A 71,776-nucleotide genomic window follows, 5' to 3' on the forward strand; every position below is an offset into this window, starting at 1 on the left:
TCAACAATTTTATAACCTTACATATAAAACTAACTGAAGCACATGCAATTTTTCCTACCCCAAGATTTTTGGGGTCAACTTTCCGTTTGATGCGGACCACATCCCCTGCAAATTTGACAATGCCTTATCAGGCCTTAAAATAAGTGCTGCTAATTTAAACTGTTCTAATTTCCTGATCTCCCAATGTAACTGAATTCACCCTACTATAATATAGCCAGGGCCGTCGTTAGTGGGGTTAATAATAATAATAATAATAATAATAATAATAATTATATGCTAAAATATTATATTATAAAATGTATATTACACATTATAAAATGTAAAATCTTCTAAAATATAATACTACTACTACTAATAATAATAATAATAATAATTATTATTATTATGATTATTATTACCTGTGGAAGGCGGTGTGATCCATTTAAGAGGAATCCAAACGTCAATCCCAGGTCACGTGACCGGATAACGTTCCAACGTACCACCGGAAAATCCTCTCTGTGGTGACAAGCAAGCAGGAGATTTGCTTTCGCACCCGTTTTGCGACATATTCCTGTCCAGTCCGCGTGTAAACTGGGAGCCGTTGGCAGGAGGCGGGGTTTGTCGGAATAGCGGTGGGAAGGAGTAAGGCAGCAGTGGGGAGAGTGGAGAGCGGTGGAAGTGAGCGGAGAGGCCGAGGGCTGATCGCATCATCAGTGAAATCATTAGCGCAGCGGCTGGGGCTGGGGTATGGTGCAAATTCCTCTCTTGTGACTCGTCACTTTCTTGTAGAGTCACACTGAGTTATTTACAGCAGCGTTCATGCAGTTAAACCGCCATTATTAGCCGAGCGCTCGCTCATTCAGTGATACTGTGCGCTTCAGTTAGCTTTAACTGCTGTCCCACAGGCTGCTAACTCCACTGTCTGCTAAATGACTGTAAAATTAGCAAGTGTGCGATTAAAACGTGGGAGTAGTTTAACAATTATAGAGTTTCTCTTACAGAACGTGTAGTGTATATGTATATTTTTGCCGTTGTTGTTATAGGAAGCTATGCACAGGCTAGTGTTTTAGGAGCTAGCTGGCTAGTGGTTAGCGAGCTGCTTCACAACTCCTGAGCTCTGCCAAAGTGTCAGTGAGTTAAAGCTAGACAGGACACGGTGGAATAGAGCTGGCACTGAGTGAGTAAGGTGGAAACACATGCCAGAGATTGATCTGTTCAGATCTGCTGATGGACAGCAGGTGTTCTTGTTGTAGCTAGCTGCTTAGCTTTAGCTCTCCACTTGCAGCAGCAGCAGTGGGTAAGGATGCACTGATCTGATACTGATATGCTGAGTATCGCTGTCAGAGCAGGTATTGTCTCAAACGATAGATCGATATTAGATCAGATTTAACATGCTCTCTGATAGAATGTCATTTTCTAATGATTGGCACAACAGAGATCTTCCACAGAATACAAGATACAGTTTCATTCCGCATCAAGTTTGCATTAACAGGAGCTTATCAGTATTGGGGTATCAGATAAGATTCAGGGCTCTGATATCAGAATTATATCAAAAAAGAGAAGAAGTGAGATTGATTCAAACCTGATATCTTTGAATCTACACAAACTCAAAACACAAACGTACTCAACGCAGTTTAGGACTGAGATTGTCTCATATAAAAGTGAAGTGCTGATGTTGTGCTTTGCTTTTCAGTTCCTGTTCCTCCTCGCTTAGATTCTCGTTCATCACAGATTTTTTTTTCCTCTGAAACTTGGCCTAACAGCACTCATCTTTATCAGGTGGCTGTTTACATGTTTGATTGTTTTTGTATTCTTTTGTTTTTGCACATCTTTAAAATCTTAAAATTTACCATGCAATACTTCTGCTCTTCTGCTGTTTTCCATGTGTTTTGACTCTTCCATCTCTTCTGCCCATCTCTTCCACTTTATCTGCTTGTGTCCAGTTTGTTTGACGGAGTCGATTCAGCCTGTAGACCTGAATCTGCAGACTCCAACATTTTTTCCCGTTCTTTTATATGACACAAAATAGGCAAAGATATTCCAAGGACTTTCCTGTGTCAGTTTGACATTCAAAACTGAACTTAAATGTATATATCTCCCTTTCTGCATGGTCTATCAACACCAAACAAAAACCACACAGAAGTTTTAAACCAGCACTTTTGACAGAAATTGGCCATATTGCTTAAAATGACTTTTCCTTTTGAATTGCGATTAAATAACTGGAATTAATCAAGTGAGTGTGTTAAAGGTAGCAGTCTGATTGGTCATCTAGTGTACATTAGATTTAAGTCTTTATATTTGTCCTGTTATAATCATAAGAAAATGAATAAGAACTGCACATTTATGCTAAAGAGTAACTTTCTTCTCACATTTTGACTAGATGTGAAAGGCAGCATGAGCGTGAAGGCCTTCGAGCTGGTGTCTGCTGTGGAGCGGGAGCAGTTGGCTGGCGAGAAGACGCGCATCGGTGTCGAGTGCATCGAATGCTGTGGCCAGCACCTGTACGTGGGCACCAACGATGGCTTCATCCATCACTTCCTGCTGGAGGAGCGCACCACAGCTAAGGGCCAGCTGTCCTTCAGCTCGCAGAAGCTCCTACATAAACAGCTAGGCCTCAAAAAGCCGCCGTCCGAGCTAAAAGCTGCCTCGGCCCTGGAGCGCCTCATCGTCTTGTGTGACGGTGTCATCTTGCTGGTGGATATGGTCACTCTGGAACCGGTGGCTTCGGGAGGGACCAAACTGAAAGGCGTGACTGTGTTCTGCGTTAACGAGAACCCGGTGACAGCCGAGCCTTTCTGCGTGGAGATGGCGGTGGCGTCCGCACGGCGCCGTGCCGTACACATTTGCACTGTGCATGAGGATCGGGTCCAGATCCTGAAGGAAGTGGCCACTCCCGATCAGCCATGCGATCTCAGCGTGGATGGCTACTTCCTGTGCCTGGCTCTTCCCACGCGGTATGTGATCCTGAACTATGGCTCGGGGGCCTCGCAGGATCTATTCCCCTATGACAGCGAGGAGAGGAAGCCTATTGTCAAAAGGATTGGCAGGGAGGAGTTTCTCTTGGCTGCACCAGGTGGCCTTGGTGAGTTCAACCCCAAAATATCAAGAATAAACCTCTGACTGAGATTTTTCAGGAGCTATCAGGGGAATCAGCAAGCTATTGAGGGAGCTTAGCCTGTTCACAAGGAATTTCTGACCATAGGCTGTACTAGAATACTTAATCACTTAGTTCATAATTTAGTACAGCTAAGGGTAACAAGCACGAGATGACAAGCATGTTGATTTTGATTGTGGACATGAAAGTTGTGGACATTAAAGTTAAAGCTTTGGAACCCTGTTTGTTTGAGACACAGTTGAGAGAGCCGGACAGCCTGTCCTTATAAATAACGATGAAGCGAATTCCCACTGGCAGGTAGTCGAACAGCATTTTGCGTAATGTAGGAAACTGTTACGGGAAACTACACCACCATATCAATGAATGACGTGTAAACCAAAGTAAACTTGGAATTTCATTATAAATAATGTAACATCACATATTACTTAAATATATATATATATATAAATATTAATATGGGAGTCATTCAGAGTGGATTTTCTTTTAAGTGCTCATATATTAAGATTAGAGCTTTGTGACGGCTTTGCCTGGGTTTATTCCATGCTATACAGTCAAAATGTTTATATACTGTATGGCATTTATATAATGCAGTTTTTCGGGTGTGTACAGCTGCTTCAATCACACCCAAGTGAAAAGTTTCCTCTAACCTTTTGTCATGGTGACCAGTTGTGATGAGTCATACTTGTCTCTCTCTCTCTCTCTCTCTCTCTCTCTCTCTCTCTCGGTCTCTCACAGGGATGTTTGCTAATGCCGAGGGCATCTCCCAGCGTGCCCCAGTCAAGTGGTCGGAGAACGTGATTGGCGCAGCCGTGTGTTTCCCGTACGTGGTGGCTCTGGACGAGGGCTTTGTAACCGTTCACAGCATGCTGGATCAGCAGCTCAAACAGACACTCTCATTCAGAGAAGGACACATCCTGCAGGACTTTGAAGGTTAGGAATCCATTCTTCTTTGTCTACGCTCCCGTTTCTTCTGTTAGACTCTAGGCATGTGCGATATAACAAATCTACACAATTTGACACTGCCGTGATATACAATCGCGTTTACTCTGATTATATTACTTTACCAGACCTGTCAACCTTTAAATGTTTTCCCCTGCAGGGAACATCATGTATGCTAGTATGAGCCTGTATCACTCAAAAATACACCAAAAGAGCAGTCGTTTTCTCCTCAATAAAATGAAAGTCAAGCCAGTCATCCTCTGGAATGATGTGCGCAGTTGTTTTTAATTATCTAACACTGCCTGGAAGCTCCGTCCCCTTCCCCCAATCTCATATGCTCTCGGGGCTTTATTTAGGATTCATAGGGCAGCTTCACTTTCTGTCAAGGTAAATGAAGATGTTCATGTTAATGTGAAATAAAATCGATCAGTGTATGTTTGACATAGCTAACATTAGACAAGTATAAAGCTAACACCAGTTAATAAATAGTCAAAAACTTTCGGTTTTTGGCTGAAATAGAAAAAAAGTACAGAATTTTGACCTAAAAAGATTAAATAGGCCTACAATGAAGTCAAATCTAACACTTTACATATAATCTTAATGTTATTGAAAATTACAAAGTGATTAAATATGCAGTTTTTTTTTAAGCTTTTCTGTGCCGGTCAGTGCTCAGATGTGTTCATACAGTTTGCGAAGCAGAAGCTCGAGAAAATGTCGGCCATGTATTTTTTTCACTTTTTACCGCATAGTCTTATAGAATCGCCTAAAAATCTAACATCCAGCTTTCCAGTTTGTGATTTTCATGATTGCCTCTGCCAGCAAGCAGTTTCCGACTGCACAAATGGTAATATTATCACACCCTTTCTTACTTTCCTTAAACCTGAAATATAGATTTTCCTGTCTTTTCTTTAGGTTATTGGTTCTAAATGTTTAAATAATTTCTCACGAGCAGGAAAAATTTATGCTGCATAAGCCTACTATACTTTGTTACTTTATATTTGCATTTGCTGATTAGTTGCTTTTCTCGAAAGAACAGTAGAAAGTGCTTGTCTCAAGAGAACAGTAGAAACTGCCTTGAATTAAATGTTTCTGACATAAACATCTATTAAATTGTTCCTTTTAACAGTACAGATACATGGTTGAGTTCCTAAAAATAATGTCTTATAAGAAAATGAAGCACCACCATTGGCCATGGCTCAGACAGTTTCATTTCTTGTAACAATTTTTTTTTTAATGTTCTTTGTCAGCCCTAAGTGCTCTGATTATTATGAAAAGACTTGACTGGTGTTAGACAGATGAGGCGAGAGTGTTTTAAGCCCTTATGGATCTTTTGCTTCTGAGGGTGTCAGCGCTGCTTTAGAGGCGTGTATCGATCTCAATAAAGTGCTGAAGTGAGTTTCCTTGCAGAACAGAGATCGATTGTGCACTGTGTGAGACATGGACAATGCAGCAGATACAAACTGCATTGCTGCATTACTAACTTACACTTGAATATATGAATATATTAGTCCTGTCACTCATGTATTTATATCTCCGTGTAAATCAGTGTGTCTTTCAGAGTCGTACATACAGGCAGCAGCACTGTAGCTACTCTCTGAGTTTATTTAATGTCTCCAGTCAACAAATGGTGACCTACTTCGAGTTTGTTTTTTTTCTACCATTTCAGTCCCTGATTATTCTTAGCACTCTGCTGCGGTACTCATGGATTAATGTTCTCTGTCGTGTTGATGATATAGAGGTGATTTGGAAGATCGATATATATTGGCAAAAATATTTTTAGTGGCAGGGCACAGGTGACAGTTGCTAAGTTGAAAGATTATTTAAAGTTCAACATTTAAAGTTCAAATGTTTTTAAATTTTGTGTCATGCTGCACATGTAAATCTTTGTGCAGCCAGTCATGTGAGTTCTTTAAAATTCAATTCCTAAAATCTAGCAAAAGATGTCAAACTGCTCTTGGGTAAATGGCTAAATGGCTCAATCACAGCTCTAAGGACAATGCAGTGACCTTATACAATATAATTACATAATTATGAATACAAAAATTCATATTATGCTACAGCACTGCTGAGTTCTCAATTCTGATTAGTCAGAAGAAAGTGGATGGATGGATGAATGGAAGGAGTCTCTAGTGTGTGTGAATTCTCTCATGTTTTTGAGTGCTGAGGAAACAACTGTTCATAGCTGCTGTAACATAACTGATAACAGGAAATTGACTTGTTCTGCAGGTGTTCCACAACAGTCAACATAACTATAAATAGACTTTAAAAAAGTTCAATGTGTTGTTCTTCAATGAATAAAAAAATTATAATTGTTGACAAACTGCTCTGGTATAAGAAACTTTGTTGTTCAATTATTTCATTCCTTGCTTAAATAAACCTTCATGCTATATAAAAAAAAACTTCAGCTGTTTTTTTTAAAGCACAAAAAAGGAGAGCATTATAGCAACACAGCCACTTTGTTTTTTTTAACAGGTTGTTTAAGTTGTTAAATTTATCCTTTCTTTGTTATGAATTTGTCCCTGACCATTAAATGTGTGTTCGAGCACCTCTTACCTCTTACCAGTCATAATGATTATTTTTTTTACTTCAGTCCCTATGTCCTTTAATGTGAGCATTACCCTGTAATAAGATAATTAGTGAGTGTTTACCACAGTAGGGAGGTTTGCATGGATTAGTCCGACACAGCATGGATACAGCGATTTTCTAAGAAAGTCAATGCTTTATGGAAACAGATGACTCATGCTTGCATGTGTTATTATGAATAATGCCTTATTCAGAACAAGTTAAAACAGCCAGATCATATGCACTTCACTACAGTGTTTTCATATTATAGGATGTAAAACAAACCAGATTCTGCAGTCACAAGCTTGGCTCATCTTGATGCTCACCGTTGCTGATAGAAATGCTTTGGTGTTCTCTAATGCAGCAACATATGAAAATACTCTTATACGATATATGTTTGTGGGTTTAGCTTGCCACGTGCCACGTCCTCCATCTCTTTGGGTTGTAGCAACAGAGATGGAAAAGGGGGTGGGGGTCAGATCAGAGAGCGAAAATGTCAAAGGCACTGCAATACTACAACCCAAAATGATTTAAGCAACAATATGTCTCATCAGCAGGTGCTGCCTCACAGCTCTTGGGTCTGGAGGTTTCTGTCGGTGTGGATGTTTTTCCTGTGTTGGCATGGGTTTCCTTTGGGTTCTCTAACCTCCCAAATACATACCAGTAGGTGGACTGGTTATTCTAAATGGCTCTAGATGTGAATGAGCATAATAACCCACCAATGAAGTTGATTGGCTCCAGCAATGCTCCTGAGTTAGCTGCGTAAGGATTAAAACACCACCGGGCATGTTATCGTCGAAATGTAATCAACAGCTGGGTGGTGTGATGCAGCCTGGCCCACCCGTGTATTCATTAAAGAACATCATCATACTTTTTTTTATCCATTTATAGTTACATTTAATGTTGTGGAACATCCATTAAACAAAGTTAGTTACTGTTATCGCTTATGTTATAGCAACAATTACGCACTTTTAAAAAAAATCTGTTTTTTTTGGAGCACCCACCATACAAAACCCAGTGTGAGTTGTTACTATAGACGTTACAACATATTAGAACGAGCGCTTTAATATAAACCTGTGATTTGAATTACAGCCAGCACCACTGTCAGAGCTGCTGTTATAGAAAATGAATCAACACCTTCTGACCAATCAGAATTGAGAATGGCATTGTGATATAATTTAAAAGGATCAAACTATATTAGTGAGCTTATTAGAGCTCATTATATATTATGTCTGTCTCACAGTCTCTCTCTTTCTCTCTCCCTCTCTCTCTTTTTTAAATAGCTTCATCTTTGAGCTAAGATACTATGACTTATCAGGCTCCTTGTACAATCCTTTTAGCTTTATTTTGGCTCTCTGTGGTACAGCTGCTCAACAAGTCACTTTAAAGTCAGGAAGTGTGTCATGCATAAATATTTTGCTCTAAACATTCTCTCTAAGGAGTCTGAGGAAGATATTGCCTCATTTGAACCTGGAAAAATGTCAGCTAAAGAAAACATTTTTTTAATTGGCAAAAAGCTGTGCAGTGCAGGTACGTGTTTCTGCACTGAGAAATAACTGTTAATTGCTTGAGTACTGGACCAAAATATCTACTTATAAGCTAGAGATTGGGGACAGTGGTAATACTGATATCTGTGTGAAAGAAGAATGTCTAAATAGTTTACAGGATGAAACAGACCTGTACGTAATGGAATAGTGTTAGAGCACGTGGGGGTTGAGAGCACAAACCTCTGTGCAGCTCTTTATTATGAGCCTTTATCAAAAATTGCACTGATAATTTAATGCCAACTTTGTTGACTCGCTAATTTAATCGCCTCTAGGGCAAGAAGGCTTTTTGGGTTCTTAACGTCCCACTGCTTTGGAAACCGTTACGCGACAGATGGTGATTTTAGATTTTAGAGCTTTATCACTGTTTTTAGCCAAGAATTTAGACGAGGCCTCTCCTGTTTGTCTTGACAAGGAGTTGCTTGACCTCACCATGGTATCGCAAGGGGTGCTAGAAATTATGTGAACTGAAAAGTGAAATTCTTGTTGCCAAATCAATGTTGCTGGAAAAGCTTCCATGTGATTCTGACTGCTTTGTTGTTGGCAAAATTCTGAATGTAAAGATTTCTAAGCCTAAGATAAGATGTATGCATCTACCCTAGTCATTAGTGTACCTATAGCTGTGTGTAAGAGCTCGTTCTTTACATTTGCATGGAGTACTGATTCACTTTCAACACTTAATTCTCATACACTAGAAAGGGATGTATTGTATCAGTAACTATATATGTATCTATACTATAAAAGTTTGTGGACACCTGACTATCACACCCACATGCTTTTTGAACATCCCATTCCAGATATAGTCCCTCCTTTGCTGTTATAATAACCTCTACCCTTATGGGAAGGCTTTTCACTAAACTAAACAACTCATGTCTTCATGGACCTTGCTTTGTGCACATGGGTACTGTCAAGCTGTAAAATGTTTTGGGATATAAATTTGAAATTTATACATTTTTAAAAAAAAGATACAGATAGCATCACTGCATTATACCACTAGTCTGTATTAACTAGCTAACTACCTTTCCATATGTTATGTTAGCTTGTTAAAGTTGGAATATTTGTTTCTTTTCAGTAATCTGGGACATATTGTATTTTACTGAACATTCATAGCGGTTGATCATTAGGACTATTGCACATAACTGAGCTAAGCATGTGTGTATAACTAGCAAAAAAATTTGTCTCTCACCCATTTTCAGGGAAAGTGGTGTTGGCTTCCACAAAAGCAGTGTATGTGCTGGTGCCTCTGCCTCTGGAACGACAGATCCAGGACCTGTTGGCAGGACATCGAGTGGAGGAGGCACTGACCCTGACCGAAGGTGCACAGAGAAACATTCCTAAAGACAAGTTCCAGGTACACTGGTTGAACAAAAAGTGTTACGTGGTTAATATTTCAGAGTTTTCATGCTTGTCTAAGGTATTGGTTTGGTTTATGGCTAAGGACCTTGGCTGATGCTTGTTTTCACTTTGTTTATTTCCAGATATTACACAAAAGAATTCTCCAGCAGGCAGGATTCATCCAGTTTGGCCAGCTTCAGTTTTCTGAAGCTAAAGAGCATTTTAGGTGAATGCATCATTTTGTCCTGTAATTAACGCAGTTAGCTGCCACTCTGGGCCCAGATGTTCCAAATTCGACTAAATGCAGTTCATTAACTGCTCCCTTAATCGTCTTTCCCCCAGTGCACCTGACCCTAATGGCTGTGTGCTTAATGAGGGGGACATAAACTTCTCTGATAGCTGAATAAATGGGCCACGTGATGTTTCTATCATCACGAATTCACCATCATTTTTGGTCACAGATGCTGCAAGAACATTTTTTTTTTCTCACAGCGTTTTAATATCGCATTAATATTTAATGCTTTCCACTTAATACAGATGGAGATGGGGAGTGTTATGACTGAAATAATAATGTAAAAAGCTTCTGCACCAGCAGTGTTGATTATGTTTAATTCGGAGTTGCATTTGAATATTTCAGGACCTGGGTTAAAAAAAAATCTATAACACACCTGGTCTTAATATCACCTTTGTGTCACTACATTGTTAAGTCATGAACAAGAGGGCCAACAGCATGCACTTTGACTTTATACTCATTGCATTGTTTCAAGTGTTAATAAGAGTACAGGGGTATTCAGATTATAGCCAGCAGCCCACAAGATTTTTTTTTTGTTTAATAAAATAAAAAATGGCCCATGTTACATAAGGAGTAAAACATGACTGGGGTGTGTTGTTATAGGAAAATAATCACTGAGGGGCTATGATCTGTGTGATGGTGTGATCTGATTGATTATTTTCTCCATAACAGTACACCCTGGAGTGTTTTATTCCTCTTACACTACTGCAGTTTCCCCACAGTGACATTTTATTAATTAAAAAACAAACAATGCATTGTACTTTTTATCAGTTTATAGTTAAATTTAATGTTGAGGAATACTAGTTCTTGTTATGACAGCTGTAAGCAGTTGTTCACTCACCAGCCTCTTTTTCTCTATCTCGAAGTTAATAAGACAAAAAAAAGAAGCTTGTCATGTTACTGCAAAGCCGTAAACCACAAACTCTTCCAACCTAAAGACCTGAAAACAGAAAGACTTTTACAAAGCACCGACACTGGAGACTTCTTCCAATTATGCTAAATAAAACAATTATGCTAAATAAAACAACAATTATGCTAAATAAAACAACACAGAAAACATCATCATATCAACAATTATATAATTTTTCTTTGTTAGATGACAGCACATTTTTAAAAATCTGTTCATTATTAGTCTTAGATTATGTGGATCGTCTGCCATACAAGTCCGTGTGTATTAGATGGAGTGCATTAATATACACCTGTGATTTGCCTTGCAAAAAAGTTTAAAAAGTTGCAAGGTTGTGTCTGTTAACTCAGTTGCTGTAATGCAAAGATGTGTTGTTAAGAGTCATGAAAAGAAACAGCAGGTTTGCAGGTTGTGCACTGGTGCCGAACGAGAAACGAAGAGAAAAGAAGGTGAAATGACTGGCAGCAAACTTATTTCAGGAATGAAGTAATGGCTTACTACGATGTGGCTCAACTTATTGCCAGAAGATGACTTTATAGAAGTGCCTCACAAAAGTGGTTGCTAAAAAGTCTTTTGTGCTCACTGAGGCATCAAACATAAGGATGTATTGTCATGTGCATAAAGGCATATCTGCTGTACTAAAATGAGGTTGGAGCTTGAGGCCAGGAAGTTTTAGGAGCAAGAATGTGGGAATGTGCATTTCTCCTGTGTTTTTGTCAGGAAGGGGCAGCTAGATGTACGTGAGCTGATCTCACTGTGCCCGTTGCTGCTGCCTGCCTCATCGTCGTTCACACGGTGCCATCCGCCACTGCACGAGTTCGCCGATCTGAACCATCTGGCGCATGGTGATCAGGAGAAGGTGCAGCGCTGCAAGCTCTTCCTCATCAGCTACCTGCGCGAAGTGCGTGCCAGCGAGAGTGCCAATGGCTTCAGACAGGACGTGGACACCGCACTGCTGAAGCTCTATGCCGAGGCGGGTCACGAGGGCTTGCTGGAGCTGCTGGTCTCCGACAACTCGTGCCTGCTGGCCGACAGCGCACCCTGGCTGGAGAAACACCACAGGTCAGAAGTCTTTACATGACATTTACATTCCTGAAATGAGATCATGTGCCTCAATAATTATCATTCTTAAAAACAAAAACACAGTTATCATCGTACTCAGAAATGAACAGCTTACAGCTAAATCGAAACCTACATTCTCAGGATAGACTGAGAGACTTGTAGCTATGCAGATGAAATGTTCATATGGCAGCCACCATAAGCTTGAGCTGTAGCTATACTATCTGTAAACTGACCTCCTCATGTAGATGTAGTGTCTGTTATTTACAGTCAGCCCGAGAATTATTTGCACCCTTGGTAATGATCTCTCACTGAAAATCTAAACAGTAGTGTCTAGTGAAGTTCAGGCACTCAGGTTTTTAGGTTTATGGCTGGGTGAAAGAAAAGGCTTTCTTCTGGCATGCCTTCCTAATAATTTGTTGGCATGACGGTCGCATCTATTTGTAGATTCGGAGACTTGCTGACCCCTGAATCCTACCATAGTCCTGTCCATATCTCCAACTGTGAACCAGTGGACGCCGATCCACTGACACTGGAGAGTTGAAGAATGGAAATAAAGCAGGTGACATTTTCCAATCGTCAACTGTCCAGTTTTGGTGAGCCCACTGTAGCCAAATTCCTGTTCTTGGCTGACAGGAGTGGAACACGATGTGGTCTTCTGGTGTTGTAGCCCATGCAGCTGGTTCAACGTGTCGTGGGGTCTGAGATGCTTTTCTGCTCACCACGGCTGTAAAGAGTGGTTTTGGCCTTCCTGTTAGCTTGAACAAGGTGTTTCGGCATGCAGAACTTCCACTCACTAGATGTTTTTTGTTTTTCACACCATTCTGTGTAAACTCTGGAGACTGCTATTTGTGAAAATCTCAGGAGATCAACAGTTTCTGAAATACTCAAGTCACCCTCTCTGGCACCAACACCCATGTCACGGTCAAAGTAATTGACATCACATTTTTCCCCATTCTGACATTTGATGTGAACATTAACTGAAGCTCCTGACCTGTATTTGCATCTGCTTCCACATGATTGGCTGATTGGATAATTGCATGAATGTACAGGTGTATGGGTGTTGATCAGGGTTTTATATTTTCTTAGGATACATTTATTCAATTACAGTTTATTTATCTCATATTTTCAGTGTGAGATTAAGCTAAATAATTACAGTTTTTTCATAACTTTTTTTTTTAACCGCCAAGGGTGCCAGTAATTCTGGAGCAGACTGTATATATTAAGACCAGCCAATAAAAACACACACTTTAATATTTATCAGGGAAAAAAAAAAAGGTTGCCATGCTCAAGGACAATCATCCCTACCTGTGTGAAGTGCATAAATATAGAAAGAGTAAACAGCTGTGTTAGTCACTGATGCAAGCTCCAGCAATAATCAATTCATCGGCCATTATGGACGGATCATGATTCAGGCGTAATCCTGTGCATGTCTATTAATCTGGGTCTATTAAAGGGGTTCATTTGGATTCAGTTTCAGGCTATGTATATCCAGTGTACTGTAACACTGTGTCTATATCTGTACTGTCACTGAAGGGAGCCTGTGTCTGTGGAGGCTTGCTACGTACAATATAAATCCTATTATTCGTCTAAATGCCACGCAACACTTATAGGGAACATTTGTGGTACTTCTACCTACTGGGATTCAGTATCAGTTTGTGTTGAAACATTGCTATGCAGGAGTTGTCCCCTTCTGCCCTCGGACTGATTGCTGTAGAAGAATCTGCTGTTGCCATGACAACACTGAGATTAAACCGTCGATAAATGTCACTGGTTGACAGTAGCTTGGCCTTGCTAAGTAATAATTGCATGTGTGGGAGTTTCAGGCTAATGGTATTTCTTTTCAGGTACTTTGCACTCGGGCTCCTGTATCACTACAACGGCCAGGATGCTGCTGCTCTACAGGTATTTATATACATATACATCTACAGGAAGCCATATTCATAAAAAGAAAGGGTGCTGACTTGGAATGTAAATGTGTATTCAAGTACTCACTTAACGTAGACACAATATTCAAATACTGAAATCACTATTCACTTATTCCTTACACCATCCACATGAAGTCAGTGAGAATATAGTAACAAGAAAAGCCAGTTTGGCAGTATTTCGATGAGAAAGTAGTTGTGACTGTTGTGGTTTCGAAGTTAGAGCTGTGAATCAGAACTAAAAGTAAGTCTGAGAGCAGGTGGATTTTATTCTCAGGCAGGTGGGAGTGGGTCAGATATGAAGCTCACAGGATAAAAGTGAGATAAATTTTCCGAATATTAAATTTAGGCAGAAGGGACATCACTAGTACTGACTTAGAGTGAGTTTTGTTTAGTATTTATATTCTATTCTATTCTATTCTATTCTATCATATCATATCATATCATATCATATCATATCATATATCATATCATATCATATCATATCATATCATATCATATTATATTATATTATATTTGTTGTTAATATAACAGCCTAATCCTATATGTTTGACCTAGCTTATATCAATATAACTAATAGCTGTCTGGTATCTGGCTTTTACACTCCAGCAGTGTCTTTACAAGCCTTGCTTTAAGGTAGTAACACAAGTCTTAGTTCACCCCAAATGATTTAAATTAAAATAAAAAAACTGATAAAATTTTTTGTAGTTGATACTACTGAAGAATACATTATTTTTATATGTGAAATAAATCCTGCATTTCAGTTGGTGATTTCATGAACACAAACTTCACCCTGTGTTTCATAGTTGTGGGTTCGAGTTGTCAATGGGGACCTTCAAGACTCCACACGTGCTGATCTGTTTGAGTATATTGTGGACTTCCTGAGCTCCTGCAAGAACCTGGACCTTGTGTGGAAGTATGCAGACTGGGCCTTACAGAAGGACCAGAAGGTGAGCACATACTGATTGTTGTAAAATTGTACCAATCAGTATGGTTGTCATTAGGGATGCATCGATACCAATATGGTCTGATCCTGTGCTCACTTACATATTCATACATGTAAAAAATGCACCAATACCAACATCCGATACCAGCTGATACTATGTGAAAGTCCTCCTGTGCCGTGTCGCACTACTCACAGATGACACAAAATGACAATGATGTGAACGTATTTTATGATTAAGGACTGCAAACTGTGCACTGTGAAAATAACAAGAGGAGGAACTACAGCATCTTCCTACAATACAAATAATTCTATATAATATTTTAAAGATGAAAAAGAGTTCATCACTAGTGGCACATGGCAGCAACCAATGCTGCAGCAAACGCTGGCTAGGAGTGAAACAATGTCTAAAGACTAACACTAGGTGAGTGAAAATAAGAGCTCTTACCCAGTATATTGTTCTTGATGATCAGCGACTATCAGTCCTTGACAAGGAGGGATTCCAACTCAGTGAAGCTAAAGAACGAGTCTAGTAGGCTAAGTGCATGACCGGACACATGTGCACTATTCATGGCCACTATTTAAACATAACCAGAGCTAAATAAAATATTCTGTGATGTTCCTGATTAATTAATACTAAGTAGGTTATCAGTATTAGTATCAGCTAGTATCAAAAACGTGTATTCGGCCTGAATAAAATGGTATTGATGCATCCCTAGTTATCAATAGAGTTATCTTTTGTGTCCATGCTGTATCATATGATAGACTTAAATATATAAAGGTTTTGTTTTATCATTACTGAACTAGTATAACTAGTACAGCTATGAATAAAGGCAGGCGTAGTTTTCAATGTATTCATATTTATTATTCTTATATTTCACTTATTACATGTTACAGTAAATAGATTAAATCAGTAATGAGAAATAAATATAATGTACAAATAAATATATATGCAGCAGTGTGTCACGGCCTTTCAGTGGAACTGGCATTTTCTCCTTTTTTACTTCTACTGGTGACCAGATTTTAAATAACTAGATATAGTAGAAAATGTCAGAATTTAAGATGAACCTGGAATTTTTTTAATTTCCAGAAAAAAATGCTAATATAAGACCTCAACCCTTATAAACTAACAAGTCTTCAGTAAACTGCTGTACTGTATATGATGTGTTGTTTTTTCTTTTTGTAATAGCTTGGAGTGAGGATCTTCACTAAGAGACCTGTTTCTAAAGAGCAGACCAGGCAGCTGAACCCAGACGAAGTGATCACCTACCTACAGAAGCACAACCAGGCTCTAGTTCTGTACCTGGAACACGTGGTTCTAGAGAGGAGGTTACAGGTTGGAGCTCCTTTTTCCTCAGTGTAGCCTATTCAACTGTCACTTGTTGATAAATAACAGGAGGATATATATGCACACTGTAAAGTATTGTATCTTGTACTTCTACCTTTGGTTTTGCAAGCTGTGAGATGAAATGAAGCCCATTCTGTTCTAATGTTAGACATTCTATAAGGGTGTTTCACTTTTCTTGTTGATGACCGATGAAGGAAAATTGAACATGAATGACTTTGGCCAATGAGGTATTTTGTCTTAGGAAAAGTTAAACATGAATTACTTCGCTTAGTTTTTGCTTTGCTTCATCTTGTGTGTATACTTGCATGCAGAAAGAGAAGTACCACACACACCTAGCTGTGCTGTATGCCGACCGAGTGCTCGCTCTCATCTCTCGAACCTCAGCCACAGAGGAGCAGCTCTCTTCAGCCCGACAGAAACTGCAGAGATTGCTGAGAAAGTCCAACCTGTACAGAGTCCAGCTGCTACTGGGTGAGGATGTGTGTATTTGAGATATACTGTAAAAAAAAAATAGATATAATATATATATATATATATATATACAGGTTTAAATATGTTATTGTTTCTATGGTAACAACTTATATGGGGACTTATATGGTGGATGCTCCACAATTTAAAAAAAAAAAAAAAAGGTAATTATTGATATGGTTGACTGTGGAGACTTTTATTTAGCACTTTTGGAAGGAGTCTCCAGTGTCAGCAGTTCATAACAGTCAGAAGTAAAACTGTAACCTTAAGTATCCTGACGCATTAAAGTTTTTAGGACAGGCTTTGCGGTTTCTCAGTAACATGACAAGCTACATTGTTTTTTGTCTTATTAACAAAAAAGAGAGAGGCTGGTGAGGGTCTTTAGTGATAACAGGAACTAACTTGTGCCACAACATTAAATGTAACTATAAAACTTTGGGACGTGCTGTTATAGGAGAATAATCCACTTCAGAGTGGCAGCAGTAACTCTTCTTCACACTGGGGCTGCCTCACACCATCCCATCATTGTTTATTTTCTTAGAACAGCATGCCCAGTCATGTTTTATTCAAAAATCACAAAAATATTTGTGTATTTTGTGCTGATGCAACAAGATTGTCAAAACCAGATAACTTTTTAATTTTAATAGAGCAGGCAACATCAGGTGAAAATTGGATCAAACTTGTATTATAACATTGTGTTAGTAAATAATCTTGAGATAATCTTATATCATACCTGTAGCATACTTGTCATTGCCATGGAAACGAACTTGCAGAAGTTTTTCATTTACTGTAGCATTTTTCCTAATTTACGTATTAGTCCACCTCTAATAGATAGATGCTTACTTATTTGGTTTATTTAGTCAGTTGTATATCTAGTTATTTATTACACTTGACAAGTCCTTGCTAAATATCAACGCCAAGGTGACCATTCATGCCAAGAGCTGTATTTTAGATGTATCTATGACTGGAGCGTAATAGATTTTTCCCAGATACATGAATGCTTACACTGCTGTTTGTGTGTTTCTGCAGGTAAACTGCAGGACTCGGAGCTGCTGTTAATGGAGAGAGCGACACTACATGGTAAACTGGAGGAGCATGATAAAGCACTACATATCTTGGTGCACCAGCTGAAGAACTCTGCAGCTGCACAGGAATATTGCAAATGGGCATCTGAGGCTCATGATCACAAAAAACGTGGGGAAATTTTCCATCAGCTGCTACGTGTTTATTTAGACCCGGATGTGCCCGGAGGGCCGCGGACTGTGGAGGCTGTAGACTTGCTGAACCGCCACTCTGAGGTATTTGATGCCCCAAAGGTTTTGGAACTTCTTCCTGAGGCGTGGTCTCTACCATTGCTCCGCCCCTTCCTGTGTGGGGCTGTGAGGGCCAGCATGCACGCTCGCCACACATCCCAGATCGCACTGGGGCTTGCGCGAGCTGAGAACCTGCAGCTGCACCACGACAGGGTGAGTTTGTAGGAGTTCAAGAGTGTGTTTGAGCTGTTTTGTAGTTCTTCATTTTAAACAAGTGTACCCAGATGAACTTAAATGAACATTGCAACACAATATGAATATTTTACATTAGCTTTTTTTTTTTTAAATCCCAGTTTCGCTTTAGTTAAGATATAGGTTAGATTTGGGATAATCCTTTGTCTGTTCATTGAATATTGAGACACTAAGCTTATGGTTATAATAAATTTCATATGGTGACCCAGGCCATACACTGGGCTTCATTTATCAAACTAGATACAAATTAATTTATTCATAAGAGCATTTACACAAGAAATGTGGTATTTCTGAAAATCCTGTTAGTTCAGAATAAACGTTCGTTTCCTACTCATGTGCCTGAGTTTGTAAATTTACGTAAAGGAGATTCACTAATTTAAACCTCGACTGATCGGCTTCAAATTGGTTTCGGCTTCAAATATAATTCAGTTACTGCATTTTTATATCCAGATTACACTCTCAAGTTTAATAGCTTGTTTATTTCAATTACACACATGAATTTAGAAAATTTGTGAAACTCGGTATTACTGACTTAAAAGAAAGCAATCTAAAACAAATCCACAATTTAAGACAAATAAGACTAGCCATGTAATTATGACAACAGAAATGGCACAGAAGAGTAAATGTGCCTGTGGTAGGCGACATGCTGCAGTGGCTGTGCTGCATTAGTGGAAGTATAATGTACTACTTTTAGTTATCATTTTTCAGCTCTGTGAGCTTTGCCTTTTATACAGTTTTTTTGGGCACTAAAGCTGTGCTGTGAAGGCGCTTGATAATTTACGGGTGATTGGCATTCATCAACATACGTACATGAGTAGCAAGAAAGCCATAATTACCAAAGCTTTTGTAAATCTGGTGTGAATTTTAGTTTGGCTAAGAAAACATTTACACATAACTTCACTAAAAGATTTATAAACGAGGCCCCCTGTATAATTTGAGCCCATTTTCAGAATCGGGCAGAATTTCAGCCTCAGAAATTCGTGTGTCTTGATTAACTGCCTAAATCGTCTCTGAACTGCCTGATAATCAGAAATGACAAGGTCAGATCTCTTGCAGTTCCTTATGAACTGATTTCTCAGTAGCTCAGTAATAAGTGGTAGGTCTAGGTAGTGTAGATAGACTGTTACTGATGGTGGCATTAGCATTTAGATTTTAGCGCAACGCAGTGTTATCATTTGCTGTCCCACCCACTACTCAGGGGTGTTCACTGAAAATAAATGCAGATTTAACCTTTTTAAAAAAAAAAAAAAAAAAAAAAAAAATTTTATTTTATTATTATTATTTTTTAAATCCTCCACTATATTAACTACCTTTGCCTTGTAAAGCCAGTATGTCAGATAGCAGTGCTGATACCTTTTTTCAAAAAAGTGGCCATGTTGTAGGGGATTATTGGAAAATTTTAATACACAATGAAAATGAGCAAATAGGAATATGAATAGGAACATTATCATGCGGTGGGCCTCATTTATCACTCTTTTAGTAAAGTTGTGTGTATATGCTTGTGTAAGCCAAACCCAACAAAAATTTTCTGCTGGATTTACAAAAATTTCACAAATGTTGATTTTCTTTGTACTCGTGTATGTATGTTGATCACCTGTAAAGTGCAAAGCGTTTTCCCAACACAGCTCATTTGCATTTAGTGACACACAAAACTCCATAAAAGTTCAAGACAAACAATTAGGGTAAAGGCTGAAAGACAGAAATGGAAGTTATTTTGACTCACTTCTATGCTAACAAAAATATTTAATAATATTAATAATAATAAGTGAGTGCTAAATCTTCCGTCAGCTGAGGCGTTTATTTACGGTTTACGGCTTTGTGTAGGGAGACCGACCTGTCCTCCATTTGTACAGCGCTATTTCTTTTTGTTATAACTGAATGATTAATTGTATTTATCTTAATTTATGGCTTGCTTTCTTTATTTTGGCTCCCATTCTTTATTTTTTTATGTTCTTATTTAATGGCAATAATATAAAACAACTGGTTTTCCCAAAATGTTCTCGATGGTACTCTAGGTTCCTGACTTGGTGAACTAGCATGAGGGTGTGTATTTGATAGAGACTACAAAGCACTTCTCTCAGTCGCTCTGGATAAGTGCGTCTGCTAAATGCTGTAAACATAATAAAAATAAGCAATTTGACTTCAAAAGCATTATATAACAGTGCAGTTATCCATGTAAATTATATGATTTGAAGTCGATCAAGTCGAGGTTTAGTGAGTAGGGCTGCACAGTATATCAAACTTCTCAAAATATTGCAATTATAATTATCACGAAATGCGTATTGCAAGTGCTTGCGATAATTGAATGATTTTAATACTTCAAAAAGTTACGATAAGTCAAAGTTTTAGGGTGACGCAGATAGCAGACAATACTTTCTTTTCCTCAAAAGAACATGCAACGTGTATGATGGTTATGTCATGTTCAGTTTTTAAATATATATATATATATATATATATATATATATATATATATATGAAATAGATTTTTTGATTTTACACATCTTATAGCATTATTGTATCACATATCACATTTTCCTTCAATATCGTGTAGCCCTATTAGTCAGTCTTCTTATGTGTAAATTTTCACACACTCAGGAGCACAAGTAGGATACGAACGTTTTTCCGAACTTACAGGATTTTCATGATTGCCAAATTTCTCATCTAAACGCTCATATGAACGATTTACAAATACATTTTATATCCAGCTTGATAACTGAGGCCCAGTGTGAGCACCTACGTTGTGATATGCGAATAGACACAGTTATCGTAGACTGTATTCTTATGAATAGTAAGCTTTTTCTGTACATGACAGACGATCTAAACTTGCAGTGAGAGTAGTCATCAGATCAAGTGTCTAAAAGCCCGTTGTTAGCAATGTTGGCACCTGGTTGATTTACTGTTATGCAGTCTTAGGAATAATTTCTGATCTTTGTTCTGCTCAGCTGAAGTGTCGAGGAGGTCCAATCGTTGTGTCGGAAAAAAAGGGATGCCACCTGTGCCACAACACTTTCAGTGAGCCAGACTGCGTGTGCCTCCCAGGTGGCACACCTGTCCACACACACTGTGCCACCCAGAAGCTTAAGGGCTCGCCCACAAAGCGACAAGTAGACCACGCCCACACCAGCAATCACACATGAACGTTGCAGGAAGTGGAATGCACTGCAGGGGGCATCTGCTGGTCCTGGGCCTGGACAGCTGAAGGCACCTGGGTGGAGACGGGCATAGGGAGAGAAAGAGAGGTGGAACCAGGAACGAGTGCACACATCGCACATCTCGAACGAGAACGCTCAGAGCACTGGGGTCTGGCTACAGAGATGAGTTGTGGATTGAGAGAAAGATGGAATTTTCATTTGAGTGAATGAGTGTATGTGTAAGGGAAACTGAGAAATATATGAAATGATGAGATGCTATCTATTTGTGTTCCTCGCTTCCACTTTTTGCATCGATAACACAGATCATGTTTAACTGGTCGAATTTTTCTAAGAAATGGGTAACAAAAGAATTTAGAAAAGTAGAATCCATTAAAAATGGTATGACTTAAAAAGAGCAGAGTCAGGGAGTCTGCTACGCTATATTGTTATAACACTAACAGAACGTTTTGTTGGCAGTCGATTGCGTTGTTAGTCTAACAACTTGTACTTTCTGATCTAATAGCGGATCATTGTATCATTACGTCATTGTATCTGACGTGATCAAACACTCAGAAGCAAAAACCACATGGTTATACTTCATGGATAAGCATGTATTTTGCTTTATATTTTCATCGACAGAACACCAAAGTTGCTCTTTACATCTGTCCCGACAGTGAAACTGTTATTTAAGAAAAAAAAAAATCCTTGCAAGATATTTCTGTCCAAATTTAAAAAATAAAAATAAATAGATTTTTAATTTCATAGTTAAAATTTGGATAAAAGTAAATCATAAATATACTTAAGCTAGATTATTTATATGTAGATATTAGGGGGGTAATTCACAACAATCCTGACCAGACAGTTAGGTTGAATGAATGAACATTGTAAATGCATCATGTTCACGTTTAATCAGTTTGTTCTTTCGTTGTCTTTCCATCCGCATGAAAGTAAAAACCTGTTCTCATGACTTTTTATTGCCTCCCATTGGATTCCTGTCCAATGCACACCTCTAGTCTCAACCAGATTTCTGGCAAGCTTTAAAAAAAATGAATAATGTGCCTGTATTTGTATCTGTTTAGAACACATTGTTCATTTCATATTCGGTTACATCCCTAGTAGATATGTGATGAGCACAAATCAAGAACCACATTTGTATTTCTCAGACTTAAAATTCGCTTGGTCTGAATCCAATGTTAATTAGCCTCAGTAATATGATTTTTTTTTTTGTAATGAATGAGGAACATAGATTCAAATGTTTTCTCACAGTTTTAGTCATTGCCAATCCCCACTCATTGGCTAGCTTTCCCCTAACATGCTTCCTCTGAGACTCGTGAAGCCAGTGCATCTTTTCAAACAGCTTCTCATGCTACATAACAGAGCAGATGAACACACTCGTCTGAGAACTGTCCGTCCATGATTGCAAACGAATTGCAGATATGCATATGCACATTTCTAATCAAGTCCTTCATTTGAGCTGTGAGTCTTATAAATGCTAAGCTGTGACTGTTTAGGTTTTTTTAAAGGTATTGAATAGCATAATGAATGCAGCAGAGGTCTTGCAAGATTATGACTTGCAGTCTAATAACTAGTACGTTTTTGAATATATTTTGTGACATGCATATGTAGATTGGGAATGCATGGGTGCTTTAGTGTAAAAGTGTGAGAGACTGGGAGTGAGAGCAAAAGGATGATGCCCCTGGCGAAGGCTCGTTCTAAAATCTCAAGCACAGTATAACCACTGCCTACAATGTCAATACTAAACCAGTGCATGGGCAGGAACCAAAGACACACACCTGCTCGTGGAGAGACACTCACACCTGCTTAGGGACTGGTTCAGGCTCAGCTTTTATTGAATGTAAACATTTGCAGATTTCACTGTACAAAAATGAAGGGAAAAAAAAGTGTTATGCATAGACAACTGAACAAATGAACTCAATGTGTACAGGAAAGATAATGGAAATAACATCTTCACACGTCTTTTAATGTCAAATCTGTGCGATTGTTTGACAGTGTCTATAATCCAGGGCCTGGTTTTCCAAAAGCACTGTAGAGTTATGATTATCTGTTAGAATGATTCCGATGATAATGGTTTTTATGACAGTGCTGTTTTGTTTTTGTTTTTTTGATAAACCCGGCCCTGAATGTTATCATGCAACACTTAACCTGGTCTTACATGTAACAAACTCTCTTAAATTCCTCTCCCTGATCACGTGTGTACATCTAACTACAGCCGTCTGACCCTAAATACTGCAGATGGACTCCGTCTGCATCTTTCTACCCACTCGAGTATTTTATAAATGCATATCTACTCATGTGTACATACTGTATTTATAATTGTTTGTCGCTTTGTAAATTGATGGCCGTGTAGTTGGAATGTACAAAATGTAAAGATGTCCATTTTAATAAACATGACTGCTTATGTTAGAGGTGAGTTTTTGTGCATCTTTTAGTACATAACTTATAACACATATTTACATCTGTGTCTTGCAGCTTGTCCATTAGCAACCTTAAAGGAAAACTCCACCCTGAAACACATTAAATGTTCTTATAGTGCAATTGTTGTGATGTCTTTAGCCATGTTGCTGATGTATTTTCGTTATTTCCATGAGAGGTCAGAAGTTGTGTGCTGCTGTGATGTCATAGGGGGGACATAACTGCATTGTAACTGCTAGCACAGTTATAATGATGTTTAATAGGAGGGGGGAAAGAAATCTCATATGCAATTGAAAGCCATCAGGTTTCGCTGTTAGCTCCTGAAAACAAAAAAAGCAAGAGCTTCTTTTCTCACTCACCATTTTCAAGCATGTTTCAATGTGCAATGTCATATTAATGAGAAATCCAGTGTGGCAGTAATGGAGTTGCACTGAATTACGGCACAGACTTGGCTCAGCCAGTTAGCGAGCTACAAGATGACGAGCATGGTGGCACTGACGGCGGTGTTATCTTGAGCGTTGTAACTTTTGAACCTTATCTGTTTGAACAGAGTGTACAGATGAGGAGGTCAGAGAGCTGGATAGTATAAAGGACTAAAGCGCGGCTACATCGCAACATGAAAACAGAACATCATGTCAATGAAAGATGTTTAAGTTAAAAATGTCAACTCAGAATTCCATTACAAGTGAAATCACACTGAAGATTACAGGTTAATTAGAAAGATTAATGATTAAAGTCATTCAGGGTGGATTTTTCCTTTAATGAGAGCATTTAAGGCTCAGACATTTAAGGCTCAGTTTTATCAGCAGGCCAAAATACTTCAGATTACATCTGTACCCACCTGAAGGTGTGTGTGTGGGGTTAGGGCTGAACGATAAGAGGTAATGATCTCAATATCACTATATATTAACATCCTGAGTATCATCGGTATCATCAGGTGTATATGCATTTCTGTCTGTTTCCTTGTTAAGTATTATCTCTAAACTTACAGTTGAAGGCGAAGTATGAAACTATGGTTTCTAAATAGAAAAAGTACCTCTATTTATAATTTGTCTTTAAAACACTGATTTCCAAAGTGTAAAAAAAATTGAACTGAGTGCAATGTTAAAGAAAATGGCAAACCAAAACACAAGGCAAAACTATTCTGGAGGTTGTGCCATGCCTCTCAGTCTCCAGACCTGATGTAGGCAGTGTGTGCGTCCAGCAGAGATATAAAATATCAAGGTCAAGAAGGTCAATAAACATGTGCAAGATGTTGGGCTATGCAGAGCCACATATTACACTGAGGTGTAGTATGATTGGTGTTAGTTAAAGGCAAAGGGTATACAAGTGTATATATATATACTTGTATAATAGTATAATTCTATATAATGAGGAAATATATCACCCTTAAAAGGGATATGTAAACCTTTGAACTGATACGCTCAATATATTGATACTATACATTAAATATCTTCATTTCTTCTTCATTTTGCACTTAACTGTATAGTTTTTCATAAAGTGGCTCCATTGTTTTGTCGGTGCTTTATCATGAAATATAATTATTTAGCAAATTACAAAACCAAGATGTCGTCATTACATCTTTAGTTATCGCAGTGTGATATTTTTGTGATATTACCCACCTGTAAATTTGGTATAAATATAATCCAAACTGGAAAAAATAGAAGTCCAGATGGAAAATTCTAAGTCAAATATTATATATTAAAAAAGTCTGAAATGAAAATCATGACCTTTGCATTGTGATACTTTTGGGTAACCCAGACCTGGTCAGAGGTGAATTTCAAGCAACTTATTTATTTATTTATTTATTTTTATATAGAAACAGCTGGTTGCGTGTAGCGCCTCACTGCTACACAGAACCAGATGCTTCTAATATGAGCTGTTAAGCTGTTTCTATTAAAAAAAATAACAAATAAATAAATTTAAATAAATCCCTGGTTCAATCCTGAGTTCGAGTTATGTCTGTTACACTGTTCTTCCTGTGTCTGTGTGAGCTTCCTCCCACCTCCCAGTGACGTGTTGGTAGGTCGACTGGCTAAGATAAATTGCCCCTAGGTGTGGATGAGTGTGAATGTGTGTGCAAATGGTGCACGGCAGTGGACTGGTGTCCCAACCAGGGTGTATGCAGATCCACTGTTACCCTGTCCAGGATAAAGAGGTTACCGAAGATGAATGAATGATTGCGTATTACTAAAAGTCCAAGTAACATCATGTCTGGCAAAGTGTCACATGGCTGACTGGCTCTCAGCACAGACGTAGATGCTGCAGGGACGAACCCTGGGCCCACCTCGTGCCCTCAGCCTGGGCATCCTAAAGCTCCTGGGCACAAATTCATCACAGGCCTCACGGAACTTGCGGATCCTCCAGCAGTACACCACAGGGTTAAACACAGCCTTCATGTAGCTGAGCCACAGCGCCCCCACGCTTGCTGCGTAAAACACGTTACTCGTGTAGAACTTGTGATTGAAAGCAGCCAAGAGGCCGAGCGCTGTGTGGGGCAGCCAGCACACAGAAAAGCCAACAAAAAGGATAAGGATTGTGGTGAAGGCCCGCGTCTTGAAGCTCATGTCCACGCTGAGCTGCGGGGGGCGCCGTAGAACCGGCAAACTCACTTTCCCTCCATGTTCAGGACTGGGAAAGGTGTGGTTGTGGACACGCAAGGCGTTGCGGCGCACTGTGTTTAGGATGCGCAAATAGGAGACCAGCATGACGCTCACAGGCACGAAAAAGACAGCATTGACCAGCAGCAGTGTGTAGCCGCGGTTAGGGGACTCGATGTAGCCCAAAACGCAGCGTGAAGCTTTAAGAGTTGGCACGCTGCCAGCAGCAGGCAATGCCAAGCAGAAGGAGAGCAACCAGGAACCGGCGATGAGCAGGCGAGCACGACTCGGCGTCAGCTTGTCTTGCCGCTGCACGATGATGAGAAAGCGGTCCACGCTGATGATCAGCAGGATAGACACGCCTTCCAGAACAAAGAGCCAATAGAGCACGAGCGTGATGCGGCAAAAGTCCATTCCGAAACGCCAGTCATCGGACACCACGGTAACAGCAGTCACAGGCATGCAGAAGAGTGAGAGCATGATGTCGCTGAAAGCCAGTGTGGCTAGTAAGAGATTGATGGCAGAACGCATCGCCGGCTTTTGATAAACTATCAGGCAGACGATGGCATTTCCGAGAAAACCGATGGCGATGATGACCACCATTACAACAGACAGCACGACCTTCAGGCTGATGGGTAAAGGAGAGTTTGTGGTTTCCTGAAGCCCAGTGACATTTGTTACATATTTGAGTGTGTGATGTTCTGGTAGACCACATCCTGAACTGATGTTGCAGACCACCATGATGGTCAAGATGGTAGCAAATCAGGAGCAACTTTAAACCAGTCGGCTTCCTTCTCCTTGTCTAGGATTTCCATTCTTCTGCATCTAGAGGATAGAGGATAAGAGAGCAGTTCTAAGTTACAAAATAGAGCAGGTTTGGGGAATAGACGTTACTGATTAACCAAAAAAAAAAAAAAAAAAAAAAAACACAACAAAGCCTGGAACCTGAAAACGTAAAGGCATTTGTGACATAAAACCGTATTATATTTTGCAGTGCCTTCATAGCTGCATAGCTGACTCAGGATTCAGGCTGGAGGATTTGGGTTGTTCAAACCTTTTCCTCACCATGAAGAGCTACTTTTAGTTCCAACCTAAATCTAATACTGCTGAGAAATCCAGCTTAGTCTGACAAGCTACCAGAGGCCAAAGGACAAGCCTGGTAGACCATCTTTTCCGGCTGGGAAGTTATTTTCTCAGGTCCTTATTATAATATATTATAATATATTAGTCTGTTTTATACTGCGTGATTTCATCAGTCTGTATGAGATGTTTCCAATAAAATCTATAACAGACTGTGTGATAACCTTCTCCACGTCAGATTATACGATGAAGATCCTCTAACGATGGATCTGCGGTTTGTGGCTCAGTAAAATAACAACATGAAATGTCCATTCTTCAATTAACCTTGAGGTAATAAGGATATTTATTCCTGTCCATTAGTATGCATGGTAGCTTTACAACTCACTGTAGGGGCCAGGCAGGTAGGCTGGTAATGTTATATTAATTCATGTGGGCAAGTCAGTGTTTTAAATCATCGCTTGTTTCATTCAGTGTTTTCGAGTTTCGCATCATCCAATGCCAATAAGTGTTGTAGCAGCGGTCACTGAGATTTTCATTAATATAAAAATTTCTGACACTGCCAGATCTATGTCAGTCATTTGCAACAGCACTAAATCGGTGAGCATGTCCGATAATGTGTTCTGATATCACCAATTACAATTCACAACCAAAGAATTCTTTTACGATGTGTGATTTTTGGTCTGGAACAGCAGTTTACAATCTGAAAACTGTACAGCGTAAACCTGGCTTAAACTTCTAATAGCCTTCCTTTTGTGTTATTTCCTTAAAAATAGCATGTCTACATAGACGTGACCACTGACCATCTGACGAAGATGGTCTCCCATGTTTAACCAGCTTGGCTGAAGCTGGATTTTTCCATTGGCTGAGGAATTCTGAAGTGACTATAATCTCACAGACATATTTCTATAATGTATGTGTGAGATCATACCATGAAAACCGGCTTGCTTCATAACAGTGATGCAGCGCCGTCTGCCTATGATGCTGATCCACAACCGCATCATGGAGGATGATTGGGAGAATGCAGAGTCCTCTTCAGAAGAAGAGTCAGAGCTCTGAAAACACAACACACACATACACAAAAATAAAGATTAGGAAGGTTTTGTGCCATGAAGGAATGAAGGTGTTGAATTCCTGTCCCTTGCTGCCAAGGAAACTGGAGAGCAGCTCCATGGCAACAAGAGCTCTCAGGGTGAGAAAAAAAAAAAAAAAGTATATCCAAAAATAGTGCTTTGTGTATAGCTGGAGGCTGTGACAAGCAGCACACCTAATCCTCAGAAAAAAAATTAATTTCCATTGCATTAAACAATCTCAATTGTTTGTTATAAGGAAATAGGATATCAGCCATATCAATGAAATAAATGCTTTAGGCTATATTATGATCAAGACCGTTAAATCCGTTGATGGTGTCACTGAGTCTCGCGAGATTTGAAAACAAGAGATTTAATAGCTAGCACCTGGTCCAAAACCGCACTACTGCAGTAAACAGTATGTAAAATTACTATGTCCAAGTTCTCGTGTACTAGTTTTACATACTATGTAGTAGGGTAGTATGTGCTAATCCTAAACATTTATACTTTTAGTGTTAATACTCACCTGTGTGTTCGCGCTTGACGTGATTTGGAGTCTACAGCCTGCGTTTGGTTTCCTTCGCCTTGTAACAAGGCGACAGACTGGTAGTTCGGTCAGTGAGCCATTTTAGACCCTTTTTAGCCATTTTCGAGACTCTCCAGACCTTTTCGTCTGTCGTGCTGTTAAAAGAAACTTGAAAAACAGAGAGACACTTCCGGCTCTGGTCATTCCGCCTCAGCAGGCGTCACGCGCGCTTTCTGGCTGAAGCGCGAGGAGAGAGGATGCGCGCGCGGCTGACAGCGCACAGGGACACGCGCCGGCTTCTTCTCCTACATTCTGACCACCAGCAACACCTTCTTTCACTAAAATTCACTAAAAACACTCAACTTTTTATGTTTTTTTTCTGCAGTTCCTCTCACTGAACTGCTCTGTTCATCTAGCGTCGAATACTCCTGACTCAGCTGCAAAAACACTCGCTGTACCCCAAAGAGTCATGAGTCGATTCTTTGAACTGAGAGCCGATTCGTGTATACGAGTCATTTTTCCAATGTTGTCCTTGCATTGTAATTTATACTGTAGTCGTGTATTAAAGGAGGAGATCAGGATAAATGGAAATGGATCTTACTAATGAAGCATAGACACAGCAGGCTCAATAAAATTAATGCATGGATTCTTACTGTATTAGACAAATTGCAATGCAAGGTTTTGTTGATTAGAAAGTAGAATACTATTTCATGAAACACCTTTTTATCACTTTTAGTTTGGCAAAGAAGAAGAATCAGGGGTCAGAATATTTCAGATTTTTTCCAGTTTATAAAAAAATGATGCATAATAATAGCAGGTTACTCTCGCACCTCCAGGGTTGGGGATTCAATTCCTGCCTCCACCATGTGCGTGGAGTGTGTGCGTGGAGTTTGCACGTCCTCCCCATGCTTCAGGGGTTTCCTCCGGGTACTCTGGTTTCCTCCCCCAGTCAAAAGACATGCGTTGTAGGCTAACTGGCATTTCCAAATTATCTGTAGTGTGTGAATGGGTGTGTGATTGTGCCCTGCGATGGGCTGGCACCCCATCCAGGGTGTCCCCCACTTTGTGCCCTGAGTCTCCTGAGACAGGCTCCAGGCTCCCTGCGATCCTGTGTAGGATAAGCGGTACAGAGAATGGATGGATGTGTGATAATGCATTTGGGAGCCACAAGAGCTGAGTCAAATGATGTGACACTGAAAAGAGACAGAATTCCCATCACTATTAGTCCAAAAAAGCATTGACAGTTATACTCTGAATACTCCAGAAAGAGCAAACCTTATTAGCCACAAACGTGAAGCACTCAATTCTGGGAGGACTGCAGGTAGAGATAAAGTGTAACTTTTTTTTATGCACAGAGCTGTTGAATTCTTGATCCTGACTGATCTAGAGGTGATTAATTTCCTATAAAAGCATGGCTCGGACAGTATTTCCATTATTTATATTAATGCACTCCTTCTAATACATTATCATTTCTATTAGGTGTGTAACAAAATGCTATTATCTCTATCTGTATCTATTTAGTGCTCAAAATATTCATATCTGTTTCCTTTCGGATTAAAACAGGAAGTGGGCATGGTCTACAATGGAAGGTGATTTTTTTTTTTTTTTTTTTTTGGTTAACCCTTCCACTATACCATGGAAACACTGGAAAACACTGAAAAACAGGGTTGCTGAAAAATTGACAAGCTCCTCTTCACCTTGGGCATCACACCACTCTGTCACTGATTATTTTCCTATAACAGCATGTCACCAAGTGCTTTATTTGTTACATAAGGGCTCTGGATGTCTCTTTAAGGCAGCATATTTAGGCGAATATTACGAATGTTTATATACACAGTCAACTCCAGAATTATTGGCAACCATCATAATTAACATATTCTTACATTTATAACTGAAGAATAAAATGACCTTTTAATGTTATATTACCAAAATCAGAAATGACATGAAAATTACCATCAAAATTACCTCTTGCAATAATTGCTGTCTACTGTGTATATAATTTATACACACATATAATGCCTATAAACAGGGATTTATGTGAAATCATCTTTCAACTTAAACATGTTTTAAGTATAACTAAATGTTTTTATTGCTTTAATTTTTCCTTTTTGTGCTTCACGAAATGCACTGATGCTTTGCTGGTTGCCCTTTTGTGGTACAAAAACAAAATTTCAACAAAGCTTAGATGAAAACATTTAGTTTATTGCAATAGACATGATTCTTTTATACAAACAATGCAGACTGCAAGAGATACGTCCACTGGATTTTAATTCTGTGGGGGCTTCGGGACCTTGGATGTATAAATAAGTTTGTGAATAAATGTGTGATAGATGTTGATGTTGGATCCACAGTGCCTGCTACCGGTTAGCGCTTTTTCCACGTGAATTTCTTGCGTGCTCCAGCCTGGCCGGGCTTCTTTCTCTCTTTAATTCTGGGGTCAGGTGTCAGCAGACCAGCTGAAAGCAAGAGATTTTAAAAAACATTGAAGTGTTTCTTGGTTAGGAAGTTTTCTATTGGCTTTTAAATACAGGACAAAGATTGACTATATATGCCTGTGTATCACAAGAAAGATTCTGTCTGTAACTGGAGAAGAGATTCTGTGAGGAGAGAGACTGTTTATCTGTAATAGTGTAATAGGAAAAAAGGTGAAAGTGAGAGAGGGAGAGAGAGAGACAGAGTGTCTTAGGCCAGTGTTACACATACCTATAACTGCATGTATATGTGTGTATGAGTGTCTTTAGTCCTTCTATAGAATTAAATGCTATAACCACTAGGGGGCAGGTTGGAGCTGAACCATCCCTTGCTGGTAGGTTTCCATGTCAACTTGTAAAATTTCACACCAGCTATTCTGGGATGCATTTTTGTCACTGTAGAGTGGCATGGAGAGTCATACAAAAGCTCTCTTAGCTTCTCCTTAAAATCCGTCTTGGCTGCTGTCACAAGCTGCCTCTCAAATTGCAAACTACTACCTTGTACTTGTAGTTTTTACTATATACTAATCTAGTAACCAAGATCATACTTTAAGATAGGTTTGTAGATCAGAGGTTTGCTAAATTCGAACACTTGTTAGGGACAGTTGGTAGAAAACTCACAATAAAATATATTCATAAATCCTCTAGAATAGTATACAAGCCAGACTTCTGGCCCTTGCTAGAGAGTCCCATAAGTTGTTTCAATAAACAATGAAACCTATAAACAACAGAAATTTGACTGACTGGTACACGGAAGTCTATTAATCCAAGCAAATCATATTTTAACCTTCAAGATCCTGAAGCTTATGCCCAGAAAAGTGTACAAAAGATATCACATGTGCATGTACTTAAGCTGAGACTAGAGACTGTAACTAGAGAGAAATGAGCAGTGTGTGTGTGTGTGTGTGTCACACTCACCTTGCCTCATGTTCTCCACATCTCCATTAGAAACAAAGCTGAGCAGCGCTCGTGAGATGGCCAGCCTCAGCGCGCCGGCCTGGGACGAGTGGCCGCCACCCTCCACGCTGGCCTCCACATCAAACCTTCCCAACATGTCCACAAAGTGTAGTGGGAACATCAGCTGTTCTCTAAAAGAGACAGATAAGATAAATTCATTTCTGTCCATTACATGCAATACTGTCTCTCTAGAAAGACTGTCAAAGGAAAAAGAACAATGAAGAACAAAGATTATGCTTGTTTTTTTGCATTTACACACACGAAAGAAGGCTTATAGGAACAATCAGATTTTTGTGTTTTGACGTGTTCCTCATAAAGGAAAGCCGACCAGGTCCTACTAGATGACTAGAAAAGGCTTAGCTTAAAAGGTTAAGGACTTAGACTCCTGGTGTAAGGGTGTAAAGCAATGCCTGTATCGGTGTCTGTTTAGTGCTCCAATCTATCTGTATCTGGATTTAAACCTGAAGTGTCTTAAATCTGAAGTTTTTTTTTATTATCAAAAATGAACGCTACCACTATCTCTACCACTTTTAAAACCACAGAGGTAGAAATGCCAGCACTAACAGCATGGCCTATGAATTCTGCAGGAGTGTTTTTTGTAATCTCACTTTATTTTTATTTGTACCTACCAGCAATATTTTCTATTGAATTTAGTTGGTTCTCTTTCCCAAAATATAAACAAACTACTTTTCTAATTAATTACTGGCAAGTTTTCTTTGCTTTTTTTGTTTGTTTCTGGATTTTTCCCCATTTTTCTCCCCAATATACAAGCCAGGGAGGGTGAAGGCTAACGTATGTTTCCTTTGAGACATATGACCCCTGCCAACTGCATCTTTTTGAACTTACAGGAAAGTGCTAACTGCCCTCTTCTGCATACATGAGCCCACAACTGGCTAATGTCTCTGTGATTGACAGATAGTATGCTATCCCTCCCATCCAGAGAACATGGCCAATTTAGCTTCCAGAAAGGCATCATGGGGATTTGAACTTGCAATCTCCCAACAATAGAACGAATGATTTTCTATTGTGCCACTTGGGATTTGTATCCGTTGGGACCACATTATTTGTTTGATCTGAATAATGTATTCGTATTAGGTTACATCCCCAGCCCTGGTGGCCTTAGAGAGTTCACTGTACTATGGACATCACATGATATTTGTGCTACTGCCAAAAATGTATTACATTATATTAACTTTATTAGCTTATTTCACTTTGCGGTCACCCATATCATTCCCATACTGAGATATCAAATGTTTGAAATAGCTTCTAAGGTTGTGTGTGTAACCCTGGTTCTCTGATAAGAGAGTGAGATATCTCACTACGTTTCCCATCTTTCACTGAGCACAGGGTAGAGCAGATTTGCAACACTGAGAGTTGCAGTAGGTGATATAGAGGAGGCAGGGCTCCATGGCATGGATGCTTTGTTATCATTGAACTAGGTTCATGCACGTAATCTAACATTCACTCCATTTGCTTTTGATTTGCTTTGTATCAGTGGTTCTGAACTCTACTTCCGAGGATGCACAGCGTTTGCAGTTTTCTGGTATGGTGGGAGAAGGGAAAACTTGGGAAAAATTTGAAGGGTAGGTCCCCAGAGTGGACTGAGGACCCCTTCACCATTCTTGAATCATAGTATATTAACACTACAGACGTCACTGATATGATCCACGACTACATGCATGTATACACCAAGTGCTTGCGAGTCATCAAGTTTGAAGGCAGAGCAATGCGTCTCACACTTCTGAGACCAAGAAAACATCACTCATCCTCTTCAATGGGTTAGGAATGTGTGATAAGAGCAGGCCCACTACTCACTCAGCTGTGTAATTAACCTTCCTCCAAGACTTACAAAAGGAAGGAAAAATACAATAGAATAGTGAGGAGAAAAACTGCTGTGTATGAACATTTTCTTTTAAAGGCTTTGACTTTAGCATTCTAAAGAGCATAAAGGCTAGAACAGACTAGAGTACCCATATTAAATGTTTCATATCAGGACAATTCCTTAACCTTTTATCACAAATTACAATGCCATGATTCTGCATAAAAATGCTCATTAAAGAACAAAGTGTAAGGATAAAACATAAGAGGGCCTTCTGGAATAGGACAAATAATCAACCACAGAGTGGTGTCATGTGTTACTACCCTGAAGAATTAATTTTCAATAACAGCACATACCGAAATGTTTTATTCCTTCTATGCCACAGCAATTTTTCATTTATTAAAGAATGGCACGTCATACTTTTTATCCATTCATAGTTATGTTCCCTCGCCTCTCTACTTTCTTCCTCTCTCTTGAAGTTAATAAAACGTAAATGTGCAGCTGGTCATGTTACTGAGAACTCTGTTCTGAATTACAGTGCTGACACTGGAGACTCCTTCTTTAAATGCTAAATAAATGTCTCCGTACAGGAAACTTCACAATATCAACAATTGCACACTTTGCATTTGCATTTTAAATCTGTTTATGTTGAGCATCCCTGCCTAAGTCATTACTATAGAAATGGAAACGTATTAGAAAGAGTGCATTAATAAAAACATGTTATTTGCAGCCAGCACTACTGTCAGAGCTACTGTTATAGAAAATTAATCACTTTCTAACCTAATCAGGTTTCTAACCTAATCTCTAATCAGAATTGACAATTCAATAGTAGCTAAGTGCTATTTATTTTTGTTAAAGGAGAAACATAGCTTAGAACTTAGAAGTTTACATTCTGTCTTTTTTTGTGGTGCTGTCCGAGGTCCCTCTCTAGGGCAGGCTTGGTTCAGTTCGCTTCACCTTCCACTTTATTACACTTGATATCCAGGACAAGGTGTATTCTATGCATGGTTTTGTATGTGTTGCATAATAATAGATATAACTGTATTCAGTGCTGTGACTTGAACCCCCGACCTTCTGATTCACCTTTAACCAATGAGTCATCACATCCATCTCCAGCTCACGTTGCTAACGCAGTGCTACCCGTCTAGGCCAGAGCCTAATCTTAGCAGGGATACACACAAACACACACACACACACACACCTGTTCTGCAGAATGGGGAAATACTGCACATAGTTCCTGCCATTGATTGTGATACAGCCAGAGCCCCGATCTCTGAGTGTGACGCTGGCCTTGGATGATTTTCTCCTTCCTGTGGCAGAAAGAAAGAGCAGTGAGAGAGTGTGACCGAGAGCAGAGCCTCTCTTGGTAGGATCATTGACATGTCTTCTGACATATCTTGGAGTATATATATATATATATATATATATATATATATATATATATATTTTATACACCTGCACTTTTTCAGAACCCAAATGGGAGTAGAACCTTAACGGCTGTAGTGATGGTGAAAATGTTTCATGCACAGTCCTGACAGTGAAAGTAATAACAGTTTTGTGTGTGTGTGTGTGTGTGTGTGTATATGTGTATACCATCAGCCTGACTGAAGGCCACTCCGTCCTCAGTGTGTTGTAGTTCGGGAATCTCTTGCTTGCTGGACTGAACCTCCAGTTTCCGGCGGAAACGCTGCACAAACTCTTCCTCCATAGCGCAGTAGGGCATGGACAAGAGCCTCTCCATCAGCTGCAGGAACCGAGCATACTGCAAACACACATACACACACATACACACACGCACACACACACACACACACACACAATGCAGTGGCAAAGAAAAAGACATTCAATCAGACTTGACTTGAAATTTTCAAACAGCGCCCTCTTGTGTTACCTTTAGAAAGTGTGTCAGCTGTGTAAGTGCTTATAAGATGGTATGATGGATGTTTGGCACTTACATCATGATCAGAGATATTCTCTACCAGTAACTGCTCCAGCTCCTCCTTCAACAGCCACCGGCTACCGCTAAGAGAGCTGAGCGCACACACACACCCACACAAACACAAAATTTTAATCTAAACCCTCATATAAAGTGCAAATAATATCAAACATATCTAACATCACCTTTTCCCATGTCTCTGTAGGACCAGTGCACCACTATGGTAAGAAGTTTATTTACTACAACATTACTATAATAATCATCTTTGCGTAGTTGTTGATGGACTGCTCTTGCCGGGTCTCAAATGCCTTTTCGACCACAATTTCCATCCCTTTTAACTATCTTTCCTATAGATCTAAATATAGATGTCACTTTAGTCACTGTTCCTATTGAAAAACAGCCAGTCAGGTGGTCTTTGTAACTGAATCACCTGCCATCCAGCCCCCAGTAATGTACCTGAAAACAGTTCTTTGTTTTTAGCACATACATTACATCAACCAGAAGTAAAGACGTAAAGTTCTAGCATTTTAAGATTCTGCCTCCACTGAAAGATTCCAACACACCAATTGTCCATGTGTAATTTATCACATAATAAATATAATATGAAAATAATAAAGATGACCATGAAAACTACGTCTTTAACCCGCCTTTGTTCAGAGCCTACAGATGTTTTGCGCTTTGTTAAACTGGCTCCTTATCTACCTAATGTGATCTCTGTCAGTAGAAAGTTAGAAGGATAGATGGAAGGATAATAAAACACACAGTCTACATCAGGGGTTCCCAAACTAAGGGTTGCAACCCCATGTGAGGTCACTTTATTTACGAATGGGGTAATGAGAGAAACTCAAAATCTCCTCTCCTTTTATTTTAAACATTAATTATAAGAAGCATCACTCTGTCTATGAAGAGGGATTTGGTGTGCTTATATTTTGAAATGTTACTGGGAGACATGTTAGAACAAGCCACATTTAAATGAAGGGTGTACATGCTGTTTTAGTCTTTTTCACTATCCTGACAAATTAATTTGAATGTTAAAAACCTGTCCTGTAGCCTTCAAATTTAACAAAAAGTCTTTTTTTTTTTTAAACTTAGCAGTCTTCTGGTTTCTTTAGATTAGTAACTACATTTGAAGGTAAAGTCAGAGTTTTTGATTTGTGATGTAGATCATGACAACAGTCAGAACGTTAGAACGTTTTAAAGAGAAACAGAGCTCATCAGTGTGTTTCACATTGCTGTGCATGAAATCTCTTAACATGTACAGTCCGACTTAGAAATCTGACCGACAGGGATGTTATGGCGCTGATATGCCATCTATAATTGATGTCGCTTTTAAACCTCCAGATAAACATAAGATTTAGTTTATTTGAACATCATAATATTCAAAATGTTACAGTAGTCCTATATTATAAATCTGGTATTAAAAAAATGTAGTGTTTGGGGTCGCAGAAAATTTCTATTCGGGGTTGTTTGCCCCAATAGGTTTGGGAACCACTGGATACAGAATTTTGTATATATTTAATTTGAGATGTCAAAGTATATTATATGCAAAAAAAAAAAAAAAAAAAAATCCATCAGAATTGCCAGAATTCAGCCTCAGTCACATCCAATCGGTTTTTCCCAGACCACCACATACATAGATATTAGTGCAGAAAATGTTGGAAAATATTAGAACATATCACAAGTTTCAAATTGTTATTGTTTTTCCAAACAGGACATGTCATTAGAAATATTTCAGTGTGGTACTCACATCTGTTTAGTGTCTTGAGTAAAAAGTCCTTTACTTCTCAACTTGTCTTGATATTTCTCTATTGCCAACACTTTCCCAAACATATCCTGAAATCAATAAGGATTTCAAAGCATAAGAACAGGCAAAAGGACTAAAACAAACTGGATTTTTTATGTTTAATATGGCAGTTTCACAATAAGGTCAAAATACATTCAAGTGAGACACAGCTGGGGAAAAATGCACCCGTTTAAATAGTTCAAGTGGAAATGGACCCTTTAGCTAGTATGAATAAACAAACAAAAAAAAGTATTCGGGAATTCCTTGAAAGGAAAAAAACATGAATTTTAAAATCTTTTTACACAAACACACACACACATACAAGCACAAACACACACATACAGGGATCTCCATTATGAAGGCAGATCCCATCTCTGTCTCTTCAGCCCTGGCTGGATTTAATTGTGTGTGGGGGAAATTGAATTGGGGAGCACTTGGGCCGTAACCCCTTTCTCTCTCATCCACACACACACACACACACACACACACACACACACACACACACACACACACACACACACACACACACACACACACTCCTTCTTCCCTCCTCCCGGCAGGAGGAGCTGCCATGCAGAGCCGGATGGCGTCCTCGGGCATTCTTGTCTAAATTGGCATCGCGCCCACGAGCCTGGAGTGCCCGTCAGGCGTCATGGCGATGAAGCGAAGCGGGGCAGGGTGCGTGTGTGCGCGTGTGCGTGTATGCGCGCACACGCGCATGCAGCTCACGTCGGCCCTTTCCCCTCGGCCGCGCGAGAATTCATTTCCCCCCGCAATTATTCCGCAGCTGTTTGTTTAATTCCATCCTGATAGAGTGCGTCTAATCCACCGGCGCTCGCCAAAAAAAGCAAACATCGGGCAAAAACCAATTTTCAGTGCAAAAAAAAAAGAGAGAGGAGTAATAGAAAAGAAATAGACAGAGCGAGAAAAAGAGAGAGAGAGAGAAACAGGGTAAGATGAGTGGAATGCACATTACACATTTGTAAAAAGACGGCGGTAAAAAGGAGTCGGAGAAATTCAACCAAGCAAAGGAAAAGGAGAGTTAGACAGAATCAAGGCCACTTTGCTGATATGAGCTGGGAGCTTTTCAAATTCAATAAATCAAAGGAGCATTGTACAGCATCACAATGTCTACAAGGTGGATTTTAAAGCAGCTTTTGAAAAAAAAAATTGCTATAAAATAATATCTTTATGCATCTTATGTGCATTTAAAAGTAGGGAATAAGAGAGAAATATTATATCAGAATAAAGCAATATAAGAACGACGTCTGCACTTTGTCCAAGTTCTTGTTGTGCAAGTCTAAGTCATACAAGAATCATTTGAAAAATATGGAATACATTTCCATGTACACTAACACGATCATTATCAGATTCTGGCAAATTATTTAATTGGTCATATAAACAGCATAATACTAATACATGATATCGTAAGATTAAAGCTGTTTTCAGATTTCTAGCAATCTGATGAAGGCGCCTGGATTTTAGCCCAATAATCAGGTTATTTAGTGCGGTAACAAAAATAAAATAAGATAGATAGATCGATAGATAAATATAGACAGACAGACAGACAGATAGTGTTTTGTTGGTGCAGAGTAACAGTAGAACTCCATTTTGCATACATCATATATTTCAAAAGAAATTAGATTACAGTCTGCCTCATGTAGACCCTGAGTTTTCTAATTAATCAGATTAAGTTTAAATTATTGCCATAATCTGATTTTTTTTCGCAGTTATCCGATTATTGTGTGTATGCAAATGTACTCAGTGTTATGATTTAACATCTTTTCTTGGTTAACTGTACAGATCATGTCTGTATAAAATGTCCAGTTTCCAGTGTACTAACCCAGAATTTCAGTATACTTTGTTTATTCCATGTTTTTTTTTTCAATATGCTGAAAAATGCTTTCTCTTTAGTAGTGTACAGATGCAGCATTACAAACTGGGATTTAAAACATGTTTGTGTGCATGCTGCGCGTGTGCGATTGGGTTTGTGTGCACGTATATATGTGTGTCTGCGTTCTTTCTCTTTCCCTCTTGTCCCGGTAAAATATTGCTCTCTGCCGGCTGGGGAGCTGTACGTTATTTTCTGATTTGACATACCTATTTAAATGAACAGCAGGGGTCTCGGCTACTGCCGGGCAAAAGGGGAGAGGCTCGGGGGCTCGGGCAAGTCGAGGACAATGCCACATTAATCAACACGCACACACGGATCTGCACTGCTATGGCGTCACGTCTTAGCCCAAGGTCGAGTCCGGAGATAAACGGCAGAGGAGAAAGGAGAAGGGAGAAGGAGCAGGAGAAACACGAGAAAAAGAAACTTTGAAAAGGAATTAGCTGAGGTGACAAAGAGCTGGTTACAGTGCAGTGATGTCTCTGGGGTTCATTTCCCAAATCCTCAATGCACAGCTGTACCTCTGACACACACACACACACATCTGAAATAGCACAAAGCCCAGGCATGCCTACTGAAGTGTGTGCTGCTCCCTGCTGTAAATGCGATTTGGGGAGGCGAGACAGAAAAAAGCGTTACAGTGAACAAACCCGGCTCCTCTTTTAACCACACTCCTCTTTCTCCATCTCTCTCTCTCTCTCTCTTCAGGTCTACTCCTCTACATACTCCTTAGTCCAATGGTGGCCGATGTGATGTAACATAAATCATATCACGATTCTCAAAGACATTTCTATGATACACATTATGCATGACGATATACAGGTCTAGCAAAACTGTAATTTTGCTTTTAAAAAAATCCCTGAAAAACTGATGATACTTTGAACTCATGTCTACAAAAACAATCTGAATACTGACAAGGATTAAAAATCTGTAAGATGTTTAACATTTTACAGTTTTAAAGATTCCGTACAACTCGGGTGTTTCCATTCAGTTTGTAATATCGATATCATATCATTATATCACCTAGCCCTATTTCAGTCACTGGTACTGATGTGCATATCTGATCTACAAAAGCATCATCATAAACAAACGTTTAAAAAAAAACAAAAAAAAAAACAACCCTGTCCCAGTCCCAGTCCACATCCTGATGTCCTCATCTACTTGTCTTTGCTTTTCTGTTGGACAAAGCCTATACATTATACATGTTCATTTCAACAACAGAACTGGATGGATTACTCCGTCACAAGACAAACCCAAATCAGAAAGATAAAAAGAGGCAGCGTGCAAAAAACAGTGAAGGATGGAGAGAAAGAAAGAAAAACAGAAAGAGACAGACAGGGACACGAAGAGCAAAGCCAGCGAGTCATTACATTAAGAATATTAACACAGGTTCTCTACCTTGGGGTCGCGACCCAACCTGGGGTCGCCGGAGATGTGAATGGGCTCGCAGGACATATTTACTAACCTTTATTTATAATGTACTTCTATGCCTGCAAACTTGAATATTTAATGAATATTTAATAGTAATTAAAATTGTCCGATTATGATTATCATTAAAATTTCATCAGCCTTCATTCAGGTTTGAGCTCCTCTTAAGTCTGTTTTGTACCAGACCTCAGCACTGTCGTGTCCAACATGCTGTCATGTTAATCAAAGCCTTTATACCGAACACCGTCAGTGCTCTGTGTGGCTATTTCAAACAAAAATAAGCTTTTTTTTTTTTTTTTTTTTTGAAAAAAAAATGGTCATGGTTTCTAGTTCAAAACACTACAAAATATGATGTTCATAGTATATTTTGCAGTGTATGACCACAGCGTAAATAGCACATGGGGATTGTGAAAAATTTTAACCCTTAATATGGGGTCACTGGCCAAAGGAAGTTGAGTACCCTTCGTATTAACATGATCGTTCAGTCTCTTTATACTGCACATTGACACACCCAGTGTGATTCAACGTTCGGGCAGTATACTGGTAGATACACAGTTCCCTCCGAAACTATTGGAATGGCAAGGCCAATTCTTTGTTTTTGATATACACTGAAGACATTTGGGTTTGAGATCAAAAGATTAATAAGATGATAGATCAGAATTTCAGCTTTCATTTCCTGATATTTACATCTAGATGTGTTAAAAAACAACTTAAAATATGGCACCTTTGGTGGCAGACAACCCAATTTTTAGGTGAGGAAAAGTATAGGAACAGACAGTTTTGAAGTAAACTAAAGTAAATAGCATTTAATATTTGGTTCCATATTCCTTGCTTGCAATAACTGCATCAAGCTGGCAATCTACTGACATCACCAAACTATTGCATTCTTTTTTGTGATGCTTTTCCAGGCTTGTACCACAGCTTCTTTCAGTTATTATTTGTTTTGGGGGTTTCTCCCTTCAGTCTCCTCTTCAGAAGGTGAAATGCATGCTCAATTGGGTTAGGGTCTGGTGATTGACTTGGCCAGTCTAAAACCTTCCACTTTTTTCCACTGTTGAAGTCCTTTGTTGTGTTGACAGTGTGATTTGGGTCATTGTCTTGCTGCTTGATGAAGTTCCTCTTAATTAAATTGGATGCATTTCTCTGTAAATTGGCAGACAGAATGTTCCTGTACACTTCTGAACTCATTCTGCTGCTACCATCATCAGTTACATCATCAATAAATATTAGTGAGCCTGTTCCAGAAGCAGCCATGCAAGCCCAAGCCATGACACTACCTCCACCATGCTTGACCAGTGAGCTTGTATGTTTTGGATCATGAGCAGATCCTTTCTTTCTCCACACTTTGGCCTTTCCATCACTTTAGTAGAGGTTAATCCTGGTTCCAGAACTTTTGTGGCACATCTCTGTATTTCTTTGCGAATTCCAATTTGGACTTCCAACTTGGTCTTGTGGTTCCAAAACGTTCAGATGGGACTATATATCTGAAGAATCCCTGAAGAAATATTGCCTGATTTTGAGGCAATATTTTAGTTCACTATAAAATAGTTAAGCTGTGGTAAATGTGTTCTCCCCCATTCCATTGTTTACACACTATGGAAGCCGGTTTCTACCACATATGAGAAAATACTATGTAGATTTATCTCACAATTGTGACTTTTTACCTCACAACTGAGAGTTAAAATTACACAGCTGTGATTTGTCATCATAATTTAGAGATTATATCACACAATTGTGACATTTTACTTAAAAATTTGTGAGTTATTATTACACAATTGTGACTTTTTACCTCACAACTGAGTTAGCATGAAGCAATAGTGACTTTTCACCTCACAATTGTGAGTTAATATTTTGCAATGGTGACGTTTTGCCTTTTTTCAATATAATAATGTAATATCATAATATTAACTGAGCATTAATATTATGATATTATATTATTATATTGACTCACAATTATGAGATTAAAAAAATCTCAATTGTGAAATATTAATTTGCAACTGTGAGAAAAAAGCCACAGGTGTATGAAAAAAGCTTACAATTATAAGATAAAGTTGCAATTGAGTGATATTAATTTGCAATTGCAAGATAAATCTGCTTAATATTTTCTCAAACGTGGTATAAACAAGCTTCCATACACACCGTATGCAGAGGTGCTAACACTGCTAATAAAAACAATAGCAAGCAGAAAAAAAACTGAATTTTACCCCAAAAACACTAGCGTATGAAAAACAACCAAATAAAAAAAAAAAAAACAGTGAGGCAAAAGTCTGGTGTGAACACTATCTGTTAATAAGTGGCTCCTCCATTTTCGTCTGATGAAAAAGTCCATTCTCGCCTTCTTGGTGTCACAAAGACAAAGCTCATGAATTCATAGGTCAAAGTTCACCTAGATAAAGTCAGTATGAACTGAAAGTAACCGCTAAAAGAAGCAATTGTGTATTCTTTTAGCTGTACCAAAAAAGTGTCTTCAGGCATCTCCTGTATTGCTGTATCAGGGGATTACAAAATAAATGCTACAGCTAAACTACAGATGTTGGGTCCTCTGCTTATGTTTGTAATGGACTGCAGTACCTTTTAAAATTGACAGACAGACAGACAGAGTCAGAGAGACAGACAGACAAAAGCAGGAAGTCAGAGAGAGATACACTATAGAGAGAAAGACAAAGAGATATAGGAAGACAGACAGAGAGAGAGACTGCACTTACATGCATGAGAGAGTAGTAGGCTTGCTTCCCAGTGTAGAAAAGATAGTGGAAAGGGCGGCCGTCCTCGCCCCACTGCACCGCTGCACAAAAACACACAATTTTACACAATTTCTAATTAAAGTGTCCTGTTAACTCTCAGTTATCGCAAAAACCAACAAACAAAGCCTCATTTACATACCTGCCTGCTTTGGGAATATCAGATCTGGGTGCTGAAATACAAATATACAAATGTGAAATCACATATGTGTGTTGTTACTAACACCAAGACACTATGAGATTGGTTAAGGGGGAATAGAGTTAAATCATACCTTCATTATAGGTCGAGCTCTCTTCTCAAACAGACCAGAGGGGAAGAGATATGCTATGCACCTCTGCAAGGTAGAAAAAAAAAAAACAAAATGTGAAATTTAGTATTATATTATTAGCATTAATTACTGTATTCAATTACTGACATTATTAATTCAATTTCTCACTACTCCATTTCTGGAATATTATATTTGTGTACACGCTTATGTACTGCAGTACTGACGCTATTCCGAATCATCCAAAATAATTGCATATAGTTGAATATTGTGATATATTGTGTAATCAGTTATCAGCACCGGGGCAGTGCTAACATCATTACCCTTCAGATGGTGAAAAAAAAAAATGCAGCCGTTTGTGAGCGAGTTGGGAAAAAAAAGGAAAACAATGGAGAAAAAAAGGTGAAAGAGAGCGAGATGAAGTGAGATGACAGCAGATGCAGTGGAAAAGGACACGCAGTCATGCATCACACTGTCAAAATGGGAGAATTAGAGAGAGTGTGGTGAAGAGAGAGAAAGCAAAGAAACAAGAGCAAGAAAGAAGAGGGAAGATAGAGGGAGGATGAGAGAAGGGGACGGCTGCAGAATGCAGTGACAGATGAAGGCAGCACCTGTTAATACCTTGAAATGCAATATGGTGCAACTCCCCAAGGGAGGTTTAGCCTCATCACACTGTTCTGCAAACACTGCTGCCTAAACTTCATACAAGGTGGCCAAACTTTTTCCGATGTTGTGGCGACGGATGACACACTTAACTGTGACTCCACTCCTCCACTCCTCCACTGAAACTTCCCTTTTAGAACTTTTTTTTTTTTTTTTTTTTTGCAGGTTTTGTAGTCATTCCATTTATACATATAATACAGTATATTCTTTTAGGGCTAGGGCCAACAGACAAGACAAAAAAATCAAAAAGAGTGTGATAAGTGTTATACAGGAAGCAATAGTAACTGCCTATGGTTAGGATGTTGGCTTTTTTTTTTTTTTTTTTAAACTTGGGGTAGATTGCTGCTCCAAAGAGTGCAAATGCTTCCAATAAAAAAAAATGCTGTCCATTTAAGCAATCCAGGCTCTAAAAGGGAAAGCCAAACGGGTAGTCAATTAAATGACATTGCCACAAAGCAGTTTTCCAGAAATCCAGATGTAAATTTAGATACCTAATGAAGAAGCCAGAACTGACAGTGACAAGGGAAAAACTCCCTGAAATGACATGAGGAAGAAACCTTTAGAGGAACCAGACTCAAAAAGGAAGCCATCCTTTTGTGAGTGACACCAGATAGTGGCACAATGAATCATTACTCTTCTACAAAGCTACTCAGGATATACATCATGAGTATCACAGTCTTTACGATTACAGCAGCCGATCTTAGGTACAGTACCTAGGTGAGATTATCCACTTACGAAAGAGTTAGAATATGCCACAAACTGTTTTTGGAAAATCGTTTTGGGTATCCATGTGGGAGCATCTCCAGCAACAGAACGTAAGTCGTGAGCGCAGAAACTCCAAGCAGAAGAAAGTATCAGGATGAATCAGGCAGATCCGGAGGGTGAGTGGAGCCACAGCAGTAGAAGTGTGTCCGGATATCAAGTCTTGAGCACACATATTAGTTTTGCGCTGCATAACTCTGCACCGTACTGTACTTCACTCAGCATTTGTGAGTGTTTACACGTCCAGAGGCTCCAGAAATTATTGACTGTCATCTGTGATGTCTATGTAGACCCCAAAACCTAATCGCAATTCCAATTTTAGCCAATTTAACCCATTTTAAATGTAAATTACAGCTAGTTTCTGGAAAGAGCTAGTGATACTGAACTTGATGTAAAATGTATTTAATGAATTTTCATTATGGTGTTGTCATAATCACTGCTGTCACTTGCAAGAACTTGAGAAGTCAAGCCCATCCCTAGTTACTACATAGTAAGGATACGTCGCTGTAGCGAATAATGATGTGAAAACTTGCAAAATCAAAAATGACTAAAATCTAAAACAAAATATAATAAAATGTTGTCGTGACTTCAAAATCTTAGCACTGGCTCACTGCCACATCGGCTTTCACGGCAGAAGCAGTCGCACAGCTCAGTTATCGCTTAATGGATGTAAACGAGCTGGCGCGAGTGTGCCAATGAAATGAAAAGTTCAACAGTGCGGCTCTGCATGTTGGAACCCATAACCATCAGTGCTGCTTTTATCACAGTTGTCACCAGTCCTGGCATCGCATTCTGAAGTCTTCCACCCCACGTGATGGGTTCGGAAACACCGAGCGAGACCGAAGACACCGTGCAAGACCGTGTCTGTGCGTGACAGTGAAGGGAAGGCAGGTGAAGAGAAGGTGAATTACTTCCTGCTGGCACAGCTGTCCCACACCTCTGGTGCACTCACAGCAGAGCTGGCAACCTGTTCAGTGCCTCGCCTCGCTGCCCGGCAGTCCAAGCCATTCCCCGCTCGTCTGGCAGAGGCTTGGTGGGTGTCACTGCCTCTTAGCCACGCTGGCACTGAGGACTCAATTCATTAACGATGGTGGAGGATTGGGGATAAATGCAAATTGGGCACATTTGGTGTGATGAATCAATTACAGTCCAGAGAAAGGACGAGAGAGAAGCATTAAAGTATCTTTGAACATCGCTGTCTTCCCGGGACCACTGGAGAGGCTTCGACTGGCTTCTTCCCAAAAGCAAAGCTTTAGGCATTATGGCAGAATTGGACTCAGATCCCAAATGAAACTCCAGCCAAGCCCGATAACCACAGTTTATGTAAAAGTCTGATTGTAAAAGCTCATTTTTGCCATTCTGAAGCAACAGCAACATTAACTAATAGAAGTTCATCTTAGACATACTCAAATAATCAGTTATATGATATTATTAACCAATTATTGGCTGAATTTACAAATCAGAAGCTGTTGATAAATTTCCGATAACCTTATGGCTCTGACAGTAGTTCCATAAATTATAGGTTTATATTAATGAGCTAGTTCTAATACTTTATCATTCCTATAGTAACAGCTCATGTGGGAAGATGCGCCACATAATCTAAGGCTAATGATAAACAGATTGTAAAATTCTGTGTTATCCCTTATATATTCAAAACGCACAATATTATGGAAATTTCAAAAACAATGTCACTACGTTCGAGTTACATTCCCAAGGCCAGGGGTTCTTAAACGTTTTGCAGCAAGAAATACTTTCAGCTGTGAAATAAATTCCACAAACCCCCTCCGCACAGTTTTTGAACATAATCTAACTATACTAATATTAGGAATATTATTTGAACGTGTACAATAATAATTCAGCTATTCACTGGAGCTATAGAGCTTTTTATTGCAAGGCCTTTCCACAGACAGAACACATTACGTATGATGGCACTAAACCAAGTCCCCACGGCTGCTGATATTCTTTTTTGGATATGATCATGCCTAGCAAAACAGATAAAGGTATGTGATTATTTATTGAGCATATATTTACAAAGAGGCAAAATTTATTTTTTGTTTTGTAAATAAACAACACAACTGTTTTGTTCATATACTTTGAGATTCTTTAATAGTACTGTATATTTTTTAACTGAGCTAATATAAGAGGGCAGAACTAATATTGCACTTTATTCCTCAGCACCAATGTCTTCATTCTTTGCCTGAACAGAAACACATTTCAAAGTTTGTTTTAATGACCAGGTCTAACAAAGTACGCAAAATGGCCTACAATGGGAACCGCTCCAAAAAAAACAGAAAGAAACTGCCAAAAAGCCTCATTTTATGCAGAGAGAGTTGGCTTTGCCTTCAACAGATGTACTTGAAAGGCCACTAGCTCCAGCTTTTAACTAATCACAGTTCTGAAGGTGACAAAAGGTTACAATTAGCTTTTGCCTTTTTCACCTGTTTAATGCACCGAGTTTTTGGACATTGTAGGAGTGTGGATTTTCAAAATATTGAGCATTTTAATCTATTTATATATTTCTAATAGACTCTTAGAAATATATCACAAAATCCTGCCTCTTGTAGGCTTGAACTTGTTAGCGATTTTGCATATTTCTATGTTTTGGTGAGATATATATATATATATATTATATTATATATACACTTGTATATAATCAGAATTATACCAGTTCTCGATTCTGATTGGTCAGGAGGTGTTGATAATATTCTGTAAGAGCTCTCTTTTCACTATGCTATAATTTCTGTAGTAGCTAAATTAATTGATCTAAAATATATATAGGCTACTTTGTCTCCTCCTGCTTTAACCGATAATAAGGAGACAAAGTAGCCTAGATATATTTTTATAAGTCACTTCTTATAAAACTTCTATGGCAACGGTATTAATAGCGCAAGATTGGTTGACAATACATTGTGCACTGAATGAGTAAATAAGTCACACCACCACCAAGTTCGTAACTCATAATTTCCAATCTCTGACCAGGAAAAACTAAAGAAAACGCCCCCTGAATTCGGAATTCCTACTCAGAAACTTGGGATGGTCTCCTCAACTCCGAGGCCCTCCGAGTTCAGGAAGTGACGTCAAATCAACATGGCTGCACACGAATCAGCAGTAAACAAAGTAGCACTTCTTACCTTTAAATGGGTAACGCTGTATATACAACTATTTGCTTTAGATCAATCAACATAGACATACTGTATTTGCTTGTTAAATCTATAACACTGACTGTACAGATCACTCATTACAGTTAGCTGGCTAGCTTGTTGCTAACAAAAGACAACATGGAAGCGTTCGTGTTTTCCCCCACATTGTAGCTCTGATGCACGGAGGTTGAAAATGCCCTAATCCCGAGCTTGACTTCCCAATTCCGAGGTAATTAAATGCAGCATCTGTTTATTTTCTCATCCCCCTTCCCTCCAAATGAATTCCTGGCAACACCACTACCAATATCCTACACATTTCTGAATAGATTGTAGATATATCTCTGACTTGCATCAACCGCAGCAGATAGGTGTTGGTTTTAAGCAGTGTTTCAGGGCTGTGAGATGTGAGCCCACACGCTGTACAGTGGGACAGGTCACAGCGCTAGTGAAAGCCATGTGAAAATGTTAAGTAGGAGGTACTACAGGCTGGTTCAGTATTACTTTTTGAAGTTCTTGTGGGCTGAATGAAATGTGGCAGTGGGTTGTGTTTGGCCCATGGGTTTGTGGTTTCTATGTTTCTCGGTAATAAGCTGCATTTTTTCTGTCTTGTGAAGGGACCACTGTTTATATCTGTTATAAAGTAAGTGATAAGTGGAACTAATTTTTTTTCCACAGGATGTTCCACTACATTAAACGTGGAACAAAAGTATGACATTTTGTTCATTAATAAATAAACAAGTAGAACTTGCCGTTAATGGCACTAACAATGCCAACAAGTCTAGTCCTTCTTGTTAGTAATGTGTATGCATCGAATATCTTTAAAATACTTCAAGGAAGGAAGCTACTGAAGAAAACTATCTCAGACATTTGACTTTTCTGTGACATTGACCCTGACTGGAACAATTCCAAAATCTTATCAGTTCATCTGCTTGTTACAATGATAATTCTATGTAAATCCTACAAACATTAAACCACTCGCTCTTGAGATATCGCAGTAACAAGAATCTGAGGTGGACGCATGCACTGACAACCCGAAAACATAATGCCTCCCCATCTACTAGCGATGGCATAAAATTGATTTACTAGCGATGGGATAAAATTGATTAACTTATCAAATTGCCTTGGTATAAGAGGAATAAAGGACTTTGGGATGTGCAGTCCTAAAAAAATAATCAACTTTAGGGTGGTAACAGCCAAAATGCAGACTCCATTGTGTTTTATTCCTTAAATAAATAGCACTATATATAAAATAAGTAGTGTTTTTAATAGAGTCATGGTCAACTCATACCAAAGTTGCTTCTGAAACACCTTTTTTAAACATCCATATCATACAGTTATGCTTCCATTCTAACCAACGTTTCATTTGAGAGCAACTCAGTAAGACACGAAAGATACATTCTTTAAAACCTACAGACCTTGTTTCGTTTTTATTCAAAATCGTTTTATTCAAAACATCTACTGTGTTGCTTTTGCACTAATGATACTCATTACACCAACGTGAGTTACCATAATAAACCCGAATATGCTCTTTGTTCAATGACTCACTGTCTTATGCCACATTTTGGAGTGAATTGCGCAGATTAGAGATACAGAGGCAGGTGTGATGTGGATCACACAAACGGTGGGTTATCTATGCATAAGTGCCACTTATGTGTTTGATCCAGTGTGAAGTCTAGATATTATAAGCATCAGATTAGTAGTTTGTATCTGGTGTTAAACTCACTGCCCAACTGCCCAATGAGTGCAAAGCCCAAGTGCTCAGAACACACAGACTATATAATCTATAGTAATAATGTGCGTCTTACATCTATGTCCTCCTGCGTGAACGTCTCAGGGTCTTCTCCCATCATGTTGGCCAGGTGCCGTTTGCCGATATTGAACTCCTCTATTTGTTTCTTAATGTACTCCTCGGAGAACTTTTCAGGCCCAGCTGCTGCCAGGTTCTTCCTCCATGCAGCAGAGGACACACTGATCTGCCTGCTGATCAGCTACAGAGACAAAAAAAAGCGTTAAAAAGTAGCTGTAAAATATCAGTACAGTATTTACTACCAAGGTACAACTCATCGAGATAAATACGTGGCCATGTTTCACATAATGCAATAACAACTAACACTAAAAAATAAACAAAATTCTATCAGCATACTTCTACCACTAACGTTCAGATTTTGTGTCATTCAGATTTGCAGCCTTTAAACAGTATTTTAGCAGAATGCACACATTTATGTTTGCCATGAAAGTCCTGTTACACTGGATGTGCATATGATGGATGTTATTTTTCAAACATCCACTCTTCTTTGGGATTCAAACTCATGATCTCCTGGCAAAAGGGAGAATGCTTTTCTGTTGCAGCACTCAGGGTCCCCAGCACATATCCTACACAAAGACCTTTAGATAGCTAGATAAAATATTAAGCTCTGTTTGAAGGCTAAAGGGTTGCTCCACTGTAATCTCAGCACCACACTGCTGGGTGAATGGAGACACAGATTAGGCAAGAAGAGGGGTCAAATCACTCACTCTCGCCAGGTTTGAAATATAAAAATATGGAGAAACTCAAACACCTCCTGTCAGTCACTACTGGCTATCTGTCAACAACTGATGATACAAACATTACAACAAGGATAAATCAGCTGACTACCATCTATCAGTCACTAGCTTCCCACCAAATTAGAGAATAAATAAATGGTTCATTTGTTTTGCAAGAAACACCCTCGGCCTTTGAATCCTTTTCCTCTTATAGTGAAATATTGGACTTTCATCGTCTCACTCCCATTCGGTACGTTTACACACTCACACTCTCTCCTGATTGGCTGTGGCTCCTGCCAGTCACCCTGCAGCCAGACTTCTTTTGTGCCTGAAGTTTGGGCATTATTTTCAATGTATCTAACTTGGTGTATGATTTATGCATACACACTGACTGGGAATTACTATTACAGGAGACTCACAGCAGCTCATGAACATCATACTACAAATTATTTTTCCTCCCTTGACTCAATAATATTTGTTTTTTCATTTGTAACAAAAGATTCCACACACTTTAATATAATAGATATGAAATATCATTTTATATGAAATTTCATATAAAATATCTAACTAGAAAATATCAAGGTAGAAGTACTTACATACATACATGGTAAAATTCAAAAGCCTTTTTATGAAGTTTTAATAAAATCAGCTTTATCTTAGAGAGATAGCAAGGGCATCAAGGGCTGCGTCCAAAACCGTATACTAGAGCACTAAATAGGACGTCAGAATACAGTGCGGTTTCGCACTACTCTAGCACACTATCTAGTATTGAAGTATGCGCTTTGAGATGTGACCTGTCATCTGCAGGCTTCACAGATACCCACTACAGCAAGCGAAAAAAAAGCCAAAACAAATTTAGCTCTAAAAAATTAATATGAAACAGAAGACGCGCTTTTACCTGCCGGTTCATGTTTGGCGCAGAAATGAACGAGCCCCAGCTGCATTTGCCACATTTTGAGAAAATGGTCCTCACGGCTTTACTACTGGACGCAGCCATGTTGGATTACAAGCGCACGCGTTCACCGGAAATAGTCGCTTTGTGTGTGTTCTGCGTCACTTCCGTTTCTTTCCCCCCCAAACGCTAGTTTGTTTCAAAGGTATTAGCTCAAGCAAGAGTTTACAGTTAGTTTAAATTTGCATTAAAAGAGTGCATTTGTATTAAAATGACCCTTACAGTGTCATGTTTAATGCTTAATTATTACAAAAGCTGGACATTTTATACAGTTTTGGTTTTTTTCCCTCTGCATTTATGCAATTCTGCACTTTGATTTTGTCAGCACACAAGCATTTTAGATATGTTTAGAAAAAATAGGTTTTCTGTAGGAGGTAGTAGAATTTTTTTTCAGTACAAAAACATTTTATATATGTTTAGAAAAATAGGTTTTCTGTAGGAGGTAGTAGTAGTGTTTGCTATGTCCTCTTTTATTTTAATGGCAGCATGCACTCGAGCTGGCATGATCCTTCTTAGATCAAATCCATCAGAATAATGTCTGGACACATGCTACCATGGAGGGGATAATACTCAAGGAAAATCAGACCTTCTATACAAAGCAGTTCAGGTCAAAATCACAAATTTGCTTCAAATTAAATAGTGACCTAGATATAATGCATAATCTTGAATATGTAATATAATAATTGAATATTTAATATTTAAGATATTTAACATTTCCTTTCTTTGTTTTAAAATGTTCAAAATTCTGTTTATTCCCAGTTTTAAATGAAGAAAAGTTAAATATGATGTCAGACTTTGGACCACACTGTACACCTCCACACTCGCATGATGTACCTGTATGCAGTTTTGAAGCCAGTGATGGGAATACGGAGGCTCTGGCCTTCCTCTACTGTGATCATCTGAGCATAGGGCTCAAAGCGAAACTCCTTCATCATGGGTTTGAAGTAGTACTGGCCAGGACTCTGTGGGGGGAGGTTTTGGGTGCACTCAATCAGAAAAAAACACTGTTTTATAAGATTAATTATTTTAACCTTTATACTAGCAACTACTAAGTAGCCTTTACACATTCACAATGATGGGAGTAGTTAGTCTTCAGTTAGTAGTAGCTGACTGTAAGTATTCAGGTAGAATTAGCTCAGTTGTTAAGATGTTTGCCTACTGCTTGGAAGGTCATGAGTTCAAATCCCAGGACTGCTAAACTGGCACTGCTGGGCCCTCCCAGAGCAAGGCCCTTAACCCTCAGCTACTCAGTTGTGTAAATGCGATAAATGTTAGTCGCTCTGTATAAAGGTATCTGCCGTAAATGTACTTGTAGTAGGAGTTTTTGTTTTCTACAATAACCTGTATTTCTGTTAACAAAAAGGTAGCAGAGTCACTTTCTCACCACTAATTGCTAAGGTTTTCTAAACTTTTTGCAGCCTCTAACTATAAAATAATTTCATGGCCACATTAGTGTAGATTTATGAGCATAATACAAAAAAAATTAGGTTCGTTATTTAAGATGTGTAGAATAATAATTTGGCTATTTAATGGAGCCATAGAGCTTCTTATTCCTGAACTTTCCACTAACAAAACACATTACGCCCAAGCTGATAGTATTTTAGTATGATTGTTTTTCAGTTACTGAGGTTTGGAATAAACCCAATCAATTCAAGTGCCCAGTCAAATAGGCAAGTAACTAGAAAAACTGAGTATGATGGGTTGCGATGCTTTACAGACCCCCCTTTGAGAGCTAATGCCTTAATGAGCGTGATATAGTCTGTCAATCACTGGAGTATTATGTGCAGTGTTTTTCCATGTTTACAGAACTCAGATCAACCCACTAATAATCATTTATGAATTATGTATGAATTCACTAAGTCTAAACCTTGGACAGAAATAACACAATTCTTTGATTATATACAGTACTATGCAAAAGTCTTAGGCATATGCAAAGAAATGCTGTAGAGCAAAGATGCCTTCAAAAAGAATGAAATTAAATGTTTCTATATTTTAAAAAATACTATAAAGAGCAGTAAACAGTAGTAAATGAAACAAAGTCAATATGTGGTGTATCGATTCTTTGCTTTAAAAAAAATAATAGGAGTCTCAGGTACAATTTGTGCAGTTTTATAAGGAAATTAATTAAGGTCAGTTTTACTGAGCATCTTGCAGAACCAGCCACAGTTCTTCTGGAGACTTTGACTGTCGCACTTGCTTCTTATTTTTGCAGCAAAACCCAGCAGCCTTCATTATGTTTTTTTATCTGAAAAGTGTCTCTTATGTAATATGCTGCTTTCTTTCTTTACCGACATACAAACATTTAATTTTGTGCTGGAAAACTAATGTTTGGAAATCTAAAATGTTTTTGGAAGATGTCTCAGGCATCAGTGCTTTGTAACAGTAAGAGTTAAAGCTGTAACATTACGTTTTCCACCATAGTAAAGTCTTCATGATGGAGGACGTTGTGTTTTGTGGTTTCACGGTAACAAGTTAACTTAACTTGAAGAGGACTTTAGGAAAAGACTGTTCATAGCTGCTCTAAGGTAAGTGACAATGAATGAAACTTCGCAGATGTGTCATGTCCACACCAGAATCGGCGTGAACGACATCTCCCAGAATACAGTGCAACCTACAAACACGGCCACCAAGGACTACAACGCACTGCCATCACAGACACTCTCACGTTCATGTTAACCAGACTATTGATTGCACACACCTGGACTCTATTACACACACATTTTATATATGTACCATCACTGCTCTCTTGCTTTGCGAAGTATACGCTCTGTGTTGTTTTCACCAGTCGTTATCAAGCCTTTTGAATTTTGATCATCACCCTGGTTCTTGATCTTGTTTCTTGTTTCTCGACTTGCCCTTGCCTCATCCAGTTTATGCTGTTTGTTAATCGCCTGACCTTTGCCTGCACCTTGACTCTGTTTTTGGATTATGTGTTTGTCTTGATTGCTTCGATTATTAAAGCCCTTTTTACTTGCACTTGTGTCCTCGTCTGCATTCCTGACAGGATGAATGTAACTGTACTGTAAATGGATAAAAAGTACAACAAGTTAATACATCGGGGTGGTATTAGTTTGCGGTTTTGCATCAGGCTGCATCTCATCACCTGGCTGTTAATCATGTTCGTATAACAGCACTCCATATTATGTTTCATTCCTTACATATTAAACATATAGTGTTTTCTCATGCTCTCCATTCTTTTTAACCCTCTGAGTCATAGTGTTGATTGGGGAAAAACCACCTCAGACCTTTGATGATAAACTTTAGTAATGTAACTGCAAACTGATTGTAGTTTGATGGTGTATCCGAAGTAAGTTTTGAAAGCAATTCTGTGTTTGTGCCTGATATAGTTCTATTTTGTCTGCAGTTCGTCTCTACTTAGCCATTTATTAGCAACAGCAATCGCAAGGCTGTGCTCCATAGGCATGTGCTGTGTTACAGATCAATGCTCTGTCATCACATGTACCACTGTGATGGAGCTGGAGCTTGTGCTGAGGCATATTCATCAAACTGAAGGGCTGCTAGCCTCTGGCTCGTGCCAGACCACGTGCGACGCTCGTCAGCGCCATGATGAACTGTGTTTGTGCTCAGACTTTAGCTACAAGCACGTTGTGGCTCTCTAAGACAAATAGACCTGACCTCTGGTCTCTAATTCACCGTAGGGGGTTAGGGGGCTAGGCATAAATCATACATTAGCTAAGGCCTAACTGAGTTAACACAGGACTAGCATGCTTGGTGTTTGTATTTTGTGTGGCCAAGAGAAGTTACCTTTTGGTCTCTTGGGGAAACTATGAAACTATACGCCTGAATTATAGCTGAACATTTTCCAGAAGTCTTCCATGCTTGTTTTGTGTTTTAAAGTAATTCTTTTCCATGTCTATAAAAAAGTGGGTGTATTATTTCAGTACTTTGTTACAGAGAGCAGAAATAGGGATGAATTCAGCCAGTGACTGTTCACTTGAACAGTCAAATGAAAAGTAATTATGCGCTTGTGATGTACACAAAAAGAGGTAGGACCAGATTACTGAAACTATGAGTTATGCTCAATTCACTTTATTTCGTCACACTTCAATGCCGGTATGATTTTTAGGATTAAAATTAGTATTGCAGAAGTCTATGGCTTGGTTGTCTTCTCTGAGGATTAATCAGCATTCTCCTTCGCTCAAGGAATTTTGGAAAAGTGGGCTCAGTCCAGTAAGCAAGTCATTAATACTTGAAAGGCAAAGGAAGCGTGTCTGTTTGGAGAACATGAGTGGAATGCCAGAATCCTTGGAATGAGTTGTGGTTAGCGTTGCCATTTGTGAAGCATTTGAATATTTAAAAAAATGAATGAACAAAGTCAGAGTGAGAGAGAACTGCTGAGCCTTTAGTGGTTGTGGTTCAGAGCTTATTGTAATCACAATTTTCACAGTGCTTTACAGCGATTTCCTAATATCCTTACTGGCTCGTGCCAGGATAAGCGCATCTCACCGTCTCGCCTTAAAGCTGTTATACTACTTAGCTCTGCTGAGTTATGGCCAACACAATCACAATCACAGGGCAGCATGCTCAGAGCTGCTTTTCCGCTAGCATTTTCCACCATTCATGCACAATTCACCCCTAAAAACCATCTCAATAACAAAAAATATTGAGCTTTTGCCAAGAACTCAAGTGAACTAAAGTGAACCTGATTTGGGTGCATCAGGATAAAGGCATAGCAGTGGATTAATTGATTACACTACCATTAATCTTAAGCCTTTAAACATTAAATACATCCATAAACAGATGTGACTGTCGAAGAGTCAGGAAATTAAGTTGAATATCAAGGATTGGTTGAATCAGTTAGTATAGTTATGAGCAAAGTTTGTGAACACTGTGGACCACATGCCAAGGACAGGGACATGCGTGTTGAATACTCGATTCTGATTGGTCAGAAGGTGTTTAATTAATTTTCTAATAACAGCTGCTCTGAAGGTAGTTTGGCTGCATGGTTTGTATTACTGTGATATTTAATCGTTTCTATAGTAAGAACATACACAGGGACTTGAATGGAGGATGCTGACATAATCTAAGGTTAATGGATTTTAAAACATAATCATTGATATTTTGAGGTAAAGCTGTAACTTTAAGTTTTCCAATAAAGTCTACCAGATGGAGGAATTTGTAGTTTCTCTGTAACATGGCAAGCTGCATTTTTTGTCTTATTAATTTCAAGAGAGATATACTAGTGAGTGAATGACTGTTTATAGCTGCTGTAACGTAAGTGATAACAGAAACTAACCTGTGTTACTGTGTTACTGGGCTAACTATGCTGTTCTATAAGAGGAATAAAAAATTCCACTTCGTGTCACATCACACCACCCCGTCATCGATTATTTTCCTATAACCTCACACCCTGTCGTGTTTTATTTTTTACATGACTCATAATGAATCAAATCCGAACTCTAATTCATCAAAAACTGGGGGAACTTATTGATCGACACTCAGATACACTCTTATGCCCCCAACTGCTGGAAGAGAGAGAAAAAAAAGGTGGACCAGAGCAAGAAAGAAGAAGAAAACTGCACAGATGTGGTGTGCGTATGTGCTTGTACGCATATGTGTATGTGCCTTTGTCATGGGTGCCAGTGAACTGTTCTTGCCCCAGGGCCCTTCAGCCAACCTGCTCCCCCCACCGTCCTCCGATGACTCTGCCCTGTGTGAACCAGCACATGTGCCTAAGCCAGCGATGATTGGCTTCTTATCTGCAGGGAGCGCTGCAGAGGGAACGCTGTGATTGGAAAAAAGCAGCCGCGGGACATGAGCGAGGGCCACATGGTGTCCTTGCCTCAGCATGGAGCCGTCCTGAGACCCTGAGCACGGTAATTCACGCAAGACCTGCACGGCCCAGGAGACAACGACTGAATAATACGCTCCCTATACACACACATCAACCAAAGCCGGAAGGGAAAAAAACGCAAGGACAAACAAATGATATGTATCTGTAGACACAAAAGGACAATCCAGAGAGAAAATGCTTGGATTAGCTGTGTGATGGTATACCAGTGTGGTGGTCTATGGTGATAAGGGAAACTGAAATAGGTATTTCTTTAATGTTAGTGTATACCAGTCAGATAATTTTTTAGAGATGCAGCACATCCCTGGATTTTGCTACAGTACAAAATGTATTGCTTTTTTTTGATCAACTACTGGCCAAGCACACAACTTTAAATAACTCTTTAAATTTAATAAGCAGTTTAACCAAATACTTATGCTGTAATTGCAGTGTGTCTATTAAAATCTTATCATCTTTTTTGTAAAATTTCAGATTTGAAAGAGGAAATTTTGAAATTATTAAAACTGGATTGTGTACTTTTTTTGTACACCAGACTGTTAATTTTTTTTTTTTTACCATACCGTGCCTAGCTTATTATTTTTATATCCTCTTACCTGCTCTGTCATTTATTTCTTTTCTGTCATTATTTGTGAAACTGACATCAAACTCCACCACATATTCATGTACCTTTTTAATTTATGTATCCATTTCATGGAGAGATATTTCCCATGCTGTTTCCTATTGCAGAGAAGAGACAGCTCCCTTTTTTGAGCATAGAGAGTATCAGCTTGTGCAAGACATTGTTGATGTATAGCCTAATCATCCTAATCATAATGCTTACACAACTCTCCCCATCCATGGAGAACACTTAACCCAGCTTTCAGTATCTGCCCTCCATGCAAATCGCTCCTCAGGTTATCTGAAGTGACTCCAAGAGAGTTGGCTTTTAATTGATAACAAAAAGTGCTGTAATAAATAGAGACGTTTGGCTGAGAAGTGGAGAGAAGCTGAACCGCCAGGCGATTACCTGCTGGACTCAGGCCTCATCAATATCAGCCTAATTACAAAGCAATTGTGGCAGTGTGTGAAACTGAAACGAGCAGCGCGGTAGATTGGGACGTGGCCACAGCCATCCACAGATATTACAGATTTTGGCTCGAGGAGGAGGAGGGGGCTACCTGAGTATCACTCCATACACGGTGGTGATAAAGGAAGAATGATGTGATTTAGATCAGATGGGTGCTCAGCTCATGCCAAGTAGCTATCATCCCCTCATGGGATCTGCAATAACAACCCATCAGAGTGGGCTCCACTACATGTGGAGGTTTTCTTTCTTGCTCTGTACAGTATGTCATGTATTTTCTTCTGTTTCAGGAAAACTAAAATCGCTGTCCTTTACAGTTCATTACAGACTGCACATATCCGCAGAGTCATGGAAGAGTCTCTCTCTCTCTTTCTCTCTCTCTCTCTCACTTTCTCTTCCTCAGATGGAACCACTTTTCAGTCTGAACTTCCCCCCTCCCCACACACCCTCTTCACCAGAGGAGCAGCTGTATTGGGTTTCCATCCTGAGACAAGATGAGGGTTCCTTCCCAATTTCCCATGGATAAAAAGGCCAATGTCTTTTTTTCCCTCCTCTCCAGTCATGTGTCTAACCTTTTTTTTCCCCAGGTGAGTGTCTGAGGAGGAGGAGGGGCGACAAGAGGAAGGAAGCCATTACTGCGCAACGTGGTGCGAGGGGCCGTGGGATGCAGCTGCTAGACGCTTGGGAGGAAGAGGTCCGGGATCCCAGACAGGACGAGAGTAACCCTAGACTCTGGAAAGAGCCGAGAGCGACCGAAGAAAAACTTCCTATACCGCCTCATCCCGCTGTGCGTTCGCCTCTAATGGCCATTGGGGTTTCCCCTGGGTCCTTCCACCGCCTCCTACCCTCAAAACTGCTTACATATTTAACGTTCTCATGCTTTGCTCTGTGAACATAATTGGCTCCTGATGTTGCTTTGCAGAGAAAAAAAAATCATCCAAGAAAACCACATACATGGTTTGGCATGGCAGATGTGCAAAATTATAAACTAATTATAAACACTTTGAACAACAAAGCAACCACTGATGATCTCGATGATGATGATGATGATGATGATGATGGTGGTGGTGATGATGATATCAGTGAAGAAATCACCAATCAGGCCTAAAGAGTGGCCTCTGAATGAGACGAGGCTAATAAGAGCTGAGTCTGAAGACCATCCTTTCTCTGATGAGAGGACAGCAGCTCTCTAGCTACCGCTCAACATCTGTGAAGGCAATTTAAGCCCACCGTGAAAGGTTAAACCACTAAAATCTAATATTTGCCTGGAGGGGGTCAAAGCTCTGCAATTACCAGGTCCAATCGGCCCGGGCTAATCAGCTGACATTGGGGGCTTGACGAGCTCCTGATCAGAACTCCTGTTCTTCTCGCTCTCTCTGTTTACTTATTAAATTCCATCTTGCGTTCAAGGAGCCATGCAGCAAGCAGCCACACTTCACATGAACTCCCGTTAATCAGTAGTTTTGCTCTTGGCCTGTGAGAGGAAAGAGCTAAATCTGGCAGTTATTAACACATCTAATACTTGCCCAGATAACACAGACCTGCAGCTGGTAGAAACACGGGTTTATTCAAAGATCTCGGCATTTTTTCTCCCTTGTTAACAAAGTGTACACTTTAAAACAATTGGTTGAAACATGCTCAGCTTGGTACTTGTTGCTGTTTTTTTCCCCTCTTTGATACCCATAGCCCCTTGATTGAAAATCAAATATGGGATTAGCATATAATGCATTATGATTGTCTAGGCTACACCCCTTTTTGAACAAGGCTTGGGGAACAATTACGGTAATTAAATGTGCCCATGCTGAAAAAAAAAAGATAATTATGTCCTTTGTGTATTACACCAATTAATTACTATTATTTCAGGGAATAAAGCCTGTAATGACTTGGGAACGAGCACACAGTGTGGTTACTTGTGTGAAAGAGGTTTTTCGCAAAGTTTTTTTTTTTTGTCTTGGATATTTTTGTTTGGCTAAAAAAGGCCAGCAGGTTATGTTAAGTCAATTGTATTGTCATCTGAAATATCATGGCTCGAGGACCATCATGGCACATACAAGACAACACAGGGTTTCTGTACACAAACCATATTATGTGCGAATAGCAATACAAGTAATAAGTCAGGATGATTTCTGGTTAATGTAAAGTTAAGGGATATCTAAGTGAGCAGTCAAAGTGCAGAGAACTTTTTCAGTACTGCAAACTGCTGTAAATATAAACGGGATTGAAAAAAAATCAACACAGCAGTGCGAATGCAGTGCAACCAGCTGTGTTTCCTGCTCTTGCCCACACTTGGTTAGGTTGTCAGTCATTGAGGGTGGTCAGTCCTGAAGGTGGTGTGTGTTTAAACACGCCAGCCCTTAACTGATGACCCGGATGAACCTACTGACTCCCTCCTGCTATCCCCAATTCGCAGCTCTCCAAATTACAAACACTGAGTTTAAAAGCTAAGCTAGAAACATGCCCGTATGCTGTGGTTTCAGGCATTAATGCCTAAACTGAAATACCTGTGCCCAATCATTAGTAATCTATTAAACCCTGCAACCTGAAAATGGTTAACAATGCAACCCTTGGAGCTAAACAGAGCTCGGCTCGTCTCTCTACCCCAAATCCCTGCCTGGTTAATTAGAAACTAATCCCAGCAGACACCTCCCTCCCCCCCATCCATACACACATACACACTCTCTGTTCCTTTGAATATACAGTAATTCTATCAGCCAGCTTGTCCTAACCCTCCCCAAACATATTGCCTAATCCACGCATGTATCAGAAAGCACATGTTTATCCAAGCGACAGGATGAGCTCAGCTCTGTGTGGGACTGCATGTGTTTGTGGGTGTTTTTGCACGCTCGTGTATGGTTTAGTACGGGTCCCTCCCTTGCACTAAGCAGTATTGACAAATCCATCAGAGGAGGCGATGGCCAAACGTCTTTCATACGCCTGGAGATGTCGGCGGACTCCAGAGGACGAGGCCACGCTGCCATCGATTCTCCAGTCATCCTTCCCCACTTGTGCTAAATGTATTCCTCTTATTCGTGAGCGAGGCTGTTTAACATTTGGGAGGAGACAGGCCATGTGGAAGCTGCAGATTTGAGTGATTAATGGTGCTTCAGTAGGCCTCGGTCTGAGAGATGGATCATACGTGAGCTGGTAGTTCAGACAAGGGCGCAACGGTGGCCAAGTGACTTCATCCACGAATGCTAACAAAGTAAAATCCATGGCGTTAGCGGACAACTTTTTAGTGCAGCTTAACACAACAAGTGACTCTTTGGTCTTAAAGTCATGGCTAAGCATCATTCACTGACATTAAACACATGCTGACAAGCAGTACGAGAGCACTGATAAGAACTGGCCCATGAAGTATTCACGTTTAAGTGACAATGTTGTAGAAGAACACTGAAAAAGACTGATACTTCATGTCTGCTGATCCTTTTTTCTTAATTATTCATAACTTATGCTTAACTTCTAAATTTCTTAACTTAACATAAAACATAAAAGATATTCAAACAAAGTTCTGCACATAGACTTCTGTATGAATTGCATAAACACATCAAATCTAAAGATCATGCTGCATTAATGAAGAGCGGCACATACATAAATCAAGTAAAATAAATAAAAAGTGGAGCATTGAGATAATACAGGAAATCAAAATTTAAGTTATACAGCTATATACTGCTATGTTATTAGCAATGGTAACCACGGGTATATTATATAATACAGGAGCCTAAAAAACATTTTGTATAGTATCCATATGCTTATCATTATCCACAAAAGGCAATAAAAGTAATGCCAGGGTCCTGTTTGTGATGTTTGTGCCTATTTTTAAGCCATTCCCTTTGAGTCACTTTCCTTGTTGTCTCTGTATTGTCTTTAGAAGGAAAAAAATCTTTTTTAAAAAAAGCCTAAATGATCATCTATTTAGGGTCACTTATTTATTTATTTATTCATTTATTTTTAATAATCTCATAAGGTTTTTTTTTCTTAAACCCATCAATAATAAAGCATCAATAATAAATGTAGTTAATTATAGCCTGATAAAGTTGAAATAAAGAGCTAAAGCAAGTTCAGACACAAGTGACAACACAAGTACCAGCTTGCTCGCATCTAATTTTAAATATTAAGCAACTAGTAATTGTTTGATCCAGTGCTGAGACTGTGAAATGGATCTATACAACATCATGCACTGATCAAGCCTGGACGAGGTTAGATGTGTCCACGTGTCTGTAGACGTTTATATGATCCTGTACAGCAGGTGGCGCTGTTGACCCGTAAAAGCGCAAAAACAGACTCAGTGCCGTGTAGCTCCCATCCACAAGACTATCCAAGTGTATCACTCATACATGCAGCAGGCTGCTTTAAAGAGTTACAGGATAGAAAATCGCATACTGTAGGCTACAAACTACCTGTAGATATAGTCCTAATCATCTGTATTAACCTACAGGGTCAGAATGAAAACATAACAGGAAGTTTAAAAAAAAAAAAAAAAGCAATGCATCTCTAAAACTGATAAACATTTGTTTTAAAATTTTAGTAGTTTTTAGATAAAATAATCGAACCCCTACCATGTAAGCTAGTCATCTAAATTCTTCCTCATTACCTAGTCCTAATGTTAGCAAGATAAATCCATCATAATATATAATTACTATAATTACGCATTTAAATAAAGTTGATTTTCATGGAATTCTGAAATGTTTTGTCACTTCTTGGTTTGTTTGTTTGTTGTTTATTGAAGTTGACATATCATCGATGTCATTTTTCGTAATTCTTCCCGTATGAAAGACACATACACACACACACACACACACACACATATATAATATATATATACACACACATATATATACACGTATGTATATAGATAGATAGATAGATAGATAGATAGATAGATATAGAATATACAAATCATAACGCATAACATTGATTAGAGTGGAAATTTAAAAGACGGATAACTTGCTTTTCTTATCAGGAATTTCAAACTTCTCATAATATTCAGAGGTTTTTAGTTTTGAGTGTTTTTTAGACTATTTTACAGCTGTGAGGCAAAACAGCCAGTAATAATAATAATAATAATAATAATAATAATAACAACAGAAATGTTATTCTTATGTCTACTAGACATACCTAGAAGTATTTCAGCAAAAGTGGCTATGAGTAAGAAACTCTACTAGGCAGGCTAATCTATCAGAACTGTAAGTAAAAGTTGAAGCATGTCAGATTAATTATGTTTAAGTAGCTAGAAGTTAGTAATAACTCTCAGTGCATTACAGAGCAAACACACTGGCCTTTAACGCGCCTGCTCTGCCACACTCTTTTACTGATGATGTTTAAAATGCTAATGCTGAGAGGTGCAGCAGAGGGGATGTTAAACACACTGTTGCTTACCCAGTTCCTGTGCACAGAAACTGCTCCTAAACCCCACTATCCAGTGGATTATTTTATTGTCTGAAAAAGTATTGTCTGTGCGCTTGTCTATTACCTCCCCTACAGAGTTTTGGACTGATAGTATTCCTAGTTTGTGACCTAGTGAGCCAATATCAGAATGTATTTTTGATAGACTTCAAAGCACTATTGTAAGTCGCTCTGGATAAGCGCGTCTGCCAAATGCCATAAATGTAAATGTAAATTTATTTTGGTTCCCCAGTAAAAAACAGGCGCAACCCGAAAAAGTTGTCCTGCTCCCTCAGTCCTCTGAGGAGGAGCAGTTTAACATGCTGTGCTGAGAACCACATCAAGGCTAGGTCTTTCACTCTCCTCAGCTTCACTATTGCACGACCACAATTGTTTTGTAGACTTTATTCTGGAGGGGAAAAAAGGCCCAAAGCAGGTTTATTATTTCCAAAAAAAACCCTTAACATGTAGCCAATAGAGATTAAAAAAATCATACAAATATTGGTGCATTTTTTTCTCCTGTAATATTCTAAACTGTTTTTTTTTTTTTTTAGAATGAAATGATCCCCAGCTCCGGTTCATTGGCTCGTTTCTCTCACCTGTCCTATTCTATAGAAAGGAAAGCCGGCGCGTCGCGTCACTCCGCTGCATATTTTAATATTTGATGAGCGCGAGAGCGGCGAAGGGCACGCGGCAGCCCGGCCCCGGGACTAGATGCCCCCTCCGAAGGGGGTATATGATCCGAAGCGTGCAATTTCACCCTCTCTCCATGCCTGTCCCGTGGCAGAAGGAAGGATTTTTTTTTTTTTGAATGAGGCGGTGTTAACGACGATGAAGAATATAGCTATATCGTTACACCAGGCCTATATGCGGTTTTCGTTCCCGAATTGAGTCGAGGCGCGCGCGACAGCTCATTAGACACCGTGAGAGTGCTGAGTGACAGTCGAGGATCCACAGCACTCCATCTAAACAGCCCAGAATCCCGATGAGAGCTCGCAGGGCTGATTAGAAGTAACTACGAGGGAAAACACAGGAGTCTTGGATGAGGCCCATAATGTGGGGCTGCACAGAGTAACGAAAACGACTACAAGCATAATGAAGTGAGCACAACCATGGTAGTTCATCCGCTGGTCGCGCGCTGGCTTTTTAACACACAGCACAATAAACACGCTTGTGGCTATACTAGCTTATATTCCTGCAGTCTGTGCACATGTGTCCTGACTGTTGTTCTAGGTAGGATGACTTCTGATGCATGAGAATATTAATCAAGGTTCCCAACCTGTGAAACCTGTGAAAGAACGATTATTATTATTATTATTATTATTATTATTATTATTATTATTATTATTATTATTATTATTATTATTATTGTTGTTGTTGTTGTTGTTGTTTATACTACTACTACTACTACTAATAATAATAATAATAGTAATAATACCCAGTTAGGCTGCTGTAGTATTTTACTGCTGTTATGTTACTGCCTTAATGTTTCATATTTCATATTTTACACAACGTCCTGATTTCTATCTGACGTGAAGAACCCAGTTACAAAGCCTGACCAAAAGTACCAGACGCTATTAAGGCACTGATGGGGTTTTCAGTAGTGCAGAATTGTCAAGAAAACAGAAATATAGTTGTTGATATGTGAATGTGAACACCCCTTTAAATAGCATAAAAAACATTTCAGCATTTCTAAATGTTTTGCTTCTTTAGGTTTTTCTTTTTTTTTTCTTTCTTTTTTTTTTTTTTAGAAGGTATTTCTGTATGTAAGCTGTGAAGCTGTGCTTCGTTTTGTCTGTAGTCCTATTTATGTCTGTTTTTGTTGTTGTTGTTGTTTGTAGTTCAGTTGGGGTCTTTCTCTGTATAGTTTTAGACATCATTGATGATTGGAAAACTATTAAAGGTTACATGATTAATATAGATATTAACATAAACAAATGTTTAGACACCTACTGTAAATACATAAATAGATAAATAAGATAAAGCTCGATGAAATCAGCCTTGTCACTTGTAAGTATTAGATGTTAGACTACACACTGATGGTCACTGTGCTGTCCTATTAAAAAAAAAAAAAAAAATAACAATAAAAAAAACTTTGACATAAGATATAACAATTCCAAATGCATTCCAGCAAATCAGTGAAAAGTAGTTTAACTAACAGAACAGGGTTCTAGAGTGTAATAACACAGGATCCTTATAGATTTAAGTTCTTAAGTTCTAGTGGACTCTTGGAGCCGGACCCCAAACACACGAGGGTCCGACATCAAACTTTAATCTTATGATTATTTATATTTACTAAAATATATTCCTGAATTTATTTTATTTTTTCCCCTCATCCAATCCTTAAAGTGTCACTAAAAAAATCTAGAACCCTTAAGGGTTCTTCGGTTGTCCTTCTGGGAAACCCTTAAAGGTTCTGTGTAAAACACTACACCATATTACTGGATGTTTTCCTGTCACAGAACCTTCTTAGGAAGCCATGAGAACCCTTAACTCTTCCAAGAACCTTGTGAAGAACCCTTGGATATGACAGCCAGATGCTCCCAGCATGTGCACGTGAGTTTTAAAGAGATAAGCACTCACATCAGAGTTCGTATTGTAATTTATAAATGAATTCAATAACCTTGCAAACGTGTCACTCGTAATTATGTGAGTGTGAGCAATAGTTTTAGCACCCTACACTCCCAGACGGATCGATTTCTTTCATTATCAGTAAGATTTATTTTTTAAAATAGCCTATAATTTAAAATTATAACAATAGTGAAGCTTTTGAATCCATGAAGACGCACATTTCAAGCTTGAAGGAAAGGAAACCTAACAAAATGACCCTGAGCCACATCGCACCATAATGTTGTAATTCAGTTCAGTACACAGTTTTATACACACACACAACTCAAGCTCACACGTTTGTGACAAGTGCAAACAACAAAAGTAGCTTTGACTTGCATGCCCCTTTTTTTGGGGGTGAATTTTAATTCGAAAACACACTCTTTCCATTCTTCATTCATATACCAAATCAGTTTGAATGTCAGATCCCTATTACTGGGCACAAAGAGTGGAGATGCATAGGCTACTTCTATAACATTGATTGAATTCAGTTGCTTAGCAACTAGTGTATGGGAAATCATCCGCGAAATTTAAATTTTTCTGAGAGTTGGGGATTGTGCGTTTTGCTGAATAGTCAGCTCGAGAAAGAAAAGTTGAAGGATAAGCAATTTCGCCCTTTTCTCTCTCTCTCTCCTTTTTTTCTTTTCTTTTCTTTTTTTTTTTTTTGCAAAAGGTTTGTCCTGAAACGACAGTGTTATTATTATTTTTTTATTTTTATTATTTTTTTAAAGAATAGAGCAGTGCTAAACTCATTTGCTCTCAAGTAGAAATTTTTAATAAACAGCATTCATGGCAGGAAACGCATCTTACAATGTTTACTTAGCCAATGTTCGCCAGTGTAGAGCCTATAACCTGCTTGATCTAAAAAAAAAAAAAAAAAAAAAAAAAGCACTGCCTCCTGCACAGGCCTCAAAATCATACACCAAACCGAGTAGTGACTCTGCACCAATCTTAAACGCCTTTACTATTTTCCTTGTTATGCTAGGTTTAGTAACTTTATTGTACTTTTGGTCCAGTTGTAAACTTGGTATTAATAACTAACAATGCGGAAGAGTGGTACTTTTGGTGTTGCATTTTCCAAAAATGTCCTAAACAACCATCCAAAAAAAAAAAAAAAGTAAAAAGTAAAAACCCCTTAGACATAAAGGTGTGTTTTTATTGCATGTGGGCTATTAGATTGGAGAATGCAAATATTTTGGTGGTGTGCATGGATGCATGTGGACATGAAGTCTCAGAGAGAGAGAGAGAGAGAAAGAGAGAGAGAGAGAGAATTTCTCAATGGTTCCAGATTTTAGCACTGCGCACGTGCATTTTGTTAAGATATTCACTCCACCGAGAATTAGGACTAGATAAACCAGAGGGAAATATTATCACAGTGGAAGAGCAGTAAATCATCAGGCGTGAAAGCTATTGGAGGCCTAATAAATTTCCTTGATTTTATGCAAACTAATATAATGTGTGTTGCGCTCAAACTCAGCATCCTCATCGTTGTCCTGTACATGACACGACTACTACATTATTTTGCGCATGTCTCGTGCAGATCCAGCACCTATAATATATATATATATATATATATATATATATATATATATATATATATATATATATATATAGGTCTATCTATAGGTCTATCTTTGCATGTAAGCGAGCTAATGCATGCATGCATCTTGACTTTGACAGCTGTCATAAGAAACCAGAAACGATAACTCACGTGCACAACAAAAGCGAGCAACTAAAAGCTAAGCAGCTGTAAACACTCCACCTCGGACAAGCCTGCAACTTCTGCCCCGTGGGATCGAGGCCCAGTGAACAGCCACTACTGCTGCTACACAACATGGTGCAAAAGAAAAGAGCACATCTCATGGAAAGAGGGGGAAAAAAACCCAAGAAATTCCGTGATTTTAAAAAAGGCATGCTGCATTATTAAAAAAAACCCACTGAAAATAATTTAAAGATGTAGCTGAAAATGTGGAGTTGTTTGAGTCTACACAAGAGGCCCAGATGAATTAGCATTGAAGAATATCTTATTCATTATAATAAATCATTCTAACTGCCACATCATTAGGTTCGCCCATCTTTCTTCTCACAGCCTCGAATAAAATAAATTCCACTTGAACTCTCCTGTGTGTATTAAGATCTGCGAGCTTACAGGCAAAACACACAATCATCATGTTTTTGTTCATTCTAACAAATTTATTGTTCTCAATCATCTCTTACGGAATCACTACTAAAATTAAATTACAATCAAATCATCACATCAAAATACCCTTTGTTGTCTACTGCCAAAGTCTGCTCTTCTTGATTTGTGCTCGTTCAAAAAAAAATTAATAATAATAAACAATACAAAAAAAATCATCTAAACAAACAAACAAACAAAAACAAAAAAATCAGGGACGAGAATATTTTTACACAGTTCTGAAACGGGGAGAAATAAATTACTGTTTGGAATAGTTCATATGTATCCCGAATAAAATATTAAAACAAAGCATTTGAATGAAAATATAAAGTAAATAATTCCGATCAACATCTGATCTAAGGAATCTATATATTGCCGGCTTTACATAGTCTCGTTTATTAAAACCTACCAAAGAATACTGCTTGGAAATGGCAGCATGGAGAACATCCACAGCTCCCGCAGAGGATTTCAAATAAGTGCAGCTGAGGAACCGGAAAGTCTTTTCAAACGTCTCTCTTTGATTTTTTTTTGTATTTTCTTCAAAAAAAAAAAAAAAAAAAAAAAAAAAAAAAAAACATCCGTGTGACGTTAAGTCCTTTACATAAAAACGTTCACAAAATATGATCTTAGAGATCTGAAAATGTGAGCAGTCTTGTCTTTAAGGTTTTTGTGTGTGTGTGTGTGTGTGTGTGTGTGTGTGTGTGTTGTGTTTATAAGGACTGGAAGGCAAGGGGAAAATCCCATTCCGTGTCTTTTGTGAAGAAAAAAAAATGAAAGAGAGTATCTTATACCGTGCAGTCTTCTCTGCAAAAAAAAAAAAAAAAAAAAAAAAAAAAAAAAAAAAAAAAAAAAGAAGAAGAAGTCGGAAGCGTCGTGGATGCTGTTGTCTTCCTCGCTGTGGAATTTCATCCCCTTTTTCTGAGGGTTTAAAGTCCCATCTCAATACATGCAATGACCTGCTTTCGGTTCCGTCTCAGAAACAGGAGTGTGTAAGGGGTAGTGGGTAGGGAGGGAGGGGAGGTGGCATTTCATTTCAAATGATTTCGAAAAATTTTCCAACTTGATGTCAATGCGCCAAAATTACCTGATGGAACGAACGTGTGGTTGTTGTCACCTTCTGGTCGCCCGCCTCGCTCGGCCCGTTTAAACTTGCATCTTTTAAGTAATCTACTAAAAAATGTCCCTGAAAGAAAAAAAAAGCAGACAACCTTTTAGGTTAAAGACATTTACGGGCCTGGAAGAACGTTAAAGCGGGGCGATATTGGGGGGGAAACAAGGGGGGGGGGGGGGTTTGTTTGTTTGTTTGTTTTGTTTTGTTTTCTCTCTCTCTGATGAAAAATATATAACACATCTGCAGTCTCATTCCTATGTACCTCACAATCACAGTATCAAAATGTGTTTGCTATCTTCATGATAGTCTGTGTCAGATTAGGTGTATATATAAAATATTTTTTTGTTGTTCTTTCTTAAGTCTTGCTTGTTTATGCTTGCTCTACGTCTCACTGAACATTCGTTTGCAGTCCATGGAGGGGGGCGGTGTGTCTGCACTCACGTTGCCGACCTGCGAGTACACATCGTCCGGCGTCGGGGGCACTCCGGGCGGCGTCATGCGCTTCTCCTTCTGCCTGCGGTTGCAGAACCAGACGCGCACCACCTCCTTCTCCAGCTGCAGCGTGTCGGCCAGGGTGCTGATCTCCTGCGCTGACGGCTTAGGGCACTTGAGGAAGTGGCTCTCGAGCGCGCCCTTGACGCTCACCTCGATGCTTGTGCGCTTCTTGCGTTTGCGGCCCTGCGCCGCGATCTTATCGATGCTCGTCGGACTGCCCGTGCTCGAGTCGGCCTCCTCCAGCCACTTGTTCAGCAGCGGCTTGAGCTTGCACATGTTCTTGAAACTGAGCTGCAGCGCCTCGAAGCGGCAGATCGTGGTCTGAGAGAACACGTTGCCGTAGAGCGTACCGAGCGCGAGGCCCACGTCGGCCTGCGTGAAGCCAAGCTTGATGCGCCGCTGCTTGAACTGCTTGGCGAAGTGCTCCAGGTCGTCCGAAGTCGGCGTGTCCTCATCCGAGTGTGCCTCGTGGCTGTTGGGGCCGTGGTGGCCCTGCTGCTGGTGGTGCTGATGCTGATGCTGGTGGTGGTGATGGTGATGGTGATGCTGATGGTGGTGATGGTGAGGGTGAGAGTGCGGGTGCGCGCCGTGCTCCAGCTCCGGCGTGCCGCCTCGCACCAGCCCAGGGTGCACGAGACTCTGGCCGCCACTCAGCATGCCGTTCACCGTGAAGCCACCGGGCTGCGAGTAGATGAGCGACTGCTGCTGCTGCTGTTGTTGTTGCTGCTGCTGGCTCGCGGTAATGGCGGAGATGTGTGCAGCAGCTGCGGCGCCGCCCCAGGGAGCCGTGTGCGCCTGGTGCGGACCTAAATGCCGGTGATGCAGCGTGCTGGAAGTGTGCAAATCCTCGCGCGCCGTGCTGCTCTTCACATCCTGCTGCTGTTGCTGCTGAGACTGTTGTTGCTGCGGACTGGCTGCCATGCCCACCGGACTCGTGGACCAAGGCGAGGCGGCCTCGGCGGCTGCTACCGCGGCTGCGGCGGCGGCGGCGGCCGCATGAGGCAGCGACGTCACCCACTGGTGTGCGTGGCTAAGCATGT

The 71,776-nt window shown here is 39.3% G+C and overlaps 4 protein-coding genes across 11 annotated transcripts in view; 1 reads left to right on the forward strand and 3 right to left on the reverse strand.

The window, feature by feature from the left end:
• Window positions 1–590: 590 nt before the first annotated feature.
• Window positions 591–23,476, forward strand: tgfbrap1 (transforming growth factor, beta receptor associated protein 1). Of its 5 annotated transcripts, none has more exons than XM_026933318.3 (13): window positions 593–724; window positions 1,673–1,758; window positions 2,360–3,061; window positions 3,830–4,024; window positions 9,336–9,490; window positions 9,618–9,700; window positions 11,394–11,735; window positions 13,580–13,637; window positions 14,464–14,607; window positions 15,790–15,936; window positions 16,260–16,419; window positions 17,446–17,882; window positions 20,864–23,476. In XM_026933318.3, the coding sequence occupies exons 3-13, from the start codon at window positions 2,374–2,376 to the stop codon at window positions 21,056–21,058; spliced, it is 2,604 nt and encodes an 867-aa protein (XP_026789119.3). In that variant the 5' UTR covers window positions 593–724; window positions 1,673–1,758; window positions 2,360–2,373; the 3' UTR covers window positions 21,059–23,476. The 5 variants fall into 5 exon arrangements, with proteins under 5 accessions (XP_026789118.3, XP_026789119.3, XP_053084982.1 ...); XM_053229007.1 differs by lacking the exon at window positions 593–724 and adding an exon at window positions 737–1,276; XM_053229009.1 differs by lacking the exon at window positions 593–724 and adding an exon at window positions 737–1,156.
• An 89-nt stretch (window positions 23,477–23,565) lies between these two features.
• LOC113538336 (high-affinity lysophosphatidic acid receptor-like) lies at window positions 23,566–29,246 on the reverse strand. The gene is made up of 3 exons (XM_026933316.3): window positions 28,759–29,246; window positions 28,094–28,217; window positions 23,566–26,910 (listed from the first exon to the last, which is right to left on the reverse strand). Exon 3 carries the CDS (start codon window positions 26,824–26,826, stop codon window positions 25,711–25,713), a length of 1,116 nt encoding a protein of 371 aa, XP_026789117.1. The 5' UTR covers window positions 26,827–26,910; window positions 28,094–28,217; window positions 28,759–29,246; the 3' UTR covers window positions 23,566–25,710.
• A 1,693-nt stretch (window positions 29,247–30,939) lies between these two features.
• mrps9 (mitochondrial ribosomal protein S9) lies at window positions 30,940–52,193 on the reverse strand. Its single transcript, XM_026933012.3, has 11 exons — window positions 52,037–52,193; window positions 50,421–50,603; window positions 44,057–44,119; window positions 43,927–43,957; window positions 43,749–43,828; window positions 37,689–37,774; window positions 35,961–36,036; window positions 35,599–35,767; window positions 35,207–35,315; window positions 32,148–32,317; window positions 30,940–31,214 (listed from the first exon to the last, which is right to left on the reverse strand). Exons 1-11 carry the CDS (start codon window positions 52,133–52,135, stop codon window positions 31,123–31,125), a joined length of 1,158 nt encoding a protein of 385 aa, XP_026788813.1. The 5' UTR covers window positions 52,136–52,193; the 3' UTR covers window positions 30,940–31,122.
• Window positions 52,194–68,592: 16,399 nt separating this feature from the next.
• The window catches only part of pou3f3b (POU class 3 homeobox 3b), a 4,279-nt gene continuing 1,095 nt past the window's right edge, over window positions 68,593–71,776 (reverse strand). Inside the window, exons 1-3 of one of the 4 annotated variants that reach the window (XM_053242355.1) lie at window positions 70,692–71,776; window positions 70,215–70,313; window positions 68,593–69,667 (exon numbers count right to left, since the gene is read on the reverse strand). The exon at window positions 70,692–71,776 is cut by the window's right edge and continues 1,095 nt beyond it. In XM_053242355.1, the coding sequence (XP_053098330.1) occupies window positions 69,599–69,667; window positions 70,215–70,313; window positions 70,692–71,776 (1,253 nt within the window). In that variant the 3' untranslated portion in view covers window positions 68,593–69,598. Of the gene's footprint in view, window positions 69,668–69,944; window positions 70,314–70,682 lie in introns of those variants that run through there. The other 3 variants (XM_053242351.1, XM_034310546.2, XM_034310544.2) reach the window with 3 other exon arrangements.

The sequence above is a fragment of the Pangasianodon hypophthalmus genome, chromosome 2, assembly GCF_027358585.1.
Source record: "Pangasianodon hypophthalmus isolate fPanHyp1 chromosome 2, fPanHyp1.pri, whole genome shotgun sequence".
NCBI classification, from domain to species: Eukaryota; Metazoa; Chordata; class Actinopteri; order Siluriformes; family Pangasiidae; genus Pangasianodon; species Pangasianodon hypophthalmus.

What these genes read in the sequence shown, in the direction of transcription:
- tgfbrap1 (XM_026933317.3), top strand. Translation starts at nt 2,374, where the DNA reads ATGAGCGTGAAGGCCTTCGAGCTGGTGTCTGCTGTGGAGCGGGAGCAG. An exon ending in GGCTGCACCAGGTGGCCTTG is followed by an intron (nt 3,062 to 3,829) that starts GTGAGTTCAACC and finishes GGTCTCTCACAG; the next exon opens with GGATGTTTGCTAATGCCGAG. An exon ending in CCTTACAGAAGGACCAGAAG is followed by an intron (nt 14,608 to 15,789) that starts GTGAGCACATAC and finishes TTTTTGTAATAG; the next exon opens with CTTGGAGTGAGGATCTTCAC.
- LOC113538336 (XM_026933316.3), bottom strand. Translation starts at nt 26,826, where the DNA reads ATGGTGGTCTGCAACATCAGTTCAGGATGTGGTCTACCAGAACATCAC.
- mrps9 (XM_026933012.3), bottom strand. Translation starts at nt 52,135, where the DNA reads ATGGCTGCGTCCAGTAGTAAAGCCGTGAGGACCATTTTCTCAAAATGT. An exon ending in CCTACTACTCTCTCATGCAT is followed by an intron (nt 37,775 to 43,748) that starts GTAAGTGCAGTC and finishes TATTGATTTCAG; the next exon opens with GATATGTTTGGGAAAGTGTT. An exon ending in TGTGGAGAACATGAGGCAAG is followed by an intron (nt 31,215 to 32,147) that starts GTGAGTGTGACA and finishes TCTTGCTTTCAG; the next exon opens with CTGGTCTGCTGACACCTGAC.